Source organism: Manduca sexta, chromosome 19 (assembly GCF_014839805.1).
Source record: "Manduca sexta isolate Smith_Timp_Sample1 chromosome 19, JHU_Msex_v1.0, whole genome shotgun sequence".
In the NCBI taxonomy this organism is placed as follows: domain Eukaryota; kingdom Metazoa; phylum Arthropoda; class Insecta; order Lepidoptera; family Sphingidae; genus Manduca; species Manduca sexta.
The window spans coordinates 4539633-4611721 of record NC_051133.1 but is presented as its reverse complement, the minus strand read 5'-3'; the positions used below and the strand labels follow the sequence as shown (position 1 = coordinate 4611721).

General features: G+C 34.8%; 7 protein-coding genes across 7 annotated transcripts; all 7 read right to left on the bottom strand.

Moving 5' to 3' along the window:
* Positions 1 to 7972: 7972 nt before the first annotated feature.
* Positions 7973 to 13451, bottom strand: LOC115446139 (circadian clock-controlled protein daywake). Its single transcript, XM_030172695.2, has 5 exons — positions 13312 to 13451; positions 12632 to 12851; positions 9919 to 10049; positions 9435 to 9590; positions 7973 to 8581 (listed from the first exon to the last, which is right to left on the bottom strand). The coding sequence occupies exons 1-5, from the start codon at positions 13370 to 13372 to the stop codon at positions 8433 to 8435; spliced, it is 717 nt and encodes a 238-aa protein (XP_030028555.1). The 5' UTR covers positions 13373 to 13451; the 3' UTR covers positions 7973 to 8432.
* Positions 13452 to 19769: 6318 nt separating this feature from the next.
* On the bottom strand, positions 19770 to 23777 carry LOC115446131. The gene is made up of 5 exons (XM_030172685.2): positions 23632 to 23777; positions 22530 to 22749; positions 21958 to 22082; positions 21310 to 21465; positions 19770 to 20010 (listed from the first exon to the last, which is right to left on the bottom strand). Exons 1-5 carry the CDS (start codon positions 23690 to 23692, stop codon positions 19859 to 19861), a joined length of 714 nt encoding a protein of 237 aa, XP_030028545.1. The 5' UTR covers positions 23693 to 23777; the 3' UTR covers positions 19770 to 19858.
* Positions 23778 to 25118: 1341 nt separating this feature from the next.
* On the bottom strand, positions 25119 to 32707 carry LOC115446129 (circadian clock-controlled protein daywake). The gene is made up of 5 exons (XM_030172684.2): positions 32575 to 32707; positions 30091 to 30310; positions 28068 to 28198; positions 25979 to 26134; positions 25119 to 25331 (listed from the first exon to the last, which is right to left on the bottom strand). The coding sequence occupies exons 1-5, from the start codon at positions 32636 to 32638 to the stop codon at positions 25180 to 25182; spliced, it is 723 nt and encodes a 240-aa protein (XP_030028544.1). The 5' UTR covers positions 32639 to 32707; the 3' UTR covers positions 25119 to 25179.
* A 10692-nt stretch (positions 32708 to 43399) lies between these two features.
* LOC115446134 (protein takeout) lies at positions 43400 to 47057 on the bottom strand. The gene is made up of 5 exons (XM_030172689.2): positions 46986 to 47057; positions 45933 to 46128; positions 45251 to 45384; positions 44378 to 44530; positions 43400 to 43690 (listed from the first exon to the last, which is right to left on the bottom strand). The coding sequence occupies exons 1-5, from the start codon at positions 47032 to 47034 to the stop codon at positions 43536 to 43538; spliced, it is 687 nt and encodes a 228-aa protein (XP_030028549.2). The 5' UTR covers positions 47035 to 47057; the 3' UTR covers positions 43400 to 43535.
* A 4073-nt stretch (positions 47058 to 51130) lies between these two features.
* Positions 51131 to 56125, bottom strand: LOC119189816. The gene is made up of 5 exons (XM_037440452.1): positions 56030 to 56125; positions 53813 to 54011; positions 53261 to 53394; positions 52037 to 52183; positions 51131 to 51370 (listed from the first exon to the last, which is right to left on the bottom strand). The coding sequence occupies exons 1-5, from the start codon at positions 56082 to 56084 to the stop codon at positions 51219 to 51221; spliced, it is 687 nt and encodes a 228-aa protein (XP_037296349.1). The 5' UTR covers positions 56085 to 56125; the 3' UTR covers positions 51131 to 51218.
* A 2717-nt stretch (positions 56126 to 58842) lies between these two features.
* Positions 58843 to 66106, bottom strand: LOC115446137 (circadian clock-controlled protein daywake). Its single transcript, XM_030172693.2, has 5 exons — positions 66025 to 66106; positions 62781 to 63000; positions 61215 to 61348; positions 60406 to 60561; positions 58843 to 59226 (listed from the first exon to the last, which is right to left on the bottom strand). Exons 1-5 carry the CDS (start codon positions 66074 to 66076, stop codon positions 59075 to 59077), a joined length of 714 nt encoding a protein of 237 aa, XP_030028553.2. The 5' UTR covers positions 66077 to 66106; the 3' UTR covers positions 58843 to 59074.
* A 711-nt stretch (positions 66107 to 66817) lies between these two features.
* Positions 66818 to 70477, bottom strand: LOC115446136 (circadian clock-controlled protein daywake). The gene is made up of 5 exons (XM_030172691.2): positions 70370 to 70477; positions 69851 to 70070; positions 69243 to 69376; positions 67827 to 67985; positions 66818 to 67038 (listed from the first exon to the last, which is right to left on the bottom strand). Exons 1-5 carry the CDS (start codon positions 70425 to 70427, stop codon positions 66881 to 66883), a joined length of 729 nt encoding a protein of 242 aa, XP_030028551.2. The 5' UTR covers positions 70428 to 70477; the 3' UTR covers positions 66818 to 66880.
* Between the last annotated feature and the right edge of the window lie 1612 nt (positions 70478 to 72089).

The following is a 72089-nucleotide window of genomic DNA, read 5'->3' as shown; positions in this document are numbered from 1 at the left end:
GTTTTAAAAATAAGTATTTTAATATCTTTACGTGACAAAAGGTGTCCAGTAGGGTTATGCCTGTACTAGGTTTTTTAGTAGTGTTCCTCGCATAAGCATCCGTTTCCGAGATTCAAAGAGAATAGCACTCGCGGATAATGCAGCTTCCTATTAATAAAAAGTAATGAGGATCAGACAGGAGTCTTGATATTAGTATGATTAAAAAAAAATAGTTTTATAACATTAATATAGATTATAATATCGTACGGAACAATATAATATAGAATATCATTTTCTGAATTCCTTGGAAAGACATGTAGCCACGTCTTTACTTTCTTATATCACTCAATCAATGCCAAAAGCGTGAACTGCGTGCGCTGTGGTCACTGATCAATCATTTGATGTGTATAAACAATTATTAATTCCATAGAACGTTGTGGGGTCAGTACTAGAAGTGGTACATTGTCCGGTCTTATTGACCCAGACAAGGCAATTCCGTTCTCTCTTATTTTTATAAACCGAAGGAATATTTTTTTCCGGCAATTCTATAAGGTGTTTATTTGAGTTCCTTAACACCAAGTGTCTAGTACCAGGTGAGTAATTTACTTTACCAGTCCATACTATAAAATTAATCAAAGTATTGACAACGGACACAACACTAGGCAAGCGTATATCGTGGCGTCCCGTGAGATCACTCAGAAGGGCTTTTTACCACAGTAGACTTCGTTTCTATGGTAATATAAAATAAAAATCGGACTATATTTGCTGACACGTTAAGCAGACGTTCGTTTTGTACTGCAATCGCTGCCAGCTCAAACAAAACAAATGCTACTTCTCCGCGGTTCGTCGCGGATATTCTAGCGTTAAATATAACCTAGGCATAGCAATAAAACTAGTACGCATGCTAATTGTCTTCTCTTTGCTGCGAGCAATCGATCTTTGAACCAATTATTTGTGTACTGGCTGATTGCAAAAAGATTAATCGATGTACCAGTCGGATATACGATTTTATTGTTTTAATTGATGATTGTGGGTAGTAGGTTTGCTGATTTGATATTTCGGTAAGTCTTTAGTTTATAGAACACAATATGTTATGATTTGTAGATTTTATAATAAGGTGTACCTTGTCAGCCGTCCTGGGTTGATGTAAAAAAAAATACACGTTGAATAATGATTTGATATCGGTCTCAGTCTTTATATGATATATTACAATATATGTTACGATGTGTAGATCTTAAAAAAGGTTTATCTTGTCAGCAGTTCTGGGTTGAAGTAATAAAAATACATGTCAAATTGATAACCTCTTCCCTTTTTGAAGTCAGTTAAAATAAGTTATTTAATATTAATATGCAACATTATTTCATTATATTTTATTGAGTTATGTTTTTGAAAATATTAAGGATACAACCTGTTATAACATGCCATGAATTGTGACAAATTACCATTTTGCCCCAATTTCAGTCCCAACAAAATCGTGCAAAATTTCTCTTTATAGTTTAATATTTAAATCTAGTTAGTTCATTTGCTGGTGCATGTAAGTCGCCATTACAGAAGCTAATCGTTATGACACACGAGAAACTTAATTCCAACCTTAATAACCAGGAATAGAGTTTGATTTGAAGTGAATGAGCAACAGTTTCGTGACGTAGATAATTTGTTAGCTAAATTGGTAAACACATTTTTAAAATATTTTAAAACATAACGTATATTAAAATAAATGGCAGTTGTCAGCTTTAGGAACACGTGGGCTGACAGGCTTTTTTGCATCTCTATGTCAGTTCAACATTCTTCGCATTTTTTAAACTGTTAGTCTAAACATGTAAAGTACTTAGGTGACGAAACCCTTGAAAGCCCATCATATTTCGAAATATTCATAGAATACTTTTATAAAAAAAATAAAAAAATATAGAAAAAAAACCTTTGATTAATAATAAAATAAGAGAACTAAAAAAAATCGTGGTATGTTTATAACCCAAAAAATGACCAGGAAATAGTACCCTTACCCAAAATATCCCTCATGTTTTTATGACATCCCACATTTCCACATGTTTTTACCTTGTTAGGAACCGAGCTTTCTTCTGTTTGCATGGTTTGTTTGTGTTCGTAAATAAAATTAACATGACTTCGAAATATGATAAATTTGCTGAACAAAGAAAAATCTTCTCTCTTTGGTAGCTGCAATAATGGATAATAATAAAGGTTTCATTGAGGCACTATTATGTACCTACTTTAAACCGCTATACCACTCTATAATACCAATAGCGTTTATTAAAGAGTGTGTTAATTCTCAAAGTTAAATAGATATTAATTAAGATACAACTTGAATGGCATTTTTGAAATTCGAAGTCGTACCTTCAATTAATTATACTAAGAATCTAATAAATAAAAATTGTTCGTTTAATAATGTAGAGTTCATGTTTCACTAATTCAGCTAACATCTTTGTTTTAGTTTCTCCCCTACACCGCTAGATGTCGTTGTAATACAGTTTGCAAAAACACAGCCATATTTTCGTCCATCACTCGAGTCAATTAGCATTATCTATGATATTTAGTAAGTCTACCAGGACTTTTAAAATCATATTAAAAGATGAAAAAATTGCTGAATCATTACCTACTGGAGTAGAGATAAAAAAAATATATAGGAAGCTTAATAGCTATAAAATTGGTAGAACTTTAGTATAAAGTGAATTTTGAACGCAAATTTTGTATTAATTTGTTTCCGTAATTAACTGTAACTGATCATTGTTATTATACTTTATAATTAAAATCCTCTTGTATTTTATTTCCGTGAATTTTTCGTAGAATTAAGGAATTCTTTTATGACCATATTTACATTACGATAAGTTATTATTTTATATCATGCCTCCCAGTATCATTGCTATTAGTAATATATTTGCCATCATTGTTAATACATTTTCGCCGTTACCCCTAACTCATTTACCCCACGTCTCGTTCTGATCTCGCTCCCTTGATTTCCTCGATATAAACCCCTAAATTCACCCTTATTTTACGATAATGAATTTCAAAAAAGCGAGTCAATTTTTACATTGATGCTATCTTGAGAACCGTAAAGCATCCCCTTCGGTAACAAACCTCAAATACATTTTACAAGTAGAACATGGTTGGTAACGTCACGCAAATGGTTTTGGCGCGTGCCTACCCACCCTCCCGGATGGCCGCTAAATGTTTGCTGTTTACTGAATTTAAGATGTTTGGCGCGGTCTCCGTTGCAGCGATTAGCGGGCTAGCCATACCTTTTAAGCTTTGCATTATTTTTGCAAGTATGAAACTGGTAAAATGAAAATATATAGAGAATGATAACTCAAAGCAAATATTTTGTTTTAAACATGTACATAGTGTGTAAGTAAAGAATGAAAAAATAAGGAACTGAAATGTTTATTGAAAGGAAACATCTTAAGATTTTTGGTATCTAGTCTCTATTAACTCTTAATTACTCATAACAAAATACTAACGCTTTATACCACCGGATTTTATATCCGGTTAGTATTTTTTCATTTCCGTCATACCCAATTTTGGGCTACTTATTTTCCATTCTATGATGTAAAATTAGAAGCGAACTTTTTACCATTCCGGGCACAAATTTCAATTGTCAACACTTGGTTCGTATTTCGAAACAAACACACACGGATTTTTGTTGCCTAGCCTGACAATCAAATTAAGAACATCACCGCTCTGCTGTATTACCTTGAATATAAATAATATAAATATTAATCCCTATGCCTTTCTCAATTAAACCCGCTAGGCGCTTACAGTTAGACCGCATCTCTATTCTTTGAGAGTTTTCATTGATACAATCGCCCCTAGGGAATAAATCAGTTTGTTATTGATTGGTAGTTAGTTACGCCCCGGTTAATTCGGTTTTCTTCCTCATTTCGTTATATCGGGGCCCACGTTTATGATAATGTATGTGAGACACAAGTTTTATTGTCATTTTCCCTATTTTATGTTATTTTTATGGAAGTGTTACATGGCAATGTCCGTGTTGGTTTGTGATTGCATCGTTTGTTATTTTTGAATGGTAGATGCAATATGCAATTTTTAAACCTATTTGGTATGGCAATCCGTCTATTTCATAATGTCTATCACGAAACAAATCGGTATAAGAAATTTATGCACAAAATATTTTTGGTAAATAATATCAGCCCTGTATTATAACACTATTCCACTGGAGGCGCGGGCCTGCTCCTTAGATTAGGCCTTGTTGGCACAAGGTGCACTTGGTGGACCAAGCGAGTTTAGTGCGGATTGGCAGACTTTACACATCCTCAAAAAATGAAATGCAACTCTCACCGAAATGCATTTACAAAAACATCGTGAGGAAACCTGCATTCCTGAGAAATTCTGTATACGAATTCTGAGGGTGTGTGAAGTCTACCAATCCGTATTAGGCCAGCGTGGTGGACTAAGGGCTAATCCCTCTCAGTAGTGGGGGAGGTGCGTGCCTAGCTTTAGGACAGTATATAATACAGTACTGATATTATGTGTATCTATTTGAAGTTTCAGTTCAATCGATGATTAATTAAGAGATAACGAGGCGATTCATTACATTATATTAGGTGTCAGATGAAGATAATTTAACATCTATATTTTTCTGTAATTATCTATGTTTTAATAAAGCCTTAGTATTTTTAAGATACGGATCCTTATAGTTGCCTTTACTGGCGTATAAAAAAACTCATGAGCGGGTTGCTGGTGTTTGAGGTTAAATAAAAAATGAAGGCATATGCTATAAGATCACACCGAACCAAATTTGTTAGGACGCATCGACAAAATATGACTTTAAGTCCCTTTTATTTACCATAGTAGTGTCCAATTAATCTAATAAGACAACACATACATACATCCACGCCATTATCGCCGGAGGTAAAGATGAAGGCGCAAATAGTGCATCCTTTTTTCGATTAGGGGCACCTATCTTCACATCGGGTACAAACTCCAGACTCTGGGTTGATATTGAGCAAAAAATTCGATATCATTTAGCCCAACGCCAAAGCTAGTTTCAATCAAAACTAAATATAGCATAGCTTTACCAATTATAACATACTAGCTTTTGCTCGCGGCTTCACCCGCGTGAAGTAGTTTTCCGGTATAAAAGTCCCGCTAAAAAAGTATCCGATTTAATTATATTTATAACTCACTATTTTGGTCATAGTGGCTTCCACATAAAAGGGGTATATATGCTGTCGCGGACTTTTCTTTAGAACTATATAAGACAAACAAATCCTACGGTACATCATCTTTGTCTAACTCCAACGGGTTGGGCAGCGTATGTATGCGTATACATGATACGTATCGTTATATTATGACCAAATTCCACAAAATTATTATAAATTGTAGCCTATGATTCAGAATTTGTACTCACAACGACAATTTAAGTCGCATCGCTTGCTATAAAACAAAAATTCCTAGGTTCCTTTGTTTTACCTCTTGAAGAATACAGTGCTTAGTTTCATGAACAAAAGCACGCTCAATTTTTGCATGTTCACTCTTAAATTTTTTTCACCATCCGCCGACAATGTTATTAAAAATTGTTTTGTTTTCTTCCAGATGATTGAGCGCATTATATTTGCTGATTGCTATTGATTATAAATTATCTGTAAAGTATCATATAAAAACGTAGACAGATCAGATAGCAAACCCAAATTCCGCTGAGTCAGCAACTATCATTACCGGTGCATAGCAGATTGTGAATCTGGAGCCAATAGTCTATTTGTCAAAATACCATTGACAGGTTTTATCTGTAATCGCATCGTATTTGTTTATTATCGAAGCAGTGAGAAAAGCAAGCTCATTGTAATTTAACTTTGCTAAATATCTAACTTCTATCACATTATCAGAAATGTGCCTCGGTGGCCTAGTTGTGCTGCATGCGTGGTACGGCAGCGCTCTTAGGTCCTGTGTTCGAATCCCGGGTCGGGGAAAGTAATATTTGAGTTTTGTGTGGAATTTGCGTCCGATATGGCGATAGCCTCACCCCGTATCACATCATGGGACGGAACACACTTGGCGAAAAGTAAGTGCCCTAGTTGCGTGTCTGCATACCCCTTCGGTGATAAATGCGTGATGTGTGTTTGTATTTGTATTTAAGTTTTCTTATTACTGTGACTACAGATAAAGGAACCTGTCGCTCACTCCAAACTTGATCCTTGTAACGTTCGAGATCAAATACCTCTGTAGCATCTCGTCTGTTTTGTTTTGTAACAGCCAAATAATGACGAACTCGTAAATAGCTGTGTCGTTTAAATGTCTAGACTTTAAAGTAAGGAATAAACTTTTGTAAGTACACCTCGAGTAAAACAGGGTTAAGTCTCTTAAGATGTTGGAAATTTTACGCGCGTCTTAAATTTCTTACTTTATTTGAAAACTTCGAGGAGAAGTACCTTTTCTTTCGTAAGTAATTTGGAAGAGGTATAAACATTTTGTGTCCTGTGATTTATTTCACTTTTTTATTTCGCGCCGTTTTTTGCTGAATTCAAGATGAGCTTTTTATGTATCTTATGTTTTGGTGTATTACGAGAATAAAATCTTGCGTGGTAAAAACAATGATAAACAATTTTATGATGTTATTAAAACTTGCTAAGATGAATCACGAGTTATTTTGGGCTTGAACAAGGTACAACTTTTTGTTACGATATTCCGTGCAGTAAAAACGAATTAACAAAAAGTTATCTTATGATTTGGAGACGTCACATATCAAATAAAACTTACCTCCAAACTTCATCTCACTGAATTGAGAGTATGGAGAAGTTTCATTGCCTATTATATTCTACCTAGGTCCATATCTGCTGACGGCCTAATTGATTATGATCTTAGTTAAATCACTAGATTTACGATAGATAATATTCATTATTGCTACTAAAAATTACTGCGAATGGCTGGCGTGCATAGAGCTAAATTATTTCACTAAAACATGTGTCCAATAAACTCCAATACAACCACATTGGAATTACGAATCCAAGTTCAAAGTCCTTACATCGCAAATCACATCTAATTTCTTGTTCTAATCCTCCGTATCTTAAAGATCAAAACAAATAATTCGCGCAGCACTTTATAGGAAGAAACAGATTTTATAGTGGCCCTTACGTCTTTAAAATAAACGAGGGATATTAACAGCTACCATGTGTTTGGAATCATGCCGTTGACGTTTTTATGCCGCTGTGCGTGTGAAGAACCAAAATAATTGTTCTTTTATGGTTTATTATGTTACCAACGCATTGCTCAGCAGCGTTGACAGCCCGATGACGAGATAATAGGATTTATGGTATTCGGGGACCGTGTCGATTATCTTTATGTTTTGAATTCGTTTTTTAAGCTTCCTATTCGAAATTTAAGTGTTATTAGTCTTTGTTGTCATAAGGTGATGGTATTTTTTTAAATACAGATATTTTAAAATTTATTTTAACCTCAAGTGTTACGAATGGAACGATTGCTTTTCGGAAAAAAAAAGAAGGAACTAAATATGCATTAATATCACAAAATGTTTTATCTAAATTCGGTGTTTGGAATGGCGTGTCCTTGGAATTACGTTGATGACAGTTTTAGGGGTAATTTTCGCATGATTTATTAAACTTGCATGAAAAGTTATAATTATGGGTAAGTCACTATATAATCCATACTTCTTACTCTTATATTACGTTATCTTATTTCTGACCATCTAACATCTTATCTAACTAATTATAAATGCGAAAGTGTATGAAAATGTATTCGATATTTAAATGTTAGACAATAGCTTTAAATGAATTTGGATGAAATTTGGAACACACATAGACACATATAGGCTACTTTTTATCCCAGGAAGTTATATAGCAGGACTTTTATCCCGAAATTACAAGTAGGCGAAGCCGCAATATTATTGATATTAGACAGGAGACAATGTTGTAGATTTATTCACATACACACTTGTATTAAAATAATTGTAGGTGGAAACAATAAATAAAATTTATACGGAGATCCACCAGTAATAAGCAAACAATTAATTTTTCTGTCTCCTTTGTTTTAATATAGACATCATTATTATAAATACCACAGTATTAATAACTTAGCATCACTACTTATGACATACCTTTGTACGTATTTTTATTTACGGTAATATTCTAATCTATTATAAACAAAATGCAGATGCTATGAAGGAACAACTGTATACTATTTTTAAGTATTTAGAAACTATAGGTACCCAATATAATGATATGTAGAAGACGATAAATATTAATGAAGAATGATGAATAATTTACATTAAAAATAATAATTATTTATTCCATTTCAATAAGGATATATATTATAGGTAACTTGGTAGACATTAATGTAAAAGCGAAATGAAACAGATTTCTAGAATGTACCTATAATTATTATGCTCAAAGACTACCTTGACTATGGCGTGCTAGCTCTAAATATAATTATTGCGTATATTGATAATATTGTATAACAGGAACATATTACAACTCAAGTTCAGATTGTGGTACGAAACTGAAAAATTTGTTCACATTGTCTATGATTTTCGATGCAACATGTTTGACTATCGGTGGGCCAATTTCAACGACAATCTCATTACTGCTGGATTGCAGTAACTCTCTGGCAACGCGACCTGGAATTATAATTGAGTTGAAATTAATAATCCTTGTCCAATTCTAAAGTGGAGTTGGTGCAGCACACACATTTTGATACAATGTATATCCCGGAGGCACTGCATTTGACGAAGGACCGTAATGCCTGGCGAGCTGTTCAAGACTCGACCAAGTGACAGGAGTCACGATCCTCGGCATTGAGGGAACGATTTGAGAGAGGTATATTTTATTGCAATGAATTAAATCCCGTGCCAGTGTCAGCACGGCGCTCGACTATAAGCGATATGACCGCCCATAATCAGTTACGACCCATACCAAAATTTTTGAATAACAAAAGTACTGCGTGGCGCTCCACTGCGCTCGTCACCCTGAGATATAAGATATTAGCTCTCATGGTATCCAGTAATTACACTAGCACAAAAAAATTAAAACTGTTATTTGCCGGTAGAAATAAATTTTGCTGGTGGTAGGATATATTATATATTCGCCAGGGTAGCGACTACCGTACACAAGGTGTTAAAACCTGCCTTAGTGGCCCGCGTAAATCTGTCGCTTTCCGGAACCAGCCTGTGTACATACGGTTCCGACAGGCTGGCATAATTGTGTCGAGTGCCGAGGGATCACCATCTCTCGTGAATCGACATTCTATTGGACTCCACTCCACTTACCATCGGGTGCAGTTGGGTCCCAAGTGCATGTATAAAAAAAACATTGCAGTCGTATCTACACGGATGGACGAGGGTCTGTATGAGGGCATACGAGAGACCAAATTTTGATGACCGGTGTCTATTTGTATTTTTTACGCACGTTTCAGATTTAGGTTATCTTTTATGACGAGCCGCACCTGACCCAAAACAAAATGTATGAACGTACCTAGCTCTTCGTTTCCGCCGAATAGATTTTCAAGTTCAATTGTAGTTTTGTCTTTGAGTGCGTATTCGTGTTTCCACCCTTTAATAGTCCAGTGTTTCACTCCATCGGCTCCAACTTCTTCACCAAGATCAGCTTCAACGGTTATTTCTATTTTCCCTGCAAAATATTTAAAATTTTAATCTTTGTAGGTTATAACCTTTTTGAATATTCTTTTCGCTCCTAGAGCCGTTAAAACTATATTTAATGTTGATGTTCTTTTCTTTTGCAATAAGTATTTTTTTTGTATATATTTTCTCAATGTCATTCTTTGAATTACATAAAATGTGCCACATCAGTACAAATTTCCTCATTAATTCTATTTCAGTCTCTATATCAGTATCACCAACGCATAAACTTGTTTAAAAGGGTGGAAATATCTGACAGCGATACTACCAGCTTTGTTATATTAAAATGGAAATAATACCACTTGAAAGAAAAGCCTTACTTAGAACGACGTGCGCTTTGCCCATGCCCTCGATTGGTACCACGAGGAGTTTGCCCTTCATATCGTATTGGCCTTCGAAATCCACCGTACACAACAGTCTTACGAACAACTTTGACTGAGCTTTGTTTCGTCTGGAAAGAAAAATGGGGTTAAGTATTTTTTTTTATATAATGGTTTGTGTCGTTAACTGCAGTTTGACTGCCTTGTTGGCGTAATTGTAATTGTACACGGTATGAATACAGCTACCAATTTGAAGTCCTGGGGTCGAATCCCGAGTTGAGCTAAAATAAATGTGACTGGGTTTTTTCATCTTAAAAAAATACTCAGTTACGGATCGGACTCAGGAAGTTGGCGGTGTGATACTACCGTGCCTCGGAAAGCACGTAAATATGTTGGTCTTGCGTCTTATCTCTTTCTAGTCATGTCGGATTGCCGTCCCACCGGACTAATGAGTGAAGGAACAGAGAGTACACCTGTGTATCGCGCACACACTTGTGCACTATAATATCATCTGCGTACTTGGCTGAACGACGTTGAGATTGGCCATCGTAGCCGAAATTCGGTTAGGAAAGAATCAATCAATTAGTATCATAGTATGGTGTTTACCTGATTACCTACAAGGTCTCAAACCTATCACTGGCCTTCGTAAGTGTGTCTAGTTCCTGAATCAGTCTGTGCTTTGTCGGTTTCGAACACGCCAGTATAATTTTGAGTCACAATATAATATAATTATCATGCGGCAGTCAATACCGTATGTAACACCACTCCATTTATTTGTACCACTAACTGGAATTTATGCGTTATAATATTCTTAGCGAGTAACTTAACGGTTATAATATTTTTTAGTTTACGTTAAATTGTTAACCCATTATATAAAAAATTACTTGTTCATTTATTTATGGAAATGTTTTTCAACTATCGTAGTTGTTACAAAAACAGCTTGAAACTTTTTGCTCGTTGTTTTTTGGGCAGTATTTTTGTCAGAAGATATTTATAAGTAATGCAGGCAAAACTGGATGTTTAAAATTTGATTTTATTAATATTTTCAAGTTTTTTGGAATTAATATCGAATGGGATACATAATTTTATATTCGTTTGTAATTAATTTGCATCTATTTGTAATTTTTTAGTGCTTTTAAAAGGCTAAATATATAAAATTATATTCTAATTGTGATTCGAAAGATCACCAATGCCATTAATTATAAGTTTCGAAACAATACTTCCTCAAAGTAACATAAATATAATCAGACGGATTTAAATCAAACAATCAAATCGATAAACATTTTGGGGAATGGGCACGAGCAAAAATACAAAAATAACAGGCTAAGATCATCTTGAACGTAATTTTTACTTTCAATTATTTGGCATTCTTAGTAAAGGACAGGTTAAAAGTATCCTGAATGGGCGGGAATGTGTAAGGAAATTGATGACAGTAGAAGAAGCACAATACGTGTGTCAAAAACGGGTATTGGTAATTAGTAGTCTTGCTTACCCCCGGGACAACGGCATGTTTTGTATGTTATTTTGGATGATTATATAAATCTTACTTCTTTCTAATATTATAAATTTTAAAGGTATAAAAACGTTTAGATGTTTGTTAGAAGTAAACGGATTAGCTGAAGGTATTTGGATATAATTTGGCACATGGATAGACCATATCGTAGGTTAACACACAGACAACTTTTTTGTCTGTTTCCATAATAAATAATGAAATTATAATCTGGTTTTTAAATATAGGACGTTGTACAGATGGCTGTGTGAATCGCTAGTGTTGAAGGGAGTTTTGTAGCCGAAAAGGGGTTTCATGCGAGAGAAGGTTCGTGTAATACCTAGTTATGTAGATAAGTAGTGGTGTACTAACCTGTCCTATGGTGACTCCTTTTAGCCAAACACGATTTAATTAAACAGAGCGGTATTGTTGAAGATATGCATTTCTCCAAAAGTATAACTTTCACGTACTTGAAAAATGATGTTTAACTAATACAACTAAAATAATGAATCCCTCCTAGCTGCATTTCGACCACAGCCGCCAATTTCAACGGAGATCAGCCAGGTACGCTGGAAATATTAAAGTGCCTAGTGTGTGCGCAATACACAGGTGCACTCTCTGTTCTTTCACTCTCATAGTTCGGTGAGACAGCAATCCGACATGACCGGAGTGAGATCAGGCACAAGACCAACAGTTTAACGTGTTTATACTTATCTAAACTGCATTATTGGCGTCAAACTGGACACATTAACAAAGTGAAGGTAGGTTTGTATTACAAAGAAATTCTTATCACTTCGTATTGTATGAATAGAAGCAAGTAAAAATATAATAATAATATCAGCCCTGTATTATATACTTGCCCACTGCTGAGCACGGGCCTCCTTTACTACTGAGAGGGATTAGGCCTTAGTCCACCACGCTGGCCTAGTGCGGATTGGTAGACTTCACACACCTTCGAAATTCCTATAGAGAACTTCTCAGATGTGCAGGTTTCCTCACGATGTTTTCCTTCACCGTTAAAGCGAACGATAAATTCACAAAGAATACACACATGATTTTAGAAAAGTCAGAGGTGTGTGCCCTTGGGTTTTGAACCTGCGGACATTCGTCTCGGCAGTCCGTTCCACCACCAACTAGGCTATCGCCTAATAATACAGGGCTAATATTATTATTTTTTTAAAATACCATTATAGAAATCGTCCATACAAATATAGTTTCACTTACTGTACTTTCTTAGCAATGCAATCCTTTAATCCGGTTCCAGTAATGTCCTTTATCAGTAACTTCAGGTTTGGTGAACTGGCATCCACTGACTTTATTTTTAAAGGATCCAAAGTCTCAACTCCAAGACTTGGGATGCCCGCTGCGAATATCTTGATAGCGGCTTGCGTTGACTCCTTTAGGCATTTTGAATCTTCGCCAGCACATTTGTTGATGAATGGAGCTGGAATATATTCAACTATAATGTGAGGAATATTAGGTAGGCTGGCATAAATTTATTGATCGTCAAGGACTACAACCCATAATAAAAAGACAATAGTGCGACAAGTGAAAATATACTTTAAAATATATAAACTGTAGGCTTTCCTTGTTAATACTTTCTTAAATAAAAAATAGATATCCTTCAATACGCACACACACCCACACAAATTATGCATTATCCCCAAAGGGGTAGGTTCCATCTCATGATACGGTAGGGCGAATCTATCGGACATAAAATCTAGACTCCGGGCTGATACTGAGCAGAAAATCCTAATATCATTTGCCCGACCCGAAATTAAAACCCAAAACCTCAGAGTATCGTACTACGCATGCAATACAACTACACGACCGAAACAGTCGTTAATAATAAGTATTAAAATGTTTAAGATATATTTGCGCATAAAATTAAAAAAAGCACATACCCACAGCGGCGTTTGTGGTGCAAACACACGCAAGAGAAATGGCCAGTATTATTCTAAACATTTTTAAAATTACTTTTCTCTGACACAACCTGACTACACACCGCTCGTCATATATCTCTTTGATATAATATACGAGTCCCACTTAAATAACATTTTGATTCTTTAATACTTGTTTGAATAAATTTTATGTCGAAACAAGTTTGTATTCATCGCTGTTGTTATATTAGGGGCCAACGGTTTGAATTCGGTACAGCTTATTGGCAACAAGACAATAGTTTATCATAGAAATAATCAAGTTTTAAAATTTAGTATAATTGTAAAATGAAGGTAGACTGTAAAATTTTTTGGATGACCAACACTTGAGGGTCTACTTCGGAAAACGAAAACCGTAGTTTCGGATTACGGATCAGACGTTTTGTTATTACGAAGTGTTACGGATCCGATCCGTTCATCGCAATATTTCAGACATGGTATTTGTAAGAATTTAAAGGGTTTCGCTATCCCCTTTTAAAACCATCTGTGAGGATAAAGGCTCATTGCTTTCTCCAGAAACAAAAATTACGGGGAATTGATCTTACCACTAAGGTAAACTACAGAACGGTGACGGATCCGAAGTAATTTGGTAGTAAAGTTAAATCCGAAGTTCGTTGTTTCTTCGTTTCGGACTGACATTTCGACGTTCGTTTTTCGAAGTAGACCCTCTGTGAGTGTATCGCGACCATGAAGGCTGCAAAGTCTTCGAAACGTCGGAAGAAAATAATATAAAGAACCGCAATAAAATCAGGAAAATATTTTTATTTTAAGGTGGTAGCTCAGGAATTCACGTCTAGTTAGTGATTAGTTCGCAGTTAATGTAAAAATAATTAATAATCATGGATATTTCTGCCTTTAAAATTTCGTCATATTAAATTTTAAAGGCCGAAACTTCGAAACGTCATTTAATGTCGTATATTCGCGTAAACATCACATCAATATTCAAAAAATATATATAATTCATTCGAAAAGACATTTGAAATTGTCACCAAACTGTTTCTAAGAGGCTTGACGTAGATTAACGTAAGTAGCAATAGTTTTGTTTTCAATTTCTACATCGCATCGCTGCTATTGAACAGCAAATAAAATTACGTAAAATTTATGCAGAACACTACGACTTCAAATACAAGAGATTAAATTAAATAGTTCGCCTGATTTCTATTATTTTTTTTTGGACATAGTAAAAACGGTTTGAAAATCTAATGTACTAAACCTTTATTTTCATCACGGGGCATTGACTTTAGCAAACTAGTTGTTAAGCTATTTTTTAAACCAATCAAAGTCATTATTTGGTTCAAACTATGTAACTTTACTTATATTAATGCGAAAATTTCTGAAGATGTTTGGATTATTATAAGTAAACCCAGAATCTGTTGAATGGATTTGTATCAAATTTGGCACACAAATATTTCATTAATAGACTTAACATAACATAACAGGCTTAATAATATTTATCTCGGAAAGGCCTCTTACGTAAGTGTACACATTGGTTTCCAGTTAAAAAATAAAATTACTGTGTTACTCTAAATTCACACTCAAAAACATACTTAAAAATGAAAAAGAAAAGTAAAATTCGCAATATAGTTTACTTATTTTCCAAATCGGTCAATAAATGACTGAGGTCTGAGGTAACAAACATAAAAAAAATACACGTCGAATTGCTAACTTCCTTTGTTCGAAGTATGTTAAAAAGACACGTGATTTGCTTATCTTTGGTATTTGTAACCGATATAGTTATTTTAGTGGGGCACCATGTCGCATTTTCCATGTTGTGTACGCTGTTCGCCACAGATAAAGGAATATATGGCTACCTAGACAGATGCAAATATCTTTACATTATTATCTGAGGATGAAAACTTGAGTGGATATATTACGTAACATCTATAGACAGGTTTATTATAGTGACGAGCAATACAAATCCTAAATATTTTGGTAAACAAAACACAAATATGTCCGCTATTTTAGTTTTATTGCCAAAAATCTATTAACGTGGAGTTGACATGTTTACATTTATGTTATCGTCATCGAATATTGGTTCGGATAGCGACAGATTTTTAATATGCTATACTGCGTGTTGCTTGCCGATCTTTTCGTGAATACTTTACTAACTTTGGTACCCATTGGGGTAATGCCGGATCAACTATAAGGATAATACCGGATCATGGGGTAATTCCGTTGTTCGAAGATTAAAGTTACTGTAATACAGTGGCTAAGAACTGTGGTAGATTAAAACATATTATTTCTGCATATGTTTTTCGTATTAGGAAATGTCGGCATCGGAATAAACTAGTTTTCGGATTATATCGCTGTTTTTTGTACTTTGTTTTTCTTCCAACGTTCCGAAGACTTTGCACTCTTTATGGTCATGGGGCGGATTGAGATATTGGACGTCCGACGTAAGGTTGTAATATCTGTCTACATTTTACAATTATACAGTTATTTTAATATTAGTCACTGACGGTCTGGTTTACGCAGAATAAGATCACTTTTTCTTAAAGTCTGGCAGTATGTCTTTTAGGTTTCGCTTTAATTAAATGTTTACTAGGATCCCATGATAGATTATAATTGGATATTTCAAACAGCTCGGCTCGCGATAAATATTTTTGATAGAATAAAAATCAACTGCTTTCTTTATGGAGGGAAAAATTAAAAAGAAAAAAACATTTCATCCAAATACGGTTAATGATTTCAGTCTTTATTGAGAAACTGTGACTTATAATAATATAAAAAAATATTCGCACAATATAAAAAAATATTAAACACCATTTTGTTTAACATATTATTGCAATATTATTTCATCTTTGGATTGCATCCAGTGGTTCTTGGTTCTATTTTCATAGTAAGCCAAAAAGAGCAACTATACGTGTATATTTTAGATTTTAAATTCCCCATCCTTTTTCGACAGTAATTGATAGAAATTATATCACAGAAGGTCTACTGGTATAACATACATACTGTTATGGTTAGTTAAAAACAGGCCGGCACATTTGTGTCGATTGGCGGGGGTTATTATCACTTACCAGTCGACACCCTACTTCACTTAGTATAGCGCCGTGCCTGCATAAAAAATGAAATAAACGAGTAAGTACTTACCTGTTGTTATAGTCAGTGGTCACATAATTTGTATTAAACTAATTATAAAGGCAGTTATGAAAAAAAAAATATTATAATCGCACCAATGAATAATTCTGGAATATTTTCATGGAACATGATCACAGCTTGCGAATGACTATTAAGTATCAAGTTATTGACATCATACGCGAAAACTGGTTTCCATTGAAATAAAGCTTGTTTTGGTATTTTTAAGGTTCCGCATCTTATAAACGGGAACCCCATAGTTGAGTTTATTCTGGACATTTTTTTGCTTATAATAAGGTTCTATGCGACTTTAACGGACGTGTATAATCAAATAAGAAATTTCGATTTCGGTGTACTTTCATATTTTTTTTATTGTGTCATGTTATTTAAAAAAAGGCTGCTCCAAAATTGCTGTGTATATATTTTTTTCGTGAATAATGTACGATCTTTTTATAGTCCACAGAAAAATTATAATGAGTTTAAAATAAAATTATACGGAACTCTTGTCATACGATTTCGACCAGTACTTATTTCCGTTTTTTAATTGTAATGCATATTCAAAATATTTTTTTTAATTATAATTAGTATGTGCCTACATTTACATTTTCATTTCCTGTTCTGATATTATGGTTTGCGTACATATTTTTTTTAAAGAATATTAAACGCCCATCAATGTATTATTATATTTTTGGCTACTATACTTTAGATAATCTTATTGGGCGGATCAACTAAAACCTGTTTTTGGTTGCGTATAATACTGAATTATATTGACCATTAGGTGTAGTGTAATTTTTATAGTCGTTAAATGTCTCGGTAGTTTTCCGTTGGTATGCCGGTGTGGGCTATCTTAGTGCAACAAGATACTCCGGGGCCGTCCCGTATGCGCCGAAGAAGGCCACCCCGGGTTTTGGTTGGTATGAAGGTGTGGGATATATAGGCGTTAGAGACTCGCTCGAATGCTCGCTCGGATGATGCTATACTCTCGAGTCAACATTGGGCCGTAAGACCGGTAAAACCAACATAACCGTTCCACTCATAATCCAAGTGATGGCAGCGACAGCGCGTTTTTACCCGCGAAAAAAAAGTGTTCTAGGAAGATTTAAATAAACTAACTCGACTTACTGTGTTAATAGTAACATTAAAGGCCTATGTCACATGTTCTGAATTTATTATTTATCACATAATTATATAAGCCGACTAAATACAAAAGTGAGACTCTAATGTATGCTCATAAATATATAATAAAATGAGTACTACCTACATCGCCGTATAATGCAACGATTGTAAAAAAAAAACGGATTGGTTTATTTTCACTATGACACCGCAGGTTAGATCGTTTATAAGAATCGGAGCCAAACTGTAGTCCATATTATACCTGTTAATCAATAACTTGACCTTAAACCTATTCGTGCCTCATTAAATTTCATCAAAATTACGATGTTAAGGTTTAGTGCCTTATCATTTAAGTGGACATCCAAAAAATTACAAGATATAATATTGGTAGAAGAATATGATTATGATTTTTTTAGTTTTTTAACAAAATTCAGGGGATTCCCAAAAAAAATCTACCCCTAACATTCTCCAATGCCTTGCTTTTCAAGTCTAACAACACATTTTGGTGATATGGGTAAACATCCTCAATATCAGAATGTGTTGCTTCTTGCATCCAGAAACGTGAACGAGTTACCATTAGATGATTCAAATGCACATTTACTGTTATATTATATGAAAAGTTCGCCTAATCGCGATTTAGTAGGATGCGTTGGGGTATTATTAGATCTCAGGGTAAATCCGTTATTTCAAAATTACCGCTTAACCACAACTATATTCGTTTTCGTTATCGTTTAGCAGTAATAGTGAAGCAATAGAATTAGTTTATGATCCGGTATTACCCCATGATCCGGTATTACCCCATAGTCCGGTATTACCCCATCACACTTTAACATACTTTATTTATATCGCCAACTGTCGCCTATGTTCAGTGTTATTATTTAGAAACAATTTTCATTATCCAATATTTCTCGTAGTTTCCTCATGGTTTATGTTATAAAATAGTTTTATCTTGGGGAAAGGAAAGTTCCATTAGATAAATACTGATGAGCGTACCTTAATACTATGTAAAGCCACGGTAAAGTGAAGTATACTTTGTCAATTGTATAGTACACATTATGCTAGGATTTCATATTTACGGAATGATATCTGTAGTATTTCAAGAAATCATTCGATAAAACATTTGACAGATGACAAAATTATGCCGGCTTATTTGAAACCAGTTAAACACAAGCTGGTCCATGTTTACGTGGAAATTGGGGGTTATAAATTGTGTACGGTGGTCGCTATATCAGGGCGGATACATATATCCTACCATTAGCAAACTTATTTCATAATACAAAACAAACTATGTATTCTGAGACTTTGGTGTTGAGAGACATCATTTTCTTCCGGACTGGATAACACGCACCAGTGGCGAAGGGTCCACGACGATTGACGATCCAAGTTGATTACGATTCCTGTTGTCTTCCCTTTATGTAGAATTTCTGTAGAATCTAATTATCATCAGAGCTATTTGCAGACCGCATTTATGCATATTAGTACCTATATGTTTTTTCTTTGGAGAGCTGCTTAGGTTATCACCGGGGGTACTCTGCTAACGGGGTATAAGCGATCCCCCGGCTTAGCAAACACGTTAATCCCTAGGAAGATTTAGTGGACCCTACCGTTATGATCGAGGATGCCAGCGGACGGTACGCTGGCGACCCAGAGCTATCCGGTCCACACACAGGGCCCGAGAGGAAGAAGGAAGGGCCTATGCCCTTGAGGGAATGAAGAGAAGAGGAAGGAGAAGGAGCTCTCTCAGGATAGTTGGAAGGGAGTGGGAGAGGGAAAGTTCGCGAACCCTTATAGGCCTCAATGTGTATTTACAACCATGAGGTATACACACTGAACTGTGTGCTTAAGGCGCGGCAAATGGGTCCCCATGCATGGGCGTGCATTTGCTGTGGAGACCAAGCGTGAGTATCTGTATGTTGTGTCGGGTTTTCCTTTCGGAAAATTTCATCTTTCGCCAATATCGAAATGATATGAAATTTTAATCTTTACTTATTTAATGTGTAACTGTTTTCTGTTCTTCTTGAATAAAATAAATTCGTTCAGTGGTTTCAGCTGTTACCTAACATTCAAACGTCTTCACAAGTTTTGCCATTCTTAATATTAGGAAGTTAGATTGTTTACAATCATTACAAGTATGTTAATAATTTCAAATCGTTCATTTTGTATGTTTGATAAAATACTACTTCTTTTGCTTTGCGCATTTTAGTCTAATTTTGAAAAGGAAATAAAAAAACATATATATTTCGAAAATTTATTTCAAAAACAACAAAACATTCGTTCTAAATTAGTACAAATAAAAACAACGTTATTTATATTATCATAGGGTTCAGTCTACACTGAGCTCTTCAACAGGGTGGGCTTTGAAGAATCGTTCACAGTTCTTCACGACCCTCTCGACGGCCGTTTTGATCATTGGCGCTCCGATTTCTCCAATGATAGCGTTCCCGTCAGAAGCTATGAGCTCCCTTACAGCTTGAGCTATAAAAATAATTACTATTAGTCTCCATTATGATATGTTTAAATGAAGTAGATCGTCCGGTGGTATCAAGATTTTGTGAACGGGGCAAACTCTCAATGCACTAGTTAGCGGTAGGAGTCCAGGTAGTGTTGAACGATGAGAGATAATTATCCCTTGCTAGTCGACAGAATTATGCCGGCCTGCTTTAAACCGAATTTACACAGCCTGATCCCGGATCGCGACACCTATGTGAGCCACCATGGCGGGTTTTACACCTTGCGTACGGTGGTCGCTATCCGTATATTGCAGCGGGTACAATTATTCTTCCATCAGAACAAAATACCAACAGCAATACTATCGAATTATGACATTCATAGTTCTTGATACTTGAAATGATAGAAAGGTAAATTTACTTGTCTATTATAAATTCCTAGCATATAAAAATAGACCAATATATATATGTATATAAAAATGAATCCCTATTTCCCTTCGTCACGCCATCACGCGTGAACGTCTGGACCGATTTCAATATATTTTGTTTTTGTTGTGTTCTTATTGTCAGGAGAAGGTTCTTATGAAAGAAAAAAATCAAAAAATTGCGCGGAAAATTAGAAAATTTAAAAAAACAACTGTTGCAGCAGAAATAACTGTAGCGATTGACAGAATGCGCGCTGGAAATTCATAGTTAAGACGGGACAACGTCTGTCGGGTCAGCTAGTAAGGAAATAAATATGTAAAGTTATTGTAATAAGTAATAACCTTATCCATTTATTTTTGACTAATAGTAATATCGAACTAAGGCATTCACTATGTAACAATATAAAAAATATCACACAAAAACAACATGACGTCAATGATTTTGACATATATTAACAAAAAAGTAAAGAAGTTAACGAACAACTTGACGTGAGCATGTAAAAAAATATTAAGTACTTCATCTACGAAACGTACCACTATACCTACATTATTATTTTTTTATTTTGTGTAGGAAAACAGACCCGGGTATATTAAGTAAAGTTATCCTATAATTGATGTTTGTAAATGGAACTTTAATAAAAAAATAATAATACAGAGACAATAACATAATATTAACTACGTTCTTACGTAGTAGTTACGTATGTATGTTTAAATTTAAGAATTGCTGAAAGGCTAAAATAAATCAATAATATGAACCTAAACTACTAACCAGCCTAACATATTTTTAGTTTTCTTTTTAAAAAATGCTAAATAAAGACTTTCATTCCAAAATAATGTTACATATTATGATCAAATAATTGTCTCCTAAAAGAAAAAAATAATGACATCAAATTAAAACTCACCTAAAACTTCATTTCCATCGAAAAGGTTATCAAATTTCACAAAAGATTTCGCTTTCAAAGCAAACGAATGATCCCATTTTGTAATATGCCAGTGAATTTTTCCATCATCTCCTTTCTTGTCTTCAATATAAAGATTCAGGTCGATCTGTGTCTCCTCTTAAATGAGGGAAAAAAATTAATGTTTTTATTCGTGGTTAAGAAACTGATGGAAACTTTTTATGTGCCGCGGAGGTCACAAATAAATACCAGTTAGGCAACTTGTTTAATTAAAGTTTAAAGAAAAGCATGTCAGTATTAAAATTATTCGCAGTATTGTCATTTAAACAAAAAAGCCCATTCTAATTTTATTAAATTGTAATTTATATGTGCCGCCAACATAAACTGGTTAATTTTATTCAAGTTATTTGAATTGTTGCATTTCACGAGCATTTGTTAAAGACTTGTTTTTTTTATCTAATATTGTGTACATTTTTTTGGTAGTAATTCGAAACAAATACTTTAAACACTACATTTATTTTTTGTGAATCGTCGCGTATCTACGTATGCAACTACGCGAACAACAACTACAGATAGGATTATAAAATAATTTAAAACCACGCGTAATGGTAATAAACGCCATGGTATATGAAACAACTCAAAGACACTTACTGAGATCCACGTGCATGGGTCCATTTCCTTCGATAGGCAAAGTCGCTAATTTACCCTTAAGATCATATTTTCCATCTAGTTGAGCTTCGCATAAAAATTCAATATGTATCTTGGCATCATCACGTCTGAAAAGACGAAACATACATGAATCAACATATTCTGCTGTGGGCCAGCATTAGTTTGAATTGATACTGTCACAATGCTTATTTCTATAGCCAAAATCTTGCAGTATACGAGCATAGTTCTGATTCGGTTGGTAGCCAATTTAATAACTGGTCAGTATGAGATTTGACAAACAATGCGATAGGCAGTGCAAGGATACATACTGCTTCGAAATTCGAAGTTCTAACTAATGTCACTACCGTGTGGGCAATAGAGAGGATTATCATCAGTTGAACAAATTGCTCATCTTTTATACTGCAAGGTGGATTACTTCTGTGACATGACTGTTGGAGTCACTAAGGTACAGTTGATTAGGGTTACCGATTCATGATGCAATTAACAGTAACTTTAGGAGCGTATGAAAGTCTACTGCGCTTGTCCTAGCGGTAAGTATTTCAATAATTACTTACTCAAGTTTCTTGACTTTACAATTTTGTAATCCTGTCACAGTAACGTCAGAAAGAATGAATTTCAGATTGGGCGTGCTCGCGTCCACCTTTTTGAATACAACTGGGTCCAGTTGTTCAACATTATCTTCTGCTAGACCTTTAGCGAATATTGGGAGAGCTACTTGTGCCGATTCCTTTCCACATTTCTTATCATCCTTTTTACATTTTGTTATGAATGATGCTGAAAATAATTTACATTATGTTTAATAAACCTGAATTAGGTGTGAGATTGTCATTTGTAAGAGTCTGTTTACTAAAAACAACTATTATCATATCACTTGTAAAACAGCATGCGACACTTGAATGTATTACTACTTTATTGTGTGCTGATACGAAGGATGTTGAAGTCAGTGTAATTTATGAGTATTGTGACATTTTAAATCATACTGAGGAAGGGGTTAAGTATATTAGTAAAGGCGTAGCGTGCTTTATAACAAGAGTGACGTCGTTGGCAAGAAGTTTTCCCGTCTCGACATTAGGTTGTACCAATACATTATAGCATTTGATAAAATATGTTTGAAATTTAGATTTTTTGTAATCGTCTTGACATTTATAGCCTATAAAGAATAATTAGGACTCCAATGCAAGTTAATCCTGTTTTGAACTGAGTAACGAGTTATACAAAATTATTAGACAACAAAAAACTTTTAAACTTTTAATAAAAAGCAGTCTTGGTCTTGCACCTAGTGTTAAGTGAGAAGTCTAAAAATAATGTCGATAGGCAAGATATAGAAAAACCGCTGACCGTCGGCACAGTTATGCCGGTCGCTAATGACTTGAAGGAATTCAATTTAAAGGAAGAAACAATTCTATAGCTCAAACTTTTGGTCGTCCAAAAGTATGAATGCCGGTTTTTTTTTAGAAAAAATTCTAAAATTGGTATAATGAATATCTGAATAGCTTGATATCCCATCATGCATTAAAGCAGAAATTAAAAATCGTATCGAGTAAACTGATCAGGTTAAATTTGATACAGTCTTTCTATGAGTTAGTGAATTTATATCGATCAGTACTTTGGAACTGTATACAAAAATTATAGGTATAAAATTATATTTAAACTTACGTGGTGCTGCGGTCGCTAAACAAATTATAGCGAACACGAATATCAAAGACTTTTCACACATCCTTAATAATTAGATAATATATTCGTTACAACCAATACAGCACTGAGTCTAGTTTTGTGTTCACCACTATTTATACGTCGTTTGGCGGTTCGCATATTTCTTTTTTTACAAACTTTTTGTTATTTTATACGGGCATTAAGCAAAAACCTAATAATATTTTACACTAAACTTTATGACGAACGTCTTATTACAAATTACAATGCATATCCATAATACATGGATAGACTATTCTGTCTTCACTCATACTGCAACGTCTGAGCCTCGATTGGAAGTGGCAAGCATTTATGATAACGAGCGATGAAGCTCGGTGAGTCTTTGAAACCATTAATCAGTGTTCAACGTCCTGCGATGAAAATCATAATTTCTATGACATCAAAATGCAATTTATAATATCTGTTAATGATCGTATGGAGCTAATGGCAGACATATTGTTAATTAGGTGATCTTTCATATTAAGAGAGATTCCGCCTCAGTCAAGGCTTTTGACATTCAAAATTACTATTTATATAACTAGCAGACCAATGATCAGACGTTTACAGTGTGACTTTAAATAGCGTGTTGTTTGCCTTTTACTTAAATAATAATAGGATGATATGATGGTAGTTTATATTTTAGAATATTATGTTCCACTATGACTACAACATTCGCAAAAATTAATAACTAGGAAGCAACGGCTAGTACAAAAACACATTTAATCTATAATTTTTTATTGCACCGCAGTTCAGTGTGGATGTTGTCTTAAACAATTATCTTGCAAACCCGTGACAATATAACAATTGTATTATAATTATACTGTAGTATTATATTGTAGTTTATGCTATGTTATTATGGAGTAGTTATATTGTGGGTGCGGTACGCCACTGCTCTGAGGTCCCGGGTTTGAATTCCGAGCTGGGTAAATTATTTGGGGTTTTCTACTTACTATCAGCCTGGATTCCCAGAATCCCTGAAATTCCAGAATTTGAGTCGGATATGGGATAGTCTCAGCTATAACATCTTTGGGCGGAACACATATGTCAAAAAGTGCGAGTCTGGTTGAACCTCTGCTTACCCCTTCGGGGACAAATGTGATGTATGTCGTACAGGAATTTGGAGTAAAAATATTGTATTAATTTTAGTTCCCAGTGTTTTATTACAGACTTGTATGGATTGGTAGCCCATAAGGTCATATTTGACGTGATCGCAGAAAATTTAAAACAAATTCACTTGGTGGTAGGAAGAGCTCGTCTGGTATGTTATGAACTGTCATTTGAATAGGCAATTTTATCTACTCAGTTTCATAGAAATGTAAGTGTTGATCGGTGACAAATTAGCGAAGGTAATGATGAAGAAGAAGATAAGAAGATGTCTAAACATCTAATTACATTGATTTATGACTTTACTTTACTAACAAATGAAACAAGGGATAGAAAATAAAACAAAAAAAAAATCATTATTCTTATTTATAACTTAACATATATTAGAAATTAACAATAAATGAGATATGTCTAGCTCAGTACGAGTTCTTCCAAAGGTACAGCGCGGAAGAAATGGTTGCAGTTCTTAGCAACCTTAGCGACGACTGCCTTAATAATTTCAGGTCCTATGTCAAGGATAATTTCGTTTCCATTCTCGGCGATTAAATCTTTGACTGTTTTAGCTGAAACAAAGAATAACAAAGTCAGGTCTTACGCCATTAGCAGAGTTGTAGACAAAATATATTGTTGTTAACTCGATTAGTTACACTCTAACAATATTGTAGATGCTAATTAAATTATTGATAAAGCGAACATTGTAACCGCTAAATGAATTTGGATGAAATTTGGCACTCAGATAAATCGTGATCTGGATTCACATATAAGTTTCTTTTTATCTCAGAAATACTTGTCAACATTAATTTAACGCAGTCGGATGATAGTACGGCGTCGATATAGCGATTGCAATTATTCGATGCATTTATACTCTTATAGATTCGAATAATAAAGCACAAGATTGCATTGCATTTATAAATTAGAGACATCCTTAGGTATTATAAATTTTTTTAACTGCACTTATATTCAAGTTTGTTTTTTTTTTTTTTTTGTTCAGAATAAAAATGTCTCTATGAATTAAATTGTAGTGTTTAAAGTTGAAGGGTCAAAAGTGCAAATGGGAATTAGACAATTATTTTGGTTATCTGTATGTAACTTTCTATAATTAATGGTAGTTAATCATAAAAATAGTTCGTAGTTCGTTCGTTAGTAAATGAGATCAAAACAAACTCCTTAACTGTTACCAGTTAATATTGATGTGTTTATAAGTTGTTACCTAGTAGTTCATTGCCATTGAAAAGGTTGTCAAATTCGACTTCACTCTTGTCCTTCAGTTCAAATTCATGTTTCCATTTTTTGATGTTCCAGTGATTCTTAGAGTCCTTTCCAACTTTCTCCTCGAGATCTACTTCTGCATGGATAAGGATTTTTCCTGAAGAAAAAGCAAATTATCATTAAAAACCTCTCTTAAGATCATTTTATACATCGCGCTATTAATATTAAAGAAAACAATAAATATTTTTGATATGTTGATATTTATTTACAGTGGCATGTAGCGTGGATTGGATGGATTTAAAAATAAAAATAATTTAAATCCCTAATATTAATTCCACTTTCGGTATTGAACATTGAAGAATGCAAATATGAAAGTACGTGTAACCCATAGTTTCATCTGCAAAGTGATTCTGCAGACGAAGGTCGAGGGTTGGAGTGATTACAAATAGATTCCAAATAGACGGTGCATGTAATCAATCCAAGTTCTTAAACTGGGTGATTATCAGAATGGGTTTGTTGAACTAATTTAGGGATATCGGCATTTAACGCAGTCTAAACTTTGATCCCCACGATTAAAGTATTTAGCGGATTGAATCAGTAAAGTTCCACGAAGTTTAATCTCAAGTAACGAGATGGACGTAACAATGACATCAATTGACCTCACGATTAATTGACCTTAAGATGAGGGAAGTGCATGTAATTAATGGCAAGGTTGCGTACTATCTTCGAGGTTCTGAAGGCTTTGATAGTGTCGGTGAGCTGTTTCTAGTTGTTATGAGTATTTTAATAGTTGTTCGATTAAGTCGCAAAGGTTAACAAGTTTATTGTTGTATATGGTATTGGATAATTATAAAAGAATCTATACTATTATATAAAGCTGAAGGGTTTGTTTGTTTGATCGCACATATCTCAGGAATTACCGGTTTGGAGTGAAAACATGTTTTAGTGTAGGATACCCCATTTATCGAGGAAAGCTATGGGCTATATATCATCATGCTATGACCATTAGATGCGAAGCAGTAGTAAAAAATGTTGCAAAAACGGGGTAAATATGTATGACGGACTTATTCCTCTTAAAAAAATATATATTATAAAATAAAGTCCCCCACCGCATTTGTCTGCCTTTATGAGCGCGTGAAACTCAAAAACTACCTAAAGGATTTAGATGATATTTGGTATGGAGATAGTTTGAGACTTTGAGAAGAACATAGGCTTTGTAACTCGGGAAAATATATAGCGTGAACAACTTTTATAACAGAAAACTTTATGCCGAAAAACCATTACCACGCGGGCGGAGCCGCGGGAAAAAGTTAGTAAATTAATATAAGTCGATTGCATAAACATAGTGACTCATCTGATAATTTTTATGTTGAAGTTGTGTTTCTCGTATTTGTTAGTAGCTATAGAGATATTTAATATAATCTTGTATTCTATACTCTTCTGCAATTGAACGGAGTAATTCCATTGTTTAATGTAGAATGTTTTCTTTTTGAAATTCTCTATCTTATATTTTCCTCCATCGTTAACGTAAATACACAGATCATAATACAGATTAAACTATAGATATATATAAAGGGAAAATGTTTGTTATAATCTTACCAATATTAAAGTGTAAGTTTGCGAAGTTGTTTGCATAGAATATTGGTGCCTTTTTAATATTTTATTAATGTTTTACATTCATTATCATCAGCCCTGTATTATATTTCTACTACTGAGAGGGATTAGGCCTTAATCCACCACGCTGGCCTCGTGCGGATTGGTAGACTTCACAAACCTTCGAAATGCCTATAGAAAATTTCTCAGGTATGCAGGTTTCCTCACAATGTTTTCCTTCACCGTTAAAGCGAACGATAAATTCACAAAGAATACACACATGATTTTTTAGAAAAGTCAGAGGTGTGTGCCCTTGGGATTTGAACCTGCAGACATTCGTCTCGGCAGTCCGTTCCACAACCAACAAGGCTATCGCCGCTGACATGCGTCTATGTTTTAAATTACATAGAGTAAGATTCTGTAGGATAAGTGCATAGTAGAAATTGTCTTCTAGGCAAGAATTTACACAAACTTCGTAAGGAGAAGCTTATACTTACTAAGTATAACTCGCATATCTCCCTTTCCTTCAATGGGTAAGAACAGGAGTTTTCCTTTCATATCGTACTGTCCCTTCATAGTGGCATCGCATAGAAGATTGACGAACAATTTGGAATTTTTGACATCCCGTCTGAAAATAAAATTGGATAAATTATTATAAACAACTTATTGATTTCCCGTTTTTTCAGATCTTGTCAAAAAAATATATATTGTTTAGTCGCATTTTTATCCGCATTATTATTACTCGATTTTCGCAAATCACCGACTGATAACGGGAGAAAGCCATAATATAAAAGAAGAAGAATTTATTTATAACTTTGTGCCTCATTTTATCTTCCTTTTTGACATGGATAATGATTTTATCAGTCTTACTTATAAATAATTCGCATAGCTCTACTTAGTTAAAACAAAAATGTACTCCATCAGCTGTAAGTCAAAACCCGCCATCTTGCCTCTAAATAAGGTTTAAACTAGGAAACCGGTGTTGTTATTGACAGCTATTTAAGTAATATTTAACCACTTCTTAACGCTAAAACAAGTTTATAAGTAAGACTGTTTATGTTTACACAAATATTGACATTGAAATAAAACCATGTCAATATTGTAAAGTTTTAGTTACTTTAGTTCAGAAAAAATTTTAAAATTAAAATCTTGGAAACGTTGGGAGTAGAGAATAAACAAAGTCCTGAAAAAATCAATTAAGTAACTTTTTCAATAAAATCGATATCGAAATAAAACTATGCCTTCACGGGGGGGACTTCCCCGTGACCACGAAGGCTGCAGTCTTCGAAAGGTCGGGAGAAAGTAATAAGATAAAAACCGCGATACAATCCGTAAAATAGTTTAATTTTAATGTCTAACATTCGCGTAAACATAAGAAATAAATATGCATATCATCAACCGTGTATGTATCCTGATATACTATTGATATTGATGCCTCTAATAAAAAGGTTCAGAACTTTGTCTACCACGCTTGACAATAGTTAAATCAATATGGTTGACAGATTTCATATACTTCGAAATCGTTCGATCTCTTTAATATGATGGCCTAGCAGGAGATAGTGTTACTTAATGATTAGAAACGCTAGTCATATTACATACATACATACTATCACTCCTCTATCGCATAGGGGAAGGCAGAGACTATGGATTACCATTTTGCAATTCTGGCATACTTCTCTCGCTTCATCCACCTTCAACAATCTTTCAATTCTAGTCTAGCCACGTCTGATAAAATTAAAAATATATACAAACATATAAGGATATTCAAAGGACATTTCTTATACGCATTGGCAACGTTTGTATGCAAACGGACACAGATCTGGTTGCACGTTTATTGGAGATGGTAGCGTTTGAAGCACGTCAGCCCATTTATAAGACGTCGTGTGGATTTCTTGGAGATATTTACTAGGACAATAAAGTAGGTCAACTGTAGGCAGATTAATAAATTCTATGAGGTGATCATGCATGCATTTATTGATTTAATTGACTAATTAAATGATAATGTTACGGAATAAGGAAAATATGTAGAATAATTCAGATTACGACCAATTCTCACAATTAAATCAATCATGGACCCGTTGGCCTTGTGATAACACAAAGGATGTTCATACTGCATTGCTTGTGATTATTTAACAATTTTATTCAGATTGTTTTAATTACAAGTGTGTCATCAGTTAGAGCGTGAGAAAAATGTTATTGAAATTACGTAATTAACAATGTTTTGAATAATGTCTTTGCATTTAACAAAACAGTGTTCCTTATTACTATTTTTACCACAATGTCTAAGAAAATGATATAGCCACCACCAGTGAATGTTCAGCTAATAATTTGAATGGTACTTTTTGATAGCATAATTATACGCTTTATTTATTATCTTTTGTATTTGGTCGTCTTATATCATAAAGACGAGTCGAGATCGAGACGAGAATAAATGCTTTATTTATATAAGCGTTAAGTATCAAAATAAGTCATCAATATTATAGAAGTTCATAAATTTCAAAGACTATTGCGTCTACTCACTCTACTTTTGCTGCCTGGCAGTTCTTGGTGCCTGTGACCACCACATCTTTAACTAGAAGTTGTAAATTAGATGAGCTGGCATTAACGCTCGCAATATTCAATGGGTCCATTGTTTCAACGCCAAGTTCTGCTATACCTGCTGCCAGAATTGGGATAGCGGTTTGCGCTGCGGCTGTTATGCATTTCGAATCTTCCCCATTGCATTTTGTTATGAATGGTGCTGTAATGATAAAAGAAGATAAAATATTATTTGCCTCGGACGGGTTCTGAATACGCAGAAATAGAAGAAACACAAGAATTTTGGGATATAAATTGGCCGTGCACTGATCTCGTTAGAAGTGATGACTAGTACACATTTAGTTCGCGAAAGCATACAATGACCATTAAACCAGATGACACCAAAGCTTGATGACAAAAAATATACCTATCGAAGATGACTATCCATTAATATAAGAGCTAGTAAAATAAAGTGTGTGCTTATATACGAGTTTTGGATTTAAATATAGTGTATAAAATTTATCGGAGGATTTTGGTATCCTGTTTCACAAGTATGAAGTAAACTTTATTTCACAGTTATCATTAAACAGGTAATGTAGGTACTATTCATTTAATTACCATTTATTTGGGAGCATAGATTAGACATGACTTTTGTAATTGGTCGGCTTATATATTTATGTGATTTTGAATTTACTCAGAAATTGTGAAACAGGAAAGACGTCGGCGTGGGGGGGGGGGGGGGATCAGATAGAGGCAGCTGCAAAGATTTCCTTAAATTTAACAACGATGCATCACGTATTATGTTAACTATGTAACCAGTAAGTTCGATGAACTTTATGCGTGATGTTTACTACTTTTTTGAATTACCAGAAGTAAGTTATAAATATGTAATCATGTCATAACTGGTTTTGAATGTTTATTTTACCGGAAAGACCTCACTGTTATTACCTTAAAAATACTACGTACAGTTTGTCTGGTTACTGAAGTATTGCGCAGACATACCAAAATTCCATATTCGAATTATATTTAATTTGCATGGATATTTAATCTAGTTTTAAATTATGCCCGTAAAACTTTTTAAGGATTATACTCTTATAATCCTTAAAAGTAAACCTATTAAAAATAGTATTTTAATTTATAGTTCTCTTATTTTATATGTTGAATAATAGTAAAGATTTAACACCTTTATACATTTTTTCATAGAACTGTAGGCCGGAATCAGTAACCGTATAAAGAAATAGAGACTTCATTTCTCTATTACGAGTAGAATCAATATAATATACTGAACACAATGTTGGATTTTATGTTAATTTATTTAATCCGATTTAGTCCCGTCATCAATTAATAGTTTTATATTTTTTTATTTGCTTAGGAAATTTATTGTGATGTAATACTTAGTTGAAACACACGGGACCTTAATGTTTACAACTTCAATTGGCAACTGAGGCGTCTAAATCAGTATCGCCTAAAAAAATGATCGCGGATTTGAATGTCCACTGAGTTTTTTAAATTCACAAAATATATTTGTTTCTATTTGATATGGTTTGATATTTAGTTATTCTGCGTGTAGATATTCTAAATCCTAAGATAAGATCCATATTCAGTCCCTCTAAGCTGAATAAAAATAATAACACACTCTCAAATAATGCGATAACCGAACTGACAATTTGATTTGAAATTTGAATTTAGAATCAGCCTTAAATAAATAAAAGTAACTTATCATTACAACCAGAGTTTGGAAAAGGTTATTCTATAGTTTACTAGCAGAAAAATCTCTTATACTACATTGTTGCATGTAGAAAATATTTAAAGAAACCAGTGCAATCCAGAGACCCTGTCAGGAAAGTAGTTCCTCGCGCATTTTTTAACGCCGAATGTAATAAAAAATACTGGTTAGTAACTGCAAAATATTATATACAGATTTTGAAAGTATGTGAACTATAATATAGCTAATTTATTTATTTAGCACTTCGTATACAAATGTATGCAAGCGTAATTAATGCCGCAATCATTCTCTACCAGGGAATCTATAAGTGGTGCAGAAATAATGGTAGGTACATGCAAGGTAGGTTTGAAAAGAGTTATCAAATTCAAATAATAATTAATAATTAATATATTCGGAATATATAAATATATTATTGTATGCTCTAAATAGGTTTTCTGCATACTTTCTTGAGTTTTTATTTGTCAATGCCTTTATAAAGAGGTTAAGAAGAAATTATCCCTGCTCTGTATTCAGCATACAATAAAATGATGGATAACAAACTTTGTTGCCTACTAAATAACCTGAATGCTCGATATATAATCTATCATGACGCTATATTTGTTTTAGATAACACCTACCAGAAGCGTAGGGAATTTCGTTCCTATAACAACTTGATAATCATCTAAGATAATAATATGACAGGAGGCAATCCAATCGAATGCTATGCACTCGATTTAATGGGACAGAATTTGTATTTTATAAACAATTAAAAAAAATATTACCTTTATTACCGGTCGCCGAGTAAACACACGCCGTTAAACACAAAAATAATAAATATTTTTCCATTTTAATTAAAGTGCCAATACACGATTGGCAGGGAACAAGCGTCGAACAGAACTTCCTTAGGCAGGAAAATGTCACATTTATATACGATTGCGCGTTATATATAAATACTTATACATGCGTAAGATATATGCTTGAGTTATAAGTTCAATAATAAGTAGAGTTCCGCAGCATTAACTTTAAAAAATTTAGTTTAAAATATCGTAGAGTGGCGAAGGATTACAAATGTGTTCACTTCCAGAAGGATGCAAATATTTTGAAAGTTGTATTAAAACATTATTTTATGAATATTATGTGTTTGTAACCAGTTTCGTGGACCTAATAAAGAGCAAAAAAATGATGGAAGCATGTCAAGACTACCAACACGTACCACACCAGGGGCCTAATTCTCTATCCCGCACGTTATTTTGACAGTGTGTAACAAGCACGTAACACAACGCATCATGTTTAGGACTATAGAAATTTGGCTTACAGAATACCATTCCACGCACATTTCTCGAAGATAACATGACACGGCCGCGTTACGCGTTTACACTATCATACAGAATAAGGGCCCAGCGTGATAAATTAAGATTTTAAACCTCTTAGAAGTAGAGACGCGTGCTTAGCAGTGAGTCTGTATATAATACAAGGTTGGTATTTCATTTGTAGTAGAAAGGGATTTTTTAACTCCTTTGAAGGACGAAAAGAGCTCGCCATTCGTCTGATGGTAACCGCCCATAAAAAGTAGAAACGCCATCTAACACCTTGAATGACAAAGTATTGTTTGGTATTCCACTGCGCTTGCCATCCGAGACATGAGATGTTAAATCTTATTATGTCCAGTAGTTATTCAGTTAGTTAGTTCAAACCAGAACACAACAGTGACTATACACAGCTGCTTGGCGGCAGAAATAGATATTACGGTATTTATTCATTTATTAATTTAAAATAGAAATAGACATTATGGTAGTATCTATCCAGGTAGAATCTCATGAGATCTACCAATAGCGCGTGTAAGGTATGTTTTATACATATCACTAGACCTATGGTGTAAACTGCGGTGGTTTGTTCGGACGGGTTGTTCTGTGAGGTCTGTTGGTGCGTTGTTTGTTTAACTAGGCCGGAAAAATGTTGATAAGTTATTAAGGCCAGCCGGAAAAAAAATACTACTCTATAAAAAACCGGCCAAGTGCCAGTCGGAGTTGCGCATCGGGGGTTCTGTACAAACCTGAAAGTAAGTAAAAGTTCACTCATCGCGACAATCGAGTCATAGTTATGATATTTTTATTGCAAAATGAAATCCATAACATTGCAATATGGAAAGCTGGAGGAGCTAAAATTAAAGACATAGGTCTAAAAATTTAAGGTTCTCGGAATTTTTATTTTATATGTGCTATAAAACCTTGCTTCATGCTAAGTTTCAAGAGTCTAGGCCGACTGGAAGTACCCTTTAGGTTTTGATTCCCTTACGAGTTTCGAAAATTTGCGACATAAACGGCTGTATCTTTTGATTGCGTTGGCTTAGAAGTTTGATTTTTTCGCAGCTCGAAGGAAGAGTAGATCTGAGTATTTGATATAAATTTCAGCTTAATACCTCCACGAGTTACTGAGAAAAAGGGTCTTGACAGATGGACGGACGGACGGACAACAAAGTGATCCTATAAAGGTTCCGTTTTTCCTTTAGAGCTACGGAACCCTAAAAATAATGTTTGTTTGTTCTTTGTAGATATACATTTAGATCCACTGTGACTCATTCTGCCATGGTACGATAAAATAAAATGCCGACGAAAATAGCAAAGTTTTAGAGGTCAGATAAAATTTGATGAGTAAGAAGATTTTGTTGATTGGAAACGGTGAAGAAATTTGATAAAATTTTTGAAACTATTTTGTGAAAATACTGCAGGAGCCGTTCGCGGAGCTTTCACCGCGATAGAAGATATTCCCAACCATAGAATCGATTCTAGGACTGCACCCTTGTTCCTATCAATGTATGATACTAGAATAACGAAGAAATTGTTATTCTTAATTGTCCTGTTTATGTAAAGTATCAAAAAAATATTAATGAAATTAGGAAATCAGCTGATGATCTTCAAAGGCCTAAATTGATATTTATTAATTATAGCTAAGAACCATCTCGATTACATCAGCTTTCATACAAAAATAACCGCATCGAAATCGGTCCATTCGTTTGGAAGCTACGATGCCATTGACAAATAGGTATATATACAATATACATGCCTTGCACACATATAATATCTCTTATTTTACGTCAAGGCCTGAAAACAGTCAATGCAGGTTTATGTTTAATAATTTTTATTTTTATCTCAATGAATTTAATTTTGTTCTTTATTATAAATTGATCTCAATTATATGAATAAATAATGTGTAATTTTTTAAAAACTTTCTTTTAAGAAAAATGTGTAATTATAGAAATGGTTCCGCTTACTAATTTAAAAGAAAATAAAAAAACAAGTCAAGTGTCAGTAGCATGTTCGGTTATAAAAAGTGGTCAGGTAACTAATATTAAGGTACTTGAACTTTAGCCTTGAAAATTTATTTGTGGATAGAAGGTACCTAATGTTATTAAAGTAAAAAGAATTAATGAAATAACTAAAAAACCAACACCCACGTAAGATTAACGAGATATTATTATTTGCTTTTAAAATAATTGAAATTAATTAGTTATTAAATAATATAATATAATAATATCAGCCCTGTATTATATACTGTCCTACTGCTGGCAATGGCCAAATGCATATTTGTAGACTTCACAAAACCTTAAAATTCCTATAAAGAAATTCTTAGGTATGTAGATCTCACGATGTTTTCCTTCACTGTTAAAGCAAGCGATAATTCATAGAATACACACATAATTTTCAGAACAGTCAGAGGTGTATGCCCTTGGGTTTTGAACCTGCGGACATTCGTCTCGGCAGTCCGTTTCACAACTAACTAGGCTATTGCAGCTATCACTTTTACCGGTTTATATGCTTACAAATGAATAATTTCCATTGGTTTATTCTTGTTATCGAATCCAAGATTAACACTAGCATTGTCTATTTAAAATGGTTTCGAACTAGAATGTGTCGATCGTACACGATTTGGCCAAGGAACATAAACAAATTGATATTATGAATAGTAATTCAGCAAAGTTTAAGTTTGCGGCAAATACTGTTTTAAAACATTAAGTAATGGTTTCGAATTTTAATATTGTATTAAAAAGGACTTAAGTTGATGGTTCAGTCTAATATTTGCATTTATTACAATTAAATATTAATACATCATTTATAAGTCATGATTTGGGCACAGATATTGGAGAGCAATCTAGATTAGGTACTAAGCCTAGCCATAGTCATTATTATACGCTTTTATTCTGTGTGTCATAAATAAAAAAAAAAACTGAATAATTTAATTTAAGGTTCTGTCAATGAGCTATCTCAGTACAAAAAGATACCCCGGGGCCGTCCCGTATGCGCCGAATAAGGCCACCGCGGGTTTTGGTTGGTATGAAAGTGTAGGATATACAGGGGTTAGGGACTCGGTCCAATGCTCGCTCGGATGATGTTATACTCCCGAGTGTCAACATTGGCCCGTAAGACCGGTGAAACCAACATAACCATTCCACTCACCCTCTAAGTGGTGGGAGCGACAACAGGTTCCCCGCGAAAAAAGAAGGTTCTGTCAACGATAACTGTTACCTATAAATGTGATGTAGGTTACCTGCATATTACACATATACACACACAATCTATATAATATTATTATGCAGGTATTACATTTTATCTTTACCCTTCTGACTTGTTTGAGTTTCCTTATTTTGATCCTATATTTAATATCTTAGGTAGTGGCTTAACAATTTATTGTGGGATGAATGTAAATGCGTTATTAAATGTCAAGGGCATTTGATTAAGATAACACCATAATAACTTATAGTTGGTAGTAGCGAAAGGTGAAATTTTCCTACAAGGAAACCGACACAACAGATAGGTATTAATGCATGAATTTAAATAATAATAATAATAACAGAGAGAGTACTCGCACGGTGTATAAACCCCAACTAGAGTAATGTATCTTAAAGGGGCCCCTACGTGTTGGATCCATGTCCCCACGCAAGTCTTCCAAAAGGTCCGACCTTTATGCCATGATTTCTCGCAGGAAAGATACAACATAATAATAATATCAGCCCTGTATTATATACTGTTCCACTGTTGGGCACGGGGCTCCTCTACTAATGAGAGGGACTAGGCCCATGAATGTGGTCTGCAAATTGTTTTAATAATTAAAGTTTACATTCTTTCTTCTTTCTTTCTTTCTTTCTTTCTTACATAAATTCTACATAAAGGGGCCGGCAGGAATCGGCTTATATACCTTTCGCCATTGATAGTTGGTAGGTCTCTTATGAGAGAGTCGAGATACCACTGCTATGTTTTTTTCTGCTGCTAAGTGCGGGAGTAGTATCGTGTTCTAGTTCCATATCGTAGCCCGTGTTTACGCTGTCAACGGCAGGATAAGATCAGCCCTACCTCCTTTTAATCGTATGTACCTTGTCAGTATTGGTAAGGTTTTGCACTAGAGACGATTTTACCTTCCGATATTAGTGCGTGTTTGAATAAATTCCGACGATTATTGAAACAAACTTCCATATTATTGTATTTTTGGCTCGGGTGCCTAACTTCATAAATATATGCGGAAATTAAGAAAATAACCAAATGTATAGTCAGAGATTAGTGAGTTACCATCTACTGAAAATATAATGCTGTTTATATTTTCTAATAATATATTGCAAGAGGAGCGCTATATTTTTATGTTCACTGCTTATACAATAGTTCTAGTAGTTTCGAGTAAACGTTTGTATTGTCATATGTTTTCCTCTATAATTAGAATCGTGATTTATTACAAAATTAATAGACAGGTGTTCTATTATATTTTGCATTCTAGAATGTTAGCGAATAGATTCTATAGTTATTAGTATCTGTTAGTTATGAAAACCGGACAGGTGCTGATTGGACTTGGCACCAACGATTCCGTACAAACTTCTAGGCAAAGTGTCTAAGTATAACTAGACAAACTTAACTTTGCCGTTCGATCCCTAGACACCGTTATTGCACCAACTGCATATAACAAGTTTGTAATCGTAAATTTTCATTTTTGTTATTAAAGTATAATTTACGGTTTTTTTCTTTACATGTACTGTAAAACACTTGCCTAATTTTATTATTCTAGGTCAAACGCGAAGTAACATGTAGGTTTCCATTCATTTGTGATATCGCAAAATATGTAATATAAATGGTCATATGTTTTGATTGCATTGACTTACAAATTTATTTTTCACAGCTGAAACATTGCCTCTGTGGCGTAGTTGCACTGCATGCGCGGTGCGACAGCCCTCTGAAGTCCTGGGTTCGAATCCCGGGTCAGGCAGTGATATTCGGGTTTTTCTGCTCAGTAACAGCCTAGAGTTTGCAATTTGAGCCCGATGTGGCGATAGGCTCGCTCCCAATCACATCATGGGATGGAACGCACTTGGCTTAAAGTGGGTGCCCGAGTTGCGTCTCTGCATACCCCTTTGGGGATAAATCCGTGATGTATGTTTGTTTTGTTTGTAAGACATCATAGCCTACCTTAGTACCTGCCATAGTACCTGGTACTTGGTATTTGAACAATTTTAAAATGATACCTATAAGGGTTCCTAGGGAATAGGGATTTGACAGACGCACAAAGTACAACAAAGTGATCCTATACGCGTTCCTTCTAAATAACGGAACCCTAAAATATGTTATACAATCATTAGATGAAAAGATATTAAAATTAATTCCGTCTCGAATCGTCAAATCAAATCATCATCTGATCAACTTTTTTTTATCAATTTGTGTGCTTTTTTGTACCTTAACATTTATGCCTGTTTTTAGGAGTGAGGACATTATATTTTGTTATAGATAAGGATAAATAGATAAAAAACGTTTATTGGGTAACAATTAAAACACAGTACACATGTCTATTTCTGCCGCCAAGCAGCAGTGTGCAGTCACAGTTGTGTTCCGGTTTGAAGGGTATTGTAGACAGTGTAACTACTGGTCGTAATAAAATTTAAATCTCATGTCTCAGGATGGCGAGCGCAGTGGAATATCAAACAATACCTTGTAATTCAAGGTGTTGGATGGTGTTTCCTTTGTTTATGGTCGGTCGTATTTACCATCAGGCGAACGATAAGCTCGTCTCGTCATTCAAAGCAATAAAAAAATGTATAAATTAAATATATATAGACAACAGACAAGTACACATCAATTTGTGAAATATTGTAACCGCAATCAGACTCTAGTTCAGCAATATGCATTGCTCCAAAGAGCAAAGAGCTGATACCTAGTACGACTATGTAGTAACTTATATATTCGTACTCATATTTATTTACTGTTAATTGCTAACAGTGTTAACAACACATTTATTGTAAGTTTCACACATGTATATAATAAGAGTAGTCTTTTGTAATTATAAATCTTTAAATTCCACACATGTATATTATATATAATAACAGTATTTTATGTAACTGGTTTCAAGTTCTGGTTTCTGTGAATACAGCATGAGTCATAATGTCAACAACAAAAAACATAAAGTATTCTATAATAATATTGTACGCAAAGTTCCAAAAGAGATTGAATTGGATAGCGGAGCCTGGTACTACAATGGTACGTGTAGGCTAAGGAAGAAAATAACGCATAGTTTATATTTAGTTGTCCTTTTCATTAATAATAATATATCTATAGATATAAGTACCTAGTCAAAAGGTTATATAGATTTCAACAATAAACAATCATCTGTTCGTTCTCCCTCGTTCGGGAAACTTCTAAACTGATTTTGATGGTAATTTTCCTTCCTTATCGGGTGTATAAGTTTTTTTAAATCTTTATTTAGGAGCTTGGTCGTTATTGAGTGTATAACTTGTTAGAGACTAATTTGTGCCTATTTAAAACTGTAGCCAGTGTAAATACTGGACATAATAAGACTTAACAATTCATGTCTCAGGATGGCGAGCGCAGTGGAATATCAAACAATACCTTGTAATTCAAGTTGTTACACGTTGTTTCTACTGTTTATGGGCGGTCGTAACGCTTACCATGAGGCGAACGGCAAGCTCGTCTCGTCGTTCATGCAATAAAAAAAAATGTTGTTAAAAGTAATTTTCGCGCAGAGCCACGGGCAAAGGCATGTTAGTATTGTAAATAATATAATGTATTTAGTAACACATCGTAGTCAGATATTTACGGATCAAAACATTTTTTTTAAAAACACGTTCTGGTTTGAAGTGGTTGTATGTTGAATATACCTATAGAGAAACATAATTTAAATATTAAATTATATCCTGGAATTGAAATAAAAAGTATACATTTAAATAATTGAGGTGTAAGTCTTAAGTGTTGCTCAAAGTAACATATCTATTATAAACAACAAGACACTTAACGTTAGGAAAGTAATATTTCAAGTAAAAATTTGACGTTTATTTGTTGGTAGGATATATTTTATATCCGCCCGAATAGCAACCACCGCACACAAGGTGTTGAAGTCGCCATAGTGGCCCACGTCATTGTGTCGCGTTCCAGGAACAGTCTGTGTATATGCAGTGCCAAGAGACTGTCGAGGGTAATCATCACCATCAGTCGATATTATATTGGATCCAATCCACTTACCATCATTCGCAGTGGGGTCACTTTTCCGGGCTCACATAAAAATCGAATTAAAGTTAGTGTACATAGTACTTATTACCATTTATTTAGGCATAAATTAGCGTGTGACTTGTATTTTGGCGGCTTGTCTATACATTATAAAACAAGCTCCTCTTTTCTGTTTGTCTGTATTTTATCGATTTTCTACAAATCTTCTGGACGGAATTTTATGAAATTTGGTATGGTGATAGTTTAAGACCCTGGGAAGGTTATAGGCTACTTTCTATCCCGGGTAAATATTTAGCGGCACTTTTATTCCGGAAAATTCCTTCACGCAGGCGAAGCCGTGAGCGAAAGCTAGTGTATTTATATCACGGTAGCATTTACTAAGAATTTATGGAACAGGTTCTAAAATAATTTAACGTTTTAAAGTCCGTATTTAATAGGCGATATAACAAAAGTTTTACAACAATTATCTTGTAATGTCAATATATACTTAATATAACTCGAATTATTTTTCAATAAAAAATTTAATATTCTGCAAATCACCTTGAATGTCTGAGAACAATCGGAAGTAATCAAACAAGATTAAAAGAGCCGGAAGTTCCAAAAATAAAAAGAATTTAAAATAATTTTAGATGCCTATACTTACTTGAAGTTGATATGCTGTCTATACATATTTTGAATTATATATTATCTAATTTGATTAAGGCTATTTTTGCTTTAACCCGTCATGACTTGTCAAACAGCTACGCGTGTGACGGAAAAATAACCTTATTATGTAGTATATAAGGTTATAATCCCGTGACACACGCAAATGTCATGTAGCTGTCTTGGCTCGCCGGCGAGCCACGAGAGACCAAGAGTTAAGAGGGAAAATTGCACACTGACGTCAGAAATGGCCTTCTGATAAAAGGAAATACATCACATGCCGATGGACATGGCATAACTAGTCTTATTTTTCATATTTTTATTCGGTGGCGTAAGATCATCGGGGGCCGCATCCATGATGCTTTTCTGTAATTGTTAACGCTAACGTTATGTATTAGGATAACATATCTTAGCATTAAGTCACGTGGTCAAAGCGAAGGAATAGATAATAAAATCTATAAGAAGGGTGTAGAATAGAAATGTTTGCAAGTTGTCTGACTGGGTATTCCACTTATACGAAACGCAAGACCAAACCGTTGTTACGCGTTATTTTGGGATATAGTGGTACTAGTCATTGGAAGAGACCTCTCATTGCCTATCGCAGTTGCTTCCATGGTCGACAGGTCCTGGCGTGCAGTGGCCCTTTTCTGCAAGGTGGTACCGTCGCAGGAGAGGGCTGAGAGGGATCGGAACCGCGAGGATGCCTCCCGCCGCCAGAGGAGATGTAGGAAACGCTGGTTAGATGATAGACCGGCATCTTCCACACTCTCCACCGAATTCCATCAAGGTCTTCCTTGCCTATCATAAGAGGTGACTAATAGGGGCCATTGGCGGGTCAAGGGCGGGACTGTCAGAGGGGGTGATTTTGCGTGCGCGGGTGTCCATTTCCTCAATCTAAAAATACTAATGATCATGAATGGAAACAGGATAAGGAATCTCGCTACTACACCTACTATACTAATAAGGTGATATAAATGTACCCAGATATGTCGGCTTTATTATAGGCAGGCCGAAAGAGAATTAACTAGTTTTAGACGGAGGAATATTAATACTTAATATGCATAATTGGTGTTATTATACACTCTTAACATGTTGAAACGTCGTGGAATATTTTATTTCCTCAATTTAATATGGGCATTGGCACAATATCATGTTCTTTGGTCATTCTGTCATTATTCATTATCATCATTAATCAGCCGATTGTCGACCACTGCAGAACGTATGCGCCTCAAATGAGCGCCAATTATTCGGTTATGAGCTGCCTGTATCCTTCCGATACCCAGCGCTTTTATAAAGTCGGTCTATAGTGCAGAAAGGCGCCTATATGAATCTGCCTATACAACATCTTTAGACCATAAAGTAAGAACGCGATATACAAGTATATGCTTAATAATATCAGCCCTGTATTATATACTTGCCCACTGCTGAGCACGGGCCTCCTCTACTACTGAGAGGGATTAGGCCTTAGTCCACCACGCTGGCCTAGTGCGGATTAGTAGACTTCACACACCTTCGAAATTCCTATAGAGAACTTCTCAGATGTGCAGGTTTCCTCACGATGTTTTCCTTCACCGTTAAAGCGAACGATAAATTCACAAAGAATACACACATGATTTTTTTAGAAAAGTCAGAGGTGTGTGCCCTTGGGATTTGAACCTGCGGACATTCGTCTCGGCAGTCCGTTCCACACCCAACTAGGCTATCGCCGCTGTTTAAGTATATGCTTATTGCCGGGAATATTTTTTTCTGTCACATTAAATAACTCTACTACATTGCAAGTGCACCACATACACTTATACCTTTTTGTGTCGTTATTTTTTTATACTGGCACGAAAAAATCCCTTGACAGCACCCGATGGTAAATAGAATGGGAGTGGAGTGGGATATATTTTATATCCGCCCGGAGAGCAACTACCGTAAACAAGGCGTTAAAACCCACCATAATGGCCCACGTAAGTGTGTCGCGTTTCATGGATCAGCCTGTGTATATCCGGATCCAAAAGACCGACATAATTGTGTCGACTATCGAAGGGTAATCATCTCTCGTCAGTCGACATTCTATTGGACCCCACTCCACTTACCATCAGGTGCTGTGGAACAAATTTGCAGTACATGTATAAAAACAAAGGAATAGCGCTGGCTATAATTTTCTTCAAATTGGAACACAATGCATCCACATTGCTGCTTGGTGACAGAAATAGTTATTGCAGTGGTACTTACCCAGAAGGTTTTTCACAGAGGGACCTACCACCACTAATCTGCACAACATATGTTTTATTCAATTTCAACGCAGCATTACTAGGCATAACCTACAACCAATTACTGGCAATAAAACAATTATAATACTTACAGTTTGGCTACACTTCACATATCCATCTGTCGCCAGATACAGAGTTATTTTTTGGGTAACAATTATAAACACTTTTATTCGAACAATAAGTTTATTTTTAATGACATTCAAATAGAAATAATTATATTTTTAGCCTATGAATCCCACGTATTCTCCTTCTTTTCGTTTTTTCCTTAACTCTGCTGTAGAATAAGAAAGAGAATACCATGTCTCATGCTAAATAAATAAAATTAATACATTCTGGGCATTGCTATGCCTATTATTCAAGTATGAAGTACTCTTCTAAAGCACCTTTCTTTAAATGTTTGTTAGCTTCTTTTATAATTTTGTTTAAATCAGCTTGAAACACAGGACTTTGTAATGCTGAGGTGACTTGCATCCAGTTTTCATTTGCGAATTTGAGAACGGGTTCGGCTGAAACAATAAATTCGACTTAATGTTTTACAGATTAAGATCCAATTTGTATTACATTCTCTATGCTTGTCACGGTCACGGAAGATTTAAAACTGGAATTCTGTTACTACCAGGTACAATAGTTTTCAAACAAAATGCAACTATGATCGTGTTACTAATGAGCAGAAATAAACATTCGTATCTTTCCTGATTAACTCTTGTATACGATATTGCCTCTCCTTAAATATTTCTCCAATAATTACAATTAAGGAAAGATCGGTATATACACTAGTTTGTTCGCCGTTTTAAAAGTAACTAGTATCGCTGGTAATTCAAAACATATTATTTAACACGAGATGTTTCCTGTGGTCAGAAAAAACTATTTACCACGAGATGTTTCCTGTGTTGAGAAAAAATTTTGGCGTTGGCAGCCATGTCATAAAATTCATTTTACATGATTGATTAATAAGTTTTATGAGGAAAAATCATGTAATGATTACTTTTGCTGTCTTTGTGCCTATTTTTCTCGCATTATTATAAATTTGAAAAAAAGATCAATATTAGATATTCTTCTTTCTTTCTATTAGATGTCAACTTAATAATACTTTTTATGTCTGGTATCATACAATTTTTATTCCCTGCATTTATAATTTTAATCTTAAAAAGATGATTCTTGATTTATAGTAATATATTATTAGTTATATCTACCTAATTCTTTATTGCCATTGAACAAGTTGTCAAATTTGAACACAACTTGTTCAAGCGGCTCCGGATCCACGCTGAAACTCTTCACATGTAAGTAACTTTTTCCATCTTTCGGCTGCATTTCTACGTCCATTTTAATTCCTAAGCGATACTTTTCTGAAAATCAGAAAATAACATGTTTTAATCTATTACACTGGTTGGTAGATCTGTGTATTCGTTCGGTTGCGATCGCTGTACGCAAGGTTTAAATAACGTAAAGTTATCTAAACTCACGTAGGTGTGTTGTGTTCCAGAATCAGTCAGTGTATATTCGATTTAAAATAAAGTGATTTCATATGTATATATACTACTTCTTACATACATTAAACATATAAGTATGTATGTAAGAAGTTCACTCAACCAAACCCAACGTAAATACAACTGAAAAAGTCATAGGAAAATAAAATTCGCAATTTCGTTTACCTAAACGTGATACTTATCTCAGTTATTCCGCTTTAAAAACCAAACTACTGAACGGGTTTCGAAAACATTTCAACGAGTCCAAACTGGAATAATAGTTTTTCAATTAAAAGGAATTTCCCAATTGGTTAATAGTTGAGTTAGAACTTTGAATTGAGAACCTCTTCCTTTTTTGAAGTCGGTTACAATAACAATATCTCGCACGAAGGTAATAATTAGCTCGATCTCCGACCTTAAGTATGTTTTTGAAGTTTAAGTATGTTTTTAATTCCAATTTCCATTAACAATCAACATACAAATCAATCTACATATACCTTCACACTCCTTTGACCTTCTAATTCACAATTTCTAATTTTCAGTCAATTAAATGAAAATTTCTTCCACCTATGTATTATATTTATATATTTAGGTACTCACTGGTTTGAATTGTATAATTCCCGCTCCCTTCGACAGGTAGAGTTATTATTTGTCCGTTTGCACTGTAGTTGCCTCTCATTAGGAATGCAGGACATAACAGCGTCACATCAAAACTGAGTTTTACAAAATCGCCTCTGTAAATTAGAAAATACGAAGATAAAATAATTTACATACACATGTCGTTTATCCCCAAAGGGGAAGATAGAGGTGCAACTGGTGCATGCATTTGTATGCCGTCTGTTGTCTGTATGATGACGGGCGAGCCTATTGGCTTATCAGGCACAATTATTTTTTTGTATTGCTTTGAATGACGAGACGAGCTTGCTGTTCGCCTGATGGTAAGCGATACGATCGCCCATAAACAGTAGAAACACCATCTAACACCTTAAAATACAAAATATTGTCCGGTATTCCACTGCGCTCGCCATCCTGAGATATGGGATGTTAAATTTCATTATGTCCAGGCTGGCTACAATGTCCTTTAAACCGGAACACAACATTAACAACACACTGCTGCTTGGCGACAGAAATAGACATTGCGGTGGTACCTTCCCAGGCGGGCTCTCACATAAGAGAGGCCTACCACCAGTAAAAATTTCAGACTTAGGGCTGATCACTCCACTTACCATCAGGTGAGATTACTTTACCTGTATAAAAAATAAGATAGGAATTAAAAACATACTTAGCAACGTCTACTCTGCAGTTCTTGAATCCTGTCACAGAAGTGTCAGTCAAGCTGTACTTCAGACCTGATAGATTCCCTTCAATGATTTCATGTCTCATAGGGTCGAGTTCGTCATTCCCAGATAGGATCTCAGTGAAGACGTCATTCGCTAATTTGACCATGCAAGACTCCTCGGTGACTTTGCATTTATCATCTGTGTAGAAAAGGACGTGTATTTTTCTGTTAATTATACTAATGGGTATGCTTATAATTGTATGTAAATGTTATAACTACGTTTTTCTATTAATTGTACAATGATAAATCTATGATTTTCAATTATAATGATGTAACTAATTATGAAAGAAATTGGAATAATCATGTTTGTTGATAATTGTTCGAATTCATAATACGGTGTATACCAATCTAGGCAACCATAATACGAGGGATTTAATGATACTAGATATTTTTAATTGTAATGCCTTATTTATCAGATTGCTAAATATGATCATGTAATGACAAAGATACTCTATTTAAACCCTTAAAAAATAGACTGATAAATGGCATATAACTTGAGCGGATGTTTGTAGAAGTATGACATTATGAATGGAGATTCATAGCAAGAATCTAATCTATAGTTAAGTATAGATCTATAGTAACTAAACACACACTCAAGCTATTAATCCACGTAGGAATACGCAGAGGCGTAACTGGAGCACCGACTTTTTGCCGTGTTCATTTCGTGCCATAATATGGGAGGCAAGCCTATCGCCATATTGAGCACAAATTCGAGAATCCAGGCTGATACTGAATAGAATAACCCAATACCACTTCCTGACCCGGGGATCGAACCCGAGACCTCAGTATTGCAGTCGTAATACAACTACCACAAGCTAAAGCTTAAAGCCACTGAGACAGACTCACTTAAATTTAGTACGCTAGGAACGTACTAAAAATATTTTTTGAACATTCTACAACGCGGTTAAGTTCTAGAAACATTATTACAAAATTCACAGTAAACATATAAACATGCAAACAAAGATCAAATAATAATTTTTAAACAATATTACTTACACGCGTTTGCCAAAATGCCTATGGATAAAAAAAATATTAGTCGAACCATATTTATCACCCAACTCTCGAAGCTTCTCTACGATAAAATGAATATAATATAGCAAGAACGCTATTTATATGTTTATTAAGATTTTACGTTTATGTGCACATAAAAAAAATTAGGATCCGCACGATATTTGCAATGTTTTACCTTGGTGTTAATAACGACTTCCCCCTGTGTTGTGAGTACGAAGATTTTACTAAATTTATAAATTTCCGCTAAACTGTGGAATAGTTTGCCGGCTTACGTGTTCTTTTCTTCGTACAACTTGGGGTGCTTCAAGCGGAGTACAAAAAAGTAATTGGGCAGACCAGCATTATTGTGCCGACCCTCTGTTTTTCCCTTGCTCGTCGACATTTTCTTTGGGCTTCACATTAACAATAGATGCAGTAAAGACTACGTGTTGATTGTAGTGCTTCGATTAAAAAATGGAACACATATAGAGTAAAGAAGATGGGACACAGCTTCTCATGTTGGCGAGACGGAGTTGGATATATTTTTTACCTGACAGCATAGCGATCAGGAATGGTCATAACATTTTGTAGCTGACGGCATAGTGACCAAGAATCACGTTTGGAAAAAAACGTCGTAAGAGATCGTTTCCACGAGTCGCTTTAGGCCACCTGGTATATCCATTGGAACATGCTGACTTAATTCTAGATATAGTCCAGGCATATGACACAACGGGGTAGAAATACGTTTGTGGTCTTACATTATGTATTCGTTCGAATTCTGTCTACCTTCGAACGTAGAGGCGTGATGTTGAGTTTTAAAAAATATTCATATATATTTTTTTTAAATTTTCTGTTTATAATTAAGTCAAACTACTAATAATAAGCTTGGGAAGATTGTCGAAGATAATAACTCATTGTTCTACTAATGTAAATTTTTTTGTAAATATTCAAATCATGTAGAAGTTTGTTTGTTTTACACCGGTTGCACGCAAAGAACTTAGCTAAGTGAGGTTAACTTAGCGTGCATAATTGAGATATATAATAATAATAATCATAATATCAGCCCTGTATTATGTAATGTCCCACTGTTAGTCACGGTCCTCCTCTACTACTGAGAGGGAATAGGCCTTAGTCCACCACGCTGGCCTAGTATGGGTTGGCAGACTTCACATGCCCTCGAAAATTCCTAATAGAGAATTTCACAGGTATGCAGGTTTCCTCACGATGTTTTTCTTCTAGGTTAAAGCAAGCTATAATTCACAAAGAAAACATACATAGTTTTTTTAGAAAAGTCAGAGGTGTGTGCCCCTGGGATTTGAACCTGCGGACATTCGTCTCGGCAGTCCATTCCGCAACCAACTAGGCTATCGCCGTTTTGAGATACTTACAGTAGATATTATTAGGAGAAAATGCTTTATGACTACCGCTCAGCCTTCGTGGGGGATGACTGGGCGGTTATGTTGTGGTCACCGTGCCTTACGAACCGGCGTTGACCCGCCCGAAATAGATGATGACTTTCAGGCGACTGCCGGGCCGAGTCCCTAACGTATATACAACGCACGGCATACCAACTAAAACTCCGCGGTAGCCCTCTTCGCCAAGAATTTAACAGTCTATTTTTGAGGGTATGTGAAGATTGCCAACCACACTAGGCCAGTGTGGAGGACTGCAGTGTGAGAAGACGAAATGGCAAGCGCAGCATCGGACGTCCACCCACACGACACATACACGAGGTGGACAGATGACCTAATTAAAATCGTAGGAGGTCTCGGTCTCTGGAAGCGGGCCGCATCCAGTAGATCGATTTGGAAATGTTTGGGGGAGGCCCATTTCCAGCAGTGGACATTCTGCAGCTGATGACGATGATGATGATGAATAGCAAACATCAAAACATTAACAACTATCGCGTTTATAAAAAATATTAGAAGTAAAATAATAAAATATAAAATGCTTAGGTAGATTATTTTGGTCGTTATGTTTTATCAGGAAAACGGCCGAGTGTTAAAAAAATTGTAATACGTCAGACCAACTTTATAATTAAATGGTTTTACCTTTATTATGGAAATGAGCACTATATATTAATGAAATCATTAAAATAATGTGGTAATTACGGAATAGACAAGAAAAATCACGTGTCAAACAAAAGGAAGAATGTCTGAGATTTTGTTTAACTATAGTTTTATTAGGTATGTATCTCGTGTAGTAAATACCACCTGGATACTTATTTATACTGCCAAAGGATAAAAACATTGTTGTGCTTTAGTTTTAAGGATATTGTATAACTACGAAGCATTATGAAACTTAATAATTTACTATTATATTAACTTAATATTAAATTAATAGCGGCGATAGCCTAGTTGGGTGTAGAACGGACTGCCGAGACGAATGTCCGCAGGTTCAAATCCCAAGGGCACACACCTCTGACTTTTCTAAAAAATCATGTGTGTATTCTTTGTGAATTTATCGTTCGCTTTAACGGTGAAGGAAAACATCGTGAGGAAACCTGCACATCTGAGAAGTTCTCTATAGGAATTTCGAAGGTGTGTGAAGTCTACCAATCCGCACTAGGCCAGCGTGGTGGACTAAGGCCTAATCCCTCTCAGTAGTAGAGGCCCGTGCTCACCAGTGGGCAAGTATATAATACAGGGCTGATATTATTATTATTATTATGAAATTTAACAACATAATATTATGTTATAGAATGACGATCGCAGTGAAGTGTCACACAGTGCTGTGTTCTTGGCAAAATCAATCTTAGCTGAGTTGCAGTCATAGCGGCCAATATCGTGCACAAATGTGTACGCAATACACAGGTGCATTCTGTTCCTTCACTCAGGTGAAGGTCCAGTGAGACGCCAATCCGTCATGACCAAAAAGAGATCAGACGCGATGACGACAACGTCAGACCGACGGCTTTACGTGCTTACGCGAGTATCATACCGCCAAGTTCCTGACTCCCAGCTGCGAGTGAGTAGTTTTTAAGATAGAAAACCCAGTCTTATTTTTTTATGACCCGCGCTCCGTACACGTAACTTCAGCGAGGTAGTCTTACTCATACCGTATAACTACGAAACGGAGCCACGGTGGCTTCGTAATTAAGACCTTTATAAATTCACGTTGATGATTTACTGTTAATGAGAAATAGTGCTTATCATAATGTTCTTCCGAGAGATAACGCACTCGTAGAAGGCCATCGCTCGTCTTGACCTTCAGCCGCAGCCATGGCGGACATCACGGCCGATAGAGAGAGGTCTCCAACGACTGCTCTTAGAGCGCTGCGTTGTGAGTCCAGGTTGGGTAATCCTCGAGAAAGTGTTGGGCCGTGTTGTCAAGGCCATAATGGTGGCTCACGGCAGATTCCTCTTTTCTGAGTCTGCATGGAAACGAGCCGACACTCGTGGCCCGCCAGTACCTGTGTCAGACGAAATGAAGACGCGCCGTGGCCCCTGTCAAGCTTAAAAAGGCAGATCGAATTGCCGCGGCGGTACCCGCATTCTCGATCAATCCAACCTCAGATTATGAGCTTGTTCCACAACTTCTGAGTAAATACTACTCGTCATATAATGTTTTTTTTTTTATTTTTATTGCTTTTAGGGACAATATGAGCTGACTTCGCCTGATGGTAAGCGATACGACCGCCCATAAATATTAGATACACCATCTAACACCTTGAATTACAAAGTAGTGTTAGGTATTTCACTGCGCTCGTCATGCTAAGGACATGAGATGTTAAGTCTTATTATGTTCAGTAGCTACACTGGCTACAATATCCTACAAACCGGAACACAACATTGAGTATATTCTGCTGCTTGGCGATAGAAATAGACATTGCAGTGGTACATATCCAGGCGGACTCTCACTTATGAGAGACCTACCACCAGTAAAATGTATTATATAAGCTGGCTAAATACAAAAGTCACACTAATATATGCCCTCAAATAAATAGTTATAAAATGAGTACTGTCTAAATTAGCTGTTTAATACGATAACTGTTAAATTTACTTGAAAATTGTGAAAGAGGCCCTTAGACATTGTTTTTATTGTGTGTAAAATTTTTGGATACATTGAGTTTGACTTCTGAGGATTCATTGAAAACAATCGTTGCAGCAAAATAAATTTATTATTTTTAAAGTGAATACATTGTGAAATGGTGTGTTATTAAATTAATAAAATAAATTAACCGTATGATAATTTATCAAAATCCAAATAAATGCATATCCGGATTATTTAACAACAAAATTACATTATAACATAATCCTCTAAGGTATTGTGTTGGTAAAATTCGTTAGCAACTTTGGCTATCTCGTTAACATATGCAGTCATGAGGGGCCCATGTAGTGCCTTAATGTTTTCTTTCCAATTTTCATCAAATACTTTGAGAATCTCTACGGCTGTAAAAGGAACACATAATAATCATTTATTTATTTTTATTTTGCCTTAATATTTAGATTAATATTTGCAGCATTATTAAATTATTGAGGTTTCATGTCTGAGGGTCCACTTCGAAAAACGAACGTCGAGATGTCGGTCCGAAACGAAGAAACGACGAATTTCGGATTTAACTCTACTACTAAATTACTTCGGATCCGTCACCGTTCTGTAGCTTACCTTTGAGATAGGATCAATTCCTGGTACTTATTTTTGGAGAAAGCAGTGGAACTTTAACCTCGCAGATGATTTTAAAAAGTATAACCATAAGTTTTTAAAAATTCCATGTTTGAAATATTGCGATGAACGGATCGGATCCGTCGTCGAATCCGACATCGGATCTATAACATTTCGCAGTAACAAAACGTGCAATCCGTCATCCGAAACTACGGATTTCATTTTCGAAGTAGACCCTCTGATTCCTACGTCGGATAGCCATGAGCTTTTTAGAAACTAATAAAGCATCTCGTTCTAGATATACCATAAATATCTGTTATATTATAATCAAATTGGCTAAAGGAGGGAATCCTTGGAATAGAAAACCTCTCATAGTGTCACTCTGGAAATCTAATCCAGTACAATCCAATACGCTGACCTGAGTCAAGGTGATTTTTTATATGAATAATTACCTTTTTTCTTGTCTCCGTTACTATTTATCTCGGTCACAACCATCTCCTGCGGGTCCACAACCACCTTAACGTCTTTGAAGCTAATGAACTTCTTTCCATCCCTGGTTTGCAAGTCTGTAGTAGCGTGAAAGCGAAAGCCATAGTTTGCTAAAAAGTTAAAAATATGTAAACATTATCAATTGAACCTGGAATATATACTCGCGCCTCTCCGAAGGGCCGGCAGAGGTGCTAACATTTCTAGTTTTCGCCATGTGTATTCCGTTCTATTATTTGATAGGGGGCGAGGTTATCACTATGTTGGGAACTACTATCAATAAATAATATTACTTATAATAATCGATGCTCTATCTGGACAGCATCTTGCTTACCATCAGGTGCAGGGCAGTGACTCTGCCGTGTTTGAATAAAACACAAAGAATCCAGACTCCTGACTGGTACCGAGTAGAAAATCCCAATATTACTTTGCCCGACCAGGGATTTGAACCCGAGATCTCACATTGCAAGTCGTACGCACATGCAGTACAATTACGCCACCATGGCAAATCAATCTAGCTGTTTAACGGATTAGGTGAAATTATAGTTTTCTAGACTGTAATATCATTAAACGAATGTTTTACTATGTTATACTCAAATCTTACTTTTTGAATAAATAATCTTAATTTTACTAATATAAATGTGAACATGTGAAAATGTATGGATATTTAGATGGCTGTATGTTTACTAGAAGTAAACGCTGAAATAATTAAACGGATTTCCATGGAATTTGACACACGGGTAGACCTAGTCCTGGTTATTTTTAATACCGGTAATTTGCTTCCGTAGAAATAATACAGTTATTTAATCAATTTTATTAAATTGATGGCACTTTAATAAAATTGATTGTACTTGCATTGTACTGTACTGTTTTAGGGATTTTTGTAGGGAAAAAGGCTTTCGCGCGGGCTAAGCCGCGAGCATCACCTAGTAACTAATACTTAGAGGTCATATGATTACTGGTATTGCATTTAACTTCGTATTTGTCATGACGCAGTGCAAACTGTAGAAAATATTTGTCTACAGTAAGCCCGGGCTGTTACCGTTAGTTATATTTGCGGAGATTCGAACTTCTCTACTTTTAAGGGAAGGTACTTTCGTAAAGGGCATCCATGGATTCTATAGTATTTGTATACTGATAATTTAACATCTACCATTTGCTTTGCCAGCTTATACTATGAAAAAACTTACAAGCAATTTGTGAATAAGTTCCAGTCCCTTCCATTGATGCACCATTGAGTGTGCCAGTCATTTCGTATTTACCATCCCACTCCAAATGAGGACACATGAACGTCTTATCCAAAACGTGTTTGTCCAAGTCAAAGCTGTGAATTAAAAATATTTTATTTTTACGTCTTTATCACTGTGTCGTTGACGCAACGCAATCGAACACGTTTCAGAAATTAGTTTTACTTTTTAATCAGGGATCCCAATTTCTTTTTTCGAACTATCTCAAAAATGGACCAATCAGAACAAAGTATTTTTGTCACGCTTACAATTGAGTTATTTGGATTGGTCCATCCACGGAATCCGATTGAAGATTGAGATCGGGATTATTCATTGAAAATAGCAGTTAGTCGGTATAAATGATCAGTCGCTGTTCTAAATTCAAGTTCTAAATCCAGGTAAATGTTTAGAAAAATCCACTGAGTGTTGCAGACCCGATTGTAGCTTGGATCTTTTATAATAAACAAAACGAACGTTATCATTTATGTGTTATATCAAAAATCAAAAATAAATTACCTTAATTCCACTATCTGACAGTTCTTCAACCCTTTGATGTGCGTGTCCGTGGCGTTGTACTTCAGAGTTGGAAAGATTCCCTCTATAACGTCTACGTTCATGGGGTCTAAGTCTCCGCTTACACTAAAGAGTGACGTGTAGAGGGTGTTGACCAATTTCAACATGCAGGGTTTGTCCGTCAGTTTGCATTTCTCATTAGCTGTAATATGTGTTAGCAGTGACAGAATATTTTAAATAAACATTGATAAATTATAAAATAATTTTGTTGATATATGGGGTCTTTGATATTGCGTTACTAAATGAAACTATATACTTATCGTCTTAAAAATAACATTTATAATAAGTCAAACCGTAGATGTAAAATAAAAAAGTATTTCGAACTAAATAAATATCAATGAAAAGTAATTTTAATTTGCCCTAATGCCACTATTACTACTTTAAGAGAATTAGTCGCAGCGACAAAATCACACTTACAGTCAGAAATATATTCAAGCATGCGTCACATTCGAATTAAACAACAAAATTATATAAAATGTCAGAGTACTAGTTATTCATGGATGATTTTGGGTACGATGTTAGCAGTGGTAAAGACGAGTATTTGATTTCACTTTTATACGCAATGTCAAAATGACCCTGTATATATATTATAATTATTATTTTAATTAAATATTTATCAATTTGTATCGAATAGTTAATTTTCGAATATTTAGTTCCATAAATAATTTCACTTTGTTCGTCCATTGGATAAAAATGATCCGCATGTGAAGAAAGCACGAGACATACGATAGCTAGGTTCTTGGAAATTTTGACGGTGTGGACTAGTTTAAATGATTGGAGCGCGTATTTTGAGAACACGAATATTACAAGAATGATTCTTATATTAAGTATTGCGACAAAAGTTTTGAATCCATTATCACTTGCATTCCTTAAATGAATCCAAGTGCCCTGATTAATTATAGTTAAAGCGTGAGGAATGAGTACATTCTCCTAATGTAAGCGTTTAACCTAAACAATCGGAGCGAAGTATCATCGACCAGTATTCCTTTCGGGATGACTTAACCGCATATTAACTGGTAATTTGGAATATGTGGATATTATTCATTTTTTTTTGTATTCCTGCTCTTCACTATTTAAAATTACATTAAAAACTATCCGAAAGTTAATGGTCCGTTTAAAGAAATGCAGGAAGCGAAACGGTTCGTATTCGAAGAATATAAACTTTTAATATACATTTAAATTTCACATTAAATGTATTTATTACTCAGTAAACGGGTTTTAAACAAACCTTATAGTTTCTTTTTGTTATTCATTATTTAAAACTAAAATTATTATGACATCTATTACTAGGTATAGGATTATATGCACTATCAGAATGACTAAATATGCATAATCAAAACAGTATTTATTAATTAATGGTAATTACAATTTATTTTTTATCTGATGACATGAAACAACTATATTTCTAGATTTTATAAAGCAGACTTGTGAAGTTTGTTAGTTGTTTTAATTTGCAAACTGAAAATTATAATAAATTATTTAGCGGATTTTGTCGCGGTTTTTATATTATTATGTTCTCCTCACGTTACGAAGACTTTGTAGCCCTGATAGTCATGGGGCGGAGTTGAAAATTATTTCATGTCAACTGAATGGACAGAAGTTAAAATTTAACGTCATTGCTACAGACATCCTTCCAAATGCGTGCACGTGTATATTCCTATGAAATTCGGGTTTTTATTAGAATTGCATTTAGCATGTCACGAATTTTACAAATTGTTAACTCAGAAGGGCGTCATTTTATTCTTTTTTGAAGCTGTTCAAACTCATTTAATTAATGAAATAAGCACCGTCAATGAAAATGTATTAAAATATGCAGTAAAGCTATAAATATAGCGATTTATGCATTGTCATATGCAATCGTGTAAATGCATATAATCCGAAGTCTATTGAAAGAACACTATTTTACGGATTTATTGCGGTTTTTTATATTATAAATTCCTCCCATTTCAAATTAGAAGAAAATTATAAAATTAAAAAAACTGCGTAAAATATTTTTATTACGATGTCTAACATTCGCGTAAACATAGTAAATTATTATGCTATGTCCTAGCTATTACTATTACTATTAAACATATGCCATAAATATGAACGGTTCAACTTTACTGTTATAACATATTATAATAAAATTATATAATTTTAATAGATAATGAATTAACTTACATGGTTTTCCTAGAACACCAATTATTATCAAAGATAATTTTAGGAGTCGCAACATTGTTTCTTGCGGTATTGAGTATGAAATGAATGAATTCGTTGTTTTAACATGGTCTTTTATGTATGTTGAGAACTAAACATAAAAACAAAACTCTATTTATCATACTGCAAATCTTGGAATTAAACCTAAGAAAAATTCACCTAACAATAACATTGCCGGAAACAATACATTATTCTCTTGCAATACAGGGTGTTGCAATTGATTAGACATTATGTTTTTAAAATATTATATAATATAATAATAATATCAGAGCGGTATAATAAACTATTCTATTGCTGGGCCCGGGCGTCCTTTGTTACTGAGAGGGATTAGGCCTTAGTCCACCACGCTGGCCTAGTGCAAATTTGTGGAGTTCACATACCCTCGAATTTTTTTAAGTACTTCTCACATGCGTTCCTCACGATGTTGTCTTTCATCGTTAGAGCAAACGATAATTCTCAAAGAATACTCACTGAATTTTAGTAAAGTCAGAGGCGCGTGCGCCTGGTTCTTATGGTTGTGTGGAAGATATTGCCTAGAGCGATAAGACCGCCGTTATTATTGTTTGAACACAGATACCCTATTATAAAATGTATGATATCTTAGATACAACCATTGTGCAATGCAAGTGCAATATAGACCTTGGATAGTATTTCTATGTTCTTTATCATCATTTTCAGGAGGCCATTTAGCAAGTTCCCTTCCATTTTATTCCCTTGTTAATTGCAATACCCAAAATGAGAATTTCGATGCCCACGCCACTTCACCTTTGAGAATTTAAAACCTTTCTCGCTAAGGTGGACAGGTTAAGTAAAATAATATAATCGCTTTATGTATTTAGAGTAGAATTTTCTCCAGGTAATTTGTCGAACACGTCGTATTGCTGTTTGAGCCTCTTAGAATATTTAAATATGATTTTTGTTAATGAGCGATTTGAAAAATGCGTCAAATAAAAGTGTAAAAACATGTTAACTTTCGTTCGCTTACATTCAAATAATTTGCACATAATAATGGAAATTTTAACAGCTCAATTTCACAGTATAATAAGATTATAATTACAATAGCGCAAAAAAGTTAAATAAATTCTAATTCAAAAAATCAGATACAATGCAAACGATGAATACAATGTCTAAAGAATAAAATAAAAAGTATATATGTATAAATATGATGAATAAAACATTGCATTCGTTAAATTTAGTTAGTTATTAGCGGCACAATGTTATTTTGAAACTGAACCAATGTATTATAGAATAACAAAATTGCTCGAAAATTATTAAAATCTCGACTACATTCTATAAAATCGAGCATACTCCATGCTTAAGTAATACTTTTGTTTATGTGTTCAACGAAGTTCTACTTATTACGTACAATGACACCCAATTTTCAAATACTGGTATTTAAAATTTGGGTTTCTTCATCCAACTGCTTAGGCTCCATAAAATAGCTTGTTGGACATATTTTTAATACATTAGTCACTTTTATATGAATGCACTTTCCAGCATTCATTTACGTGAAGTACATACCAGTCTCTTATTGCATTTAAGTCTTTCTGATGGTCGTGTGCCGGCTGACTGTAACATAATATAATTATTATATTATCATTTTCTGCCGGGAATCGTCCACTGCTGGACATAGGCCTCTCCCATTGAGTGCCATAGGGACCGGTTCTGGGCCGCCCTTATCCATCGGATTCCGGCGACCCTCACCAGGTCGTCGGTCCATCTCGAGGGTCATGCTGCTGCTGCCTACGCTGCGTCTTCTGGTTCGTGGTCACCACTCCACAATTTTTCCGCCCCAAGGGCTATTGTTAATTATTATCTATATAGAATAAAAAAATCAACTGTCACATACGTAAGAACATCACTTGGAACGATTCGACCGGCTTGACTGATTCCTTTTGCTGCGTTCCTGATTACAAGGTTTGTATAAAAGAATAATTTTGAAAAATCAGCGAGAAAGAACGGAAAAATTTGAAGATATTTTAGTATGAAAATATTTTTCGTAAATGCTAGTCTCGGAAATCATTTAACTGATTTCAATGAAATTTTTTGTGAGAGTTTACTTAGTTTCAGTTTGAATGATACGATGATTTGAGACATATGTAGCGCTGTTAGTTTACCTAAAATGCGGTTTTGCGTAGAAGGTGGTCTGTGCCAGGATATCTGCGTGCTAGTTAAATACTTAATACAGATTTTTTAAGACTTTTTAATTAAATGTAAGAATCAAAAAAAAAATAGAAAAAGAGTAACTTATTAAAAAATATATTATCGTATGTGTAATTATGTGGAAGATATAAATGCTTGGAATTGATTTACTCAGATTCTGACAGGTTCTATAATGTCATTACTTTTATAATGTTATATTGATTTTTTTACATATTTTAATCGATTTTTTAACATTTGTAACATTAATATTTTATAATTGAACAGATCAAGTCTAGGTACTGTCTTGCGCCGCTTCTTCATCTATATAACATGTTTTCGGTGTTAGAATCATGATGATTTAAAAGAGCTTTTAAAAAAATACTTAATTAAAAAACAATTGCACTTGCACTAACAGATTATTATTTTTATTTAGTTTAATAATTCTTAACAGAATTTAGAATTTTTAAACATTATAATATATTTTATGTAGACATTGTGTTAACATTTCCAGTTCTAAGAAATATTTTTGTATACATACACTTGAACATTTAGGTAATGAGCATTGCGTAAAGTGCCCACCCCTATTTTTCGCTCTTTAAACCGGAATATTTTGCAGAAATACAATTAAAACAAGGTTTAATAAACATCAGGTCTTTATTTAAACCATTCAAACAATATTTGTACTTTATACCAAGACGATTTTAAAATCGTCAGATAAAAGTTACTAATCAAATAAATTAAACTAAATATAGTTGTCAGACGATTATTTCATTTAATTCATACAGTTGTAGTTTTCAAATTGTTTGTGTTTTATTATATCCCATGAATAACCATTATTTTATTGGAAAATCTGGCCTTAACATAGTTTTAGGAATCTATCATGTCTTCAATCGGAGATGTTTTCAACACTTTGTTCAAATTCTTCACAATTTTCTTTATGTTTACGCTGAATACGGGTCCTTGCAATAATTCAGCAACTTCTTTATAATTTTCCTTCATGAACTTACGAACTGGTGCGGCTAAAATAAAATGTTTATTATTAATCTATTTTTATTATTTATGGTACAGAAACAAATCAAACTCCCCTATTAACATATCATTAAAATTAAACTATTCTTCAGATTTTATCGCGGTTTTAATGTTTTAGTTTTCTCCCGACGTTTCGAAGACTTTGCAGCCTTCGTGGTCACCGGGGGGACTGAGGTGTTGTTCATCGTCAAAGTTACAATATCTGCCTACATTTTACAATTTATACAACTTCTAAAATTTTAGCTGTTGGTGGTCCGATTTACGCAGAATGAGCTCACAGTGTCTTGAAGTCTCAATAATATCAGTCATGAAAACTCATAATAATATTCACTGCCTCGGTGGCAAAGTTCTAATGCGTACATGGTATGACTTCTGCCGAGATCTTGGATTCGAACTCCGTGTTAGAGAAAGTGATATTGGGTTTTTTGTTTGGTATTAGCTCGGAGTCTTGTTACCGCAAATGCTGCTCGCCCTCCATTGACCTAACCTTACATAGCTGGCGGGTGTGCGAGTGTTACACTCCTACTTACCACTGAGAAAGAGGAAAGGGATGATGGTATTATGGTTTTGTGGTATGTTAAATTTGAAAATTTTAGGATAGAGCGGCCGCGAGTATTTGTTCCATATGTTAACGGCGCATGAGTACGGGAATAAGACAACAACATAGCAACATAAACTTTGGGTGTATCTGAAAACTTAACTACCAAAATATTCCTTATTTTATCGTCTATCTAATAGTATTGGTTTTAAATTAAAATTACTTGTATTTTAGGAGATGCGCAGAATCGGTAGTTTTACTGATTTTTTTAAATTATGAAATCATTGAAATATTATAAAAAAATTAGGACCATCAAAGTAAAGATAACATATTGTAGAAATAGAATGATTGATTTTCTTTTTTTTTTACTGTATCATAAAATTTGAATAGACAACTTTTAAAAATACAGTTAGCTCATCATTTTGCTTGGAGGAATAATTAATGTTATACCTGATATATTTATATGTCGTTATTCGATGCTAGAGTTCCAAATTCGCTAAGGCATAGGTGATTTTAGATAGTACTGTGTATATCTTAAGGTGTTTCGAAATAAGAACAAAGTTGCGTATAGACACTAGTCTGTTAGGTCCTCAATATGGTCAACAACATTGAAAGTTAATCAGATACCCACCAAGATCTTCCCGTCCGTTGAACAAGTTTTCCAACATGAAATCCATGCTCCCGCGCAGAACTGGTGCTATGCTGTATTGTCTTATAGTTGCGTATGTTTTGCCGTCATTTCCAGTTGTTTTCTTTGTGTCGCAGTCAAGTGCAATATCGTAGTTGCCTGGAAATTTCAAAATAGTTTTTAAGGTATTGAATGAAACAAGTGAATTTTCTTTCGTATTAATTTTAGTTTTGGGCTTTTAGTAATTATTGATATCTTGTAAAGAAATCATATCTGTATATAGATATATAGGACGTTATTTTGAAATGGGGCAGAAAGGTCAACTATCCGAACCGCTGTAGCTACAAGAAAGCTTCCTAAGGAGACTGTCTAGCATTTTTAAAGTCATTAAGATCTGCAAACCTTTTTTGGATAGGTACTAATCGATCCTGTTGCGTATAAAGATTAAAAGATTCTATGGGATCAAAAGAGGTGTGAGCATTTTTCAGGTCAGAAATTGCACAAAAAAAACATACTTATTGGTTTGATGGCGCGGGTTCGAGCACAGTGATTTGGGTTTTTCAGCTTTTATCAGCCCTAGTTACAATTCGTGTCCGATATGGCGAAAGGCTCGCTCCTATTAATTACATCATGAGACGGAACACACATGGCGAAAAATGGGTGCACCTGTAGCATATGTGCCCACTCCTTCCGGGATGAGATTTATATTTTTTACTTCCCAGACTTTACCTTTGCACCCCTGACTAGTATAGAATCTTTTTCAATAACCCTTTACATACATGTATAAAGTTAAGCATAAAATAAATACTTACTGGATGTAAGTTCATAAAGCCCTTTGCCCTGTATGGGCAACACGATCAGCTGGCCATCTATTTCATAATGACCTTTCAACACGAGTTCTGGACATTGCAAGAGTGCCAAGATCTTCAATGAGCCTGGGGTGTATCTGAAAATCGACAAAGCTTTTCTTAATTCTTAACAATATCATATAAAAACTTTAAAAAAAAAATAAACCGCCTGAAAAACCACTAAAAACCAAAACATAATTTAATATTACCTATATACAGTTTACCAATTTTGGAGTCGGTGCCTAATAAAAATTAAACATTGCTTTCGTATATTTATTCATGTATTTATCTAACTTAACTACCAATTTTAATGACTAATGTTTCTGAGGTAACAAACACACAAAATCCGTACAGTCGAATTGAGAACCTACTTCTTTTTTGAAGTCGGTTAAAATGTGAATCTTTGGAAACCTTAAAACTCAACCTTCTAGGGCGTCCACTTACTTTGCATAAAGAAATTTTGTGTAAAAATTAATGTTAGTAGTTCTTCTGATATGAAATGTGTGTTGTCTATTATTCGGTTTATTTAAGCCTTCGATAATATATTTTTTATGGTCGATAACTTAAAAAAAAACAATTAAATATACAGGGGAATATTGAACGGAGATGTTCCACGGCAATTTGTTGCCATTACTCTACACAACTGCTGTCTACTACCTTTCAGAATGCTAGAGAAGTCTTGGTTCGTTGGAATCCAGCTCGTTTTCTATTGTGACTAAGGCATTCGCTCTCCAGAAATCAAAACAAAAACACTCGTTTTATCCAATATTAAGTACAAAAATAGCTTGTGGAGTAAAATATCTATAACAATTATATACGTAGTTTTAAATTTTCTTTGTTCTAAATCGGATATCTGATTCGTTTTGCTGTCGCCTCATCAAAGCAATATCAGTTGTGTTTGTTGTTCATCAGGGGACGGAATACAAATGGCGAAAAATATAAAAAGAAATATATATAATATGAAATGCTCCGGGGTACACCTCTGCCTCCCCTTTAAGGCGTTAAGCGGGGTCGATTTTTAGATTGTTATACTGAAGTACTTATCTTAAACTAGCTGACCCGACAGACGTTGTTCCGTCTTAACTATGACTTTGCAGCGCGCATTCTGTCAATCGCTGACTATTATCTCAAACAATTGACAGTTATATAAAATTAATATTTTCGTTAAGTTTTCTTAAATTTTCTAATTTTCCGCGCAATTTTTTGAATTTTTTCTCTCATAAGAACCTTCTTCTAACATAACAAACACAACCAAAAAAAAAAAATAGTGAAATCGGTCCAGCCGTTCACGCGTGATGGCGTGACCAAGGGAAATAGGGATTCATTTTTATATATATAGATATATTTTAAAAGCTGCTAATTTTCAGGACATGTATAATAAATTCGTATATAATGAGCGTGGTGAGGTCAGTGACCGGTGCGGTTTGGGTGATGTATGGTCTGTGTGACGTCATCGGGTCAAGTTTGGGTGACTAAGGGAAATAGGAAATCATTTTTATATATATAGATAGATATGTAGATGATACTTACTCGAGGTTTTTAACTTTGCATTTTTCGAATCCATAGCACGAAGTATTTTGCAGGGTATACTTGATGACTGATAGATCTCCTTCTATTTTTTCTTGATGCAATGGTGACAGTTTTTCCATTCCCAATTCCGCATCACCTGCTATAGCTTTTTGAAATATTGTGTTAGCTAGTTCATTCACACATGCGTTGTCATTCAATTTGCATTTTGGCGTGGTTATTGCTGTAAAGGAAAAAAATGCTTTAAAGCAAAAAAGCGGCGACAGCCTAGTGGGGAGTGAAACGGACTGCCGAGACGAATGTCCGCAGGTTCAAAGACCAAGGCATGCACTACCGACTTTTCTAACAAAAAAGTTATATTTGTATTGTTTGTGAATTATACCTTGCTTTAACTGTGAAGGAAAATTATCGAGAGGATCCTGTATACCTGAGAAATTCTCCATATTAAGTCTACCAACGCGCCCGAGGCCAGAGTAGTGGTAGTCCACTACTCTGGCCTCGGGCCTCGGCCTCGATAAGGCCTTAGTAGGCTTTATCCCTCTGAGCAGTAGAAATCTGTGCCCAGCAGTGGGACAGTATATAATACAGGGCTGATATTATAATTATTACGTTATAAATTGAATTTTTATAAAATCAACGGGCGCGATTTGCAGACCAAGTACAATTACTCTAGGAAATGTATAAACTGGTTACACCCGAATGTTGTAGGTAGTTTTTTCAATGTGTGCTTCAGTCCAGTTGGGTACATAATACAAAACAAGTTTATACAATAAAATAAAGACCAAGTAATTAAATGGCTGCAAGCTGTCCTTGTTACTCTATTATACTAATTGTGAATAAGTTTTTTGACATCCGTAAAGTTGGTTAAGAATCCGCTAAAAACTTTAATTACCGCTTAAATAATTTGTACATTTCTGTGCAATGATTTTGGATTATGGGTCTTTTGCAATAGAATCTAATGTGGAATAAGGAATTATGAATTGTAATAGCTTTGAAAAATTTTTTTAGGTATTGATAAAATGTGCATAGGGTAGAGCTAAAAATGTTAAGACATTTAAAAGCAAGAAATGTTACGTTATGCCGTGGCTAGAACAATTCTTAGCATTTTGTGCTGATCAGTAAGAAATCCAGTTACACCTGTATCAGATTTATTTATAGAATCACCAACGTAATCATCTAGAAAATTGAAAACATTCAGATACATATTAATAAGGCTAAATGTCATTACAAATTATAGGTGATCACAGCATGCAGTTATGTATAAGTAACTTCTATAGTTGTAAATTACATATTAAAGATCTTAATGAACAGCTTTTCTTAGAATATCAGAAAGACTTTAATGTTTTACCGTGATGTCCTTTTCTTTGGCTGATAGACCAAGCCCTGCATTTCCAGGCCTCCTCTACGACTTAGAGGGTACGTGTTAGTTTACCACAGCTTAATGTTAGATAATGGCTTCATATACCTACCTTAGAATTGTTTATTAGTATAAGACATTTTAGATATATATGGATTTCATAGAGTTATGACGGAACCTGTTTTTAAAAAATATTATGGACAATAAGACAATGGTCTTAAAGAGTTCACAGCCTTCTAAATAAACTTGTAATTAGTTTCTACGAGTGAACAAGTCAAGGCTCATTATAAAATTATTTATAATATAAACCCCTCCTAGCCGAATTTCAGCCACGGCGGCCAATCTCAACGGAGATCAGCCAGGTACGCAGGAGATATTATAGTGCACAAGTGTGTGCGCAATACACAGGTGCACTCTCCGTTCCTTCACTCTCAGAGTTCGGTGAGACGGCAATCCGACATGACCGGAGAGAGATTAGGCGCAGGACCAACGGCTTTACGTGCTTTCCGAGGCACCGGGGTATCACACCGCCAACTTCCTTACTCCGAGCTGCGACTGAGTAATTTTTTAAGATGGGAAAATCCAGTTACAATTATTTTGGCCCGACCCGGGATTCGAACCCAGGACCTCAGCGCGGCAGTTGTACTTGTACCATGTACACTTACAACTACGCCACCGAGGCAGTCAGTATAATATATTAATATCATCCCTGTATTATATCCTTGCCCACTGCTGAGCACGGGCCTCCTCTACTACTGAGAGGGATTAGGCCTTAGTCCACCACACTGGCTTAGTGTGGATTGGTAGACTTCACACACCTTCGAAATTCCTATAGAGAACTTCTCAGATGTGCAGGTTTTCTTACGATGTTTTCCTTCACCATTAAAGCTAACGATAAATCCCGAAAAAATATTTTACGCGGGCGGAGTAGCGGACTAAAGCATATAATTTAATATCGAAAAAAGAATAAACCTTATAAGTTATAACTATACATATAATTGCTGTAGATCTGGTGTATTTATTCGTGATCACTTCTTAGACACGAGGTTCATCTACAATTGGCTTTTAACAACACCTTAAAATAATCTAGTATTTTTCACCGTTTATTATTAAACCATATTAAAAAGTATTCTTCGTTATTAATGTAGTCATTTCAGATATTATATATTAAACAATTATGCACATTGTACAGTCATAATAAACAATATTTGTTCGCAGTTCCGTCCGCACTAATAAAATAGAATTTTAATAAAAGTAAACAAACATATTATAATGAGTTGCAGTATTGTTAAAGGCTGTGCAGACTTATAGCAAAGATAAAGCCGACATTCTATTGCACCACACTCCACTTACCATCAGGTGTAGTAGTCAAAATGCCGTGCCAATAAAAAAAAGTGTACATAAATAAATATCAGCCCTGTGTTATATACTGTCCCACTGTTGGGCACGGGCCTCCTCTACTACTGAGAGGGATTAGGCCTTAGTCCATCACGTTGGCCTAGTCCGGATTGGTAGACTTCACACACCCTCACAGAAATTCCTATTGAGAACTTCTTAGGTATGCAGGATTCCTCACGATGTTTTCCTTCACCGTTAAAGCAAGCGATAATTCACAAAGAATACACACATAATTTTTTAGAAAAGTCAGAGGTGTGTGCCCTTGGGATTTGAACTTGCGGACATTCGTCTTGGCAGTCCGTTTCACAACCAACTAAGCTATCGCTGCTTTTTTAATATAGTTCATGGCAAATAAAGACATGACACAAATAAATAAATTCTGCTTGTACAAAACGATAACTATATTATTTACATTAAATACTAACAATGATCAAGCTAAGAAAACTATATCAGACTTATCGCCCTATTTACGCCATACAAAATATTACTCACTTGAAGCTGACAGTCTTGATACACAAATTAAGAAAAACAGTGACCGAATCATGTTGACTACCGTTGTGTTAATGACACCAGTTTTTCTAGTGCCAGTTTATATAGTGATGTAAAATTTTATGTCCTAATTTATGCTTCGCGGGAAACGCGGTTCCTGCTATAGTAGTTTTTTTGTTTTGTTTTTATTAATTGCAAAAATTTTAGCAGTATTTTGAGTCGGACTTAGTCTTATATTTTATCTTTTTCTTAGTAAGGACTGAACAGTTTACTTTGTTAAGGATTTTCGGGTATTTTTTTCGGTGTAGTCAAAAAAATTTACGATAAGTGTTAAATCTTATTGCAATCGGAATTTAAAAAGTCGATGTTTCTGTCAAAAATGTAAGTCTTCTATTATTATTATTTTTTAATTAATAATAATCGATTATCGTTTCCTATTATTTTTCTCTCATCACTAAGGGTTGATTCGTAAAGAGGTATTTAAAGTAAATCTATATTATGTATAGCATATGTTCTATGAGTGTGCCAATTTTCATCCAAATATTCCTATAATTTCTTTGCTTGTTTTTTACAAACATCTAAAAAAATATTTCATCTCTTCATTTTCATTAATTTTCGTTTTATAATATTAGTATAATAGGAGAAGAAGTTAGATAAGATAGAACTAATTTAATGCTTTGAACTGTATCCAATGTACCTACAAACTTTTGTATCTCTAATATACGTAAAATTTCGCGAACTAATGCAGTTATTACTGAGATATTTCGCGTTTTGATGGTTTTAATAAAAACAAATATTAGTGATCAAAAATATATATTTCAGTTTGTTTTTTCTTTAAATTTGCTTCTTGTTTATGGTATCACTCTTCTCTGAAAAACAATTCATTAGCAGGCACGACTTGAAGGAACTTGATTAGGTTTTCCATCATTCTCTTCATGAAGGAACGCATCGTAGGGTATTGGGTGTAGAAGCCAATGCTCTTCCAATTATCATTCAAGTATTTGTGCATCACAGCCGCTGAAAAATATATTTTATGTTGAGTCTTAGTTTAATATTTAAATCATATTAATTTCTTGTGTTTTGTTTTTCAAAGAAATGCGAAACAAAAGACAAAACAGCAATATTTGTTAAAATATAAGTTGATTGCACTCATTGATATTTGAGTCCACATCACACCCAGTCCATATCTATGGTTTCCATTGAGAAAATTGTTGGTTTTAATCATGAGAAATTGGTTAATTTTTGTAGTATTAAAAAAATCTCTGCTAGAGATCGAACCCAGACCTTAAGATTCACTGGTGTGGTGGTAATTAATGAGGCAATAACTATACCAGAATACAGGAAAAGAAACGGGATCAGGGAAATTAGGGAGCTATTTTTGCCTTCCGAATCACATGCACCATGCGAATAATAAGAAGTAAGTATAATGATTTTATATGTTTACGCGAATATTCGACATTAAAATTAAACTATTTTTCGGATTTCGCGGTTTTTTATATTTTTTTTAGTTTTTTATATTTTGATCTGAAGAAGGGGACCATGACGGCTGCAAAGTCTTCGAAACGTCGGGAGAAAACTAAAATATAAAAGACTGAGATAAAATCCGAAAAATAGTTTAATTTTAATACGAAGTAAGTAAATCACGATATTTCTTCAATGTATACTATACTATACGATAATGTTACTATTCCTGTTGAGTCGGCTTATTTACGCTGCAGAGAGATATGTCTACAGGATCCTTCTAAAGGTTCCTATAACTATTACATACGAATACAATATAAGAGAAGTCTGTCTTCATTACTTACATCGAGCAACATCTCCATTATACAAGTTAGAAAAATCGGATCTGATATTCCCGACCACTTCTAGACGGTCGATATCGTAATGGTTGATGCGAACGTGTGGTCTTCCTTTAAGGTCGAGTACAACGTCAAATCCACCACGCATGCCGATACGATATTTTTCTGAAAATATATACAGACATTAATACAAATCTTCACTCTTTTTTCCCTTTTAAAGGTTAGGGACAGTTCCGACATTTCGCCAGATATGTTAGGTTGCATGTAAGAGGCGGTATAGGAATGCCATTTTGCGGATACAATTCCAATTTATTATTTCCTATAGTCAGTTGGTAAGTGTCGTACATGAGTTCCTCTAGGTAGATAATAACACTTGGTTTACGTTGTCCAAAGGATGTGCTACCAATTTTAATGTACACCATCGATATATATGTACTATGTACTAGATTTAGCGTTCCTCACACTCAATGTGTTCGACTGAACTGTACTGCAAACCGTACACCTAACTTTAATATGATATCAACATTTACACTGTGTGATTATGTACGGAGTGACGCTTATAATATAAGAACTCGAGTATAAGTATAAACCTAGATGTGAATAAAAAATATTAGTAATAATAAGTAAAATTATTTGTTGTTTGAGTGAATAAATAGGTTATAACGGTGACGTTTTGGTTGCCATTTTAGTTTAAATTTTGAACAAATAGTTTATATGGACGTTCGTGTCCATAGAATATACGCAATGTTGTACAGTAAATACATAATTTGCAGCTTTTGCTATTTTAGGCTGAAGAGAACCATATACTGACATTGCTTTGAAATTACATGTTCTCGATAGTTATTCTGGTGACCCAGATATACTATTTGCTCAGGTGCGGTTCCGTGCAGCTATCTCAGGGACGGTTCCGTGCAGCTATCTTAGTGCAACAAAAACCCTGGAGCTGTCCCGTATGCACCGAAGAAGGCCACCACGGGTTTCTCGGGTTTTTCGGGTGGGTTAGGGACTCGGTTCAATTCTCGCTCAGATGAAGCATACTCACGAGTATTATTAGTAAGCCGTAAGACCGGTGAAAACAACATAACCGTTCCACTCACCCCCAAAGTGATGGTAGCGATAAATAAAGCGTTTTTTCCCGCGAAAAAAGGGCATACCCAAGAGAGATGAATAAGAATTCATAGACGTTTTTTTATCTATTCTATTGTTGTATCTCAATTTTGAGATACAACAATATTAGCCAATCACAATTGCCTTATGGCTACGCACTGCGAAGGCTGCCATGACGTCAGCACTGAGAAACAGATTTGCTATCACTGTTTTACTCCGTCCTTAGATAAAAAACGTCTATGAATAAGAGGGATACTGTTTACTAACGAGCTGCTTGCTGATCTAGTCTTTCAGTAGTAATTAAAAAAAACTCACCATGTACAATATTAGATCTGCCTCTGCCTTCGATAGGAATATTGCGGATCGAACCAGAAAGGTCATAGTTTGATTGGAGAACTAATTTTGGACAATACAACAGGAAACTCCATGAAAGCTGGAGAAAGTTTATGCTGAAATATAAATATAAATTAATTATAACAATTAAAGTATATTATATCTAATAGCTAAGTACTATCATTCCTGCAAGTGAAACTTCTGTTCTGCGTATGGCGAGATGAGGCGTCAGGCGAGTCGCGAGCTCACCATTGGTACACTCGTCTCGAAGTTTTCCTGACGCTTTGTATCTCCACTCGCACAAGAATGTAAATAAGCTATTTACAATCAGGTTGACATGTAAAATTTAATTCTACGCAAAACTTTGTAACAATAACAAAATAAAATTCAAAGTACTGGGTACCATTAGCTTGCTTAGGATCAGGAAGGACAGGCTGGTTTGGTTAATTAAGTTGTATGTAAAAAGTATTTTCCATCTTCTGTCTTCACCCACTCTAATGTAAGTTAACTGAATATCATGATCATGTTCCAGAAAGATTTAATTAAATTTTAACTAACAACAAAAAAGTACCCTTTCGTCTATAACTTACTTATGACTTTTAACTGAACAATCCGACATGCCGTGTAATTCAGCATCAGTAAGATTGTAATACATATCGTCAAGGCGTCCGCTTATTTCGGCTTCCCGAAGCGGTTCCGAAGCAGGGACATTAAGATCTGGTCGACCCCTCATGATGGATTTAAATAACGGATCGGCCGTAAGGGTTGTGCATGATAAGTCGTTTAATGCACATGCTACTTTCTTCTTGGCTGGAATCAAAAAGTAAGGTTTGTCAACTTTTCTGTCATGTTAAAGGTTCTTATCAACTTGTCTCGCTAGACATATAGCACAAACTAGCGACTACCAGCTGTGGATATGTTTTTTTCGCATTGGACTCTAACTGTTGCTTCAACTAATTGATCTATATGACTTTCATGGTAAATGTTAAAAGCGAAACACATTCACACAATTTTGGCATGGTTGATACGAGTTTATAAAATTTATTACCCCACAAAAGATAAAAAATATATTTTGTGTAAGTTATTATGAATTATAACAGTTCACTTACGTGCAGCCAGGATGCCTGCAACACTCAGGGCCACGACAAATATATGTCCACAAAACATTGCTCGACACTTCAAATGTATTCACATTCGCTAATAACGTAACACTACGTTATTTGCTTTCCTGCAACCTTTTAAATAGCAGAATGATGTTGTTTAAGACACTTGTTTTGAATTAAGAACCTTTTAACCTAATGTATATGGCCTGTGACATTTGTAATCCAATACTAGTTTTTGTCCGAGATTCTATTTATTTAAAAATGGCGATGGAACGTTTGAAAGGGTGTTTTTAGTTTTGCATTTTAACTAAAGTATCAATGTACCATAAATTCTTTTTTGTTAGTAGCAATGTTCTGTTTCATTTTTTACGGCTTATGAGTGTCTAAGTCTTAATTTGATTTTTTTCTAGTATATTAATTTTTCAAACTGCCTTTATTCCACGATAGCAAGGGGTTGATGTAAAACAGGGGCCTTAGTCTCTATCCCGCACGTTATTTTAACAGTGCGTAAAAAGCACGTAACACACCGCATCATGTTTAGGACTATAGAAATTGGCTTACAGAATACCATTCCACGCACATTTCTCGAAGATAACATGACACGGCCGCGTTACGCGTTTACACTACCATACAGAATAAGGGCCCTGAGCACGTTGTAGAAAGTATTAGGACCATGGGTTAGGAAATCATCGGTTACTGGTGGTAGGTTTCTCATATATGAGAGTCCGCCTGGGTAGGTACCAGCACAATGTTTATTTCTGCTGCCAAGCAGCAGTGTGTAGTCACTGTTGTGTTCCGGTTTGAAGGATATTGTAGTCAGTGTAATTACCGGACATAATGAGACTTAACATCTCATTTCTCAGGATGGCGAGCGCAGTGGAATATTAAACAATACTTTGTAATTCAAGGTGTTGGATGGTGTACCTACTGTTTATGGGCGGTCGTATCGCTTAAAATCAGGCGAATGACAAGCTCATCTCGTCATTAAAAGCAATAAAAAAAAGTTCTTATCGCTAGTCGGGTTTTGTAGCGTCAACACCCATAATTTAAAATGTCGATCTATATATAAAAATGAATCCATATTTCGCGCATGAACGGCTGGACCGATTTCACTATTTTTTGTTGTTGTGTTTGTTATTGTCAAGGAGAAGATTCTTATGAAAGAAAAATATCAAAAAATTTCGCGGAAAATTAAGAATATTTAAGAAAAATTAACGACCATATTAATTTTATATAACTGTCAGTGGTTTGAAATAACTGTCAGCGATCGACAGAATCATCATATCAGCCACAGGAAGTCCACTGCTGAACATAGGCCTCCCCCAAGGATCTCCACGTCGACCTGTTGGAAGGGGCCTGCATCCAGCGACTTCCTGCGACCCTAGCCAGGTCGTCCGTCCACCTTGTAGGCGGGCGTCCGACCTTTCGTTTGCATCGACAGAATGCGCGCGTGCATACATAGTTAAGACAAGACAACGTCTGTCGGTACAACTAGTACAATATAAAATAACTATACTATAATAACCTATCAATTATAATTTAGTAACTTTGTAACTCTTTCACGCTATAAATTCGCAATGTATAGATAAAATGTTATAAGGTATACGGGACAAATGAACAAACTACTACAAAACGTTATGTAGTGAACCCTATTTAAATTATTAATAGTTGGTCCGCCAGTTATAATACGACATTTAATCTATGGATAATAGAACTTGTTTTATGA

Coding starts and splice junctions, on each gene's coding strand:
- LOC115446131 (XM_030172685.2), bottom strand. CDS start 23,692: ATGTGTGAAAAGTCTTTGATATTCGTGTTCGCTATAATTTGTTTAGCG. Junction 22,083..22,529: donor TGTAAAGTCAAGAAACTTGA/GTAAGTAATTAT, acceptor TCGTCTTTTCAG/ACGTGATGATGCCAAGATAC. Junction 21,466..21,957: donor ACCCATGCACGTGGATCTCA/GTAAGTGTCTTT, acceptor CCCTCATTTAAG/AGGAGACACAGATCGACCTG.
- LOC119189816 (XM_037440452.1), bottom strand. CDS start 56,084: ATGTTGCGACTCCTAAAATTATCTTTGATAATAATTGGTGTTCTAGGA. Junction 54,012..56,029: donor TGGTGTTCTAGGAAAACCAT/GTAAGTTAATTC, acceptor CACATATTACAG/CTAATGAGAAATGCAAACTG. Junction 51,371..52,036: donor TAACGGAGACAAGAAAAAAG/GTAATTATTCAT, acceptor TTCCTTTTACAG/CCGTAGAGATTCTCAAAGTA.
- LOC115446129 (XM_030172684.2), bottom strand. CDS start 32,638: ATGGAAAAATATTTATTATTTTTGTGTTTAACGGCGTGTGTTTACTCG. Junction 30,311..32,574: donor CTCGGCGACCGGTAATAAAG/GTAATATTTTTT, acceptor TTATCATTACAG/CACCATTCATAACAAAATGC. Junction 26,135..28,067: donor AGATATGCGAGTTATACTTA/GTAAGTATAAGC, acceptor CTTTTTCTTCAG/GAAAAATCCTTATCCATGCA.
- LOC115446134 (XM_030172689.2), bottom strand. CDS start 47,034: ATGGTTCGACTAATATTTTTTTTATCCATAGGCATTTTGGCAAACGCG. Junction 45,385..45,932: donor TGCAGAGTAGACGTTGCTAA/GTATGTTTTTAA, acceptor TCTAATTTACAG/AGGCGATTTTGTAAAACTCA. Junction 43,691..44,377: donor CAATGGCAATAAAGAATTAG/GTAGATATAACT, acceptor TTATTGTTTCAG/CCGAACCCGTTCTCAAATTC.
- LOC115446139 (XM_030172695.2), bottom strand. CDS start 13,372: ATGTTTAGAATAATACTGGCCATTTCTCTTGCGTGTGTTTGCACCACA. Junction 10,050..12,631: donor TGCATTGCTAAGAAAGTACA/GTAAGTGAAACT, acceptor TTTTCTTTCCAG/ACGAAACAAAGCTCAGTCAA. Junction 8,582..9,434: donor CGGCGGAAACGAAGAGCTAG/GTACGTTCATAC, acceptor TTATAATTCCAG/GTCGCGTTGCCAGAGAGTTA.
- LOC115446136 (XM_030172691.2), bottom strand. CDS start 70,427: ATGTTTTGTGGACATATATTTGTCGTGGCCCTGAGTGTTGCAGGCATC. Junction 67,986..69,242: donor CAGATCTAATATTGTACATG/GTGAGTTTTTTT, acceptor ATATATTTTCAG/AAAAATATCGTATCGGCATG. Junction 67,039..67,826: donor TAATGGAGATGTTGCTCGAT/GTAAGTAATGAA, acceptor TATATTTTTCAG/CGGCTGTGATGCACAAATAC.
- LOC115446137 (XM_030172693.2), bottom strand. CDS start 66,076: ATGATTCGGTCACTGTTTTTCTTAATTTGTGTATCAAGACTGTCAGCT. Junction 63,001..66,024: donor ATCAAGACTGTCAGCTTCAA/GTGAGTAATATT, acceptor TTTCCTTTACAG/CAATAACCACGCCAAAATGC. Junction 59,227..60,405: donor CAACGGACGGGAAGATCTTG/GTGGGTATCTGA, acceptor ATTTTATTTTAG/CCGCACCAGTTCGTAAGTTC.